This window comes from Bos taurus, chromosome 3, assembly GCF_002263795.3.
Source record: "Bos taurus isolate L1 Dominette 01449 registration number 42190680 breed Hereford chromosome 3, ARS-UCD2.0, whole genome shotgun sequence".
Lineage (NCBI taxonomy): Eukaryota > Metazoa > Chordata > Mammalia > Artiodactyla > Bovidae > Bos > Bos taurus.
The window spans coordinates 53,207,432-53,279,520 of NC_037330.1; the positions used below are offsets into that span (position 1 = coordinate 53,207,432).

At 37.2% G+C, this 72,089-nt stretch overlaps 1 protein-coding gene across 6 annotated transcripts; it reads right to left on the reverse strand.

Annotated features, from left to right (window-relative positions):
- Positions 1–16,959: 16,959 nt before the first annotated feature.
- Positions 16,960–52,301, reverse strand: ZNF326 (zinc finger protein 326). 6 transcript variants are annotated; one of them, NM_001206028.1, is made up of 12 exons: positions 51,892–52,301; positions 49,379–49,423; positions 41,493–41,528; positions 41,285–41,396; positions 38,780–39,185; positions 36,220–36,418; positions 30,140–30,251; positions 28,197–28,344; positions 26,947–27,046; positions 23,159–23,289; positions 22,021–22,116; positions 16,960–18,150 (listed from the first exon to the last, which is right to left on the reverse strand). In NM_001206028.1, the coding sequence occupies exons 1-12, from the start codon at positions 51,905–51,907 to the stop codon at positions 17,812–17,814; spliced, it is 1,740 nt and encodes a 579-aa protein (NP_001192957.1). In that variant the 5' UTR covers positions 51,908–52,301; the 3' UTR covers positions 16,960–17,811. The 6 variants fall into 6 exon arrangements, with proteins under 6 accessions (NP_001192957.1, XP_059740673.1, XP_005204355.1 ...); XM_059884690.1 differs by lacking the exon at positions 49,379–49,423 and having other exon boundaries at positions 16,975–18,150; positions 51,892–52,044; XM_005204298.5 differs by lacking the exon at positions 41,493–41,528 and having other exon boundaries at positions 16,975–18,150; positions 51,892–52,044.
- Between the last annotated feature and the right edge of the window lie 19,788 nt (positions 52,302–72,089).

The following is a 72,089-nucleotide window of genomic DNA, read 5'->3' on the forward strand; positions in this document are numbered from 1 at the left end:
AAAGCTAAAAGAAATCATTTAGGACCTCTGAAGCAGAAGGGAAACCCTGAAAGTCTTGAGGCCAAGTTTATCACGTGCCATATATCCAGAGGTGGTTTCTAGGCACACACAATTTTCATTTTTTTATGGAAACCAATGCTGTCAGATAGACCTAAGTGAGCAGATCTCTCCTGAATTGTAATTGCCCCACTTCAGGCTCAGTAAGACTTCTGAGGACAAGGATTATGTCCATTTATTTTTAACTGTATCCTCAGCTCCCAGTACTAGTGTCTGATATCGAATAAGCACTCAGTGTATGTGAGGTGAACAAATGATGCTTCTTGGACTTCCCTAGTGGTGCAATGGAGAGGAATCTGCCTGCTGGTACAGGGGACATGGGTTTGATCCCTGGTCCAGAAGATTCCACATGCCGAGAAGCAAATAAGCCTGTGTGCCACAACTACTGAGCCCACGATTTAAAGCCCCCAAGCTGCAGCTACCAAGTCTGTGTGCTGCAACTAAAGCCACATGCCTAGAGCCTGCGCTCCACAACAAGAGAAGCCACAGCAATGAGAAGGTCATGCACCACAATGAAGAGTAGCCCCTGCTCCCCACAACTGGAGAAAGCCCATGCAAAGCAAACAGGATTCAGTGCAGCCAAAAATTCATAAAATTATTTTTTTAATGCTTCATGAAAATAGTCTCCAACTTATAAAAGTTAGATAACACAAAACACAATAAAATAGCTGGACACATCTATTCTCCAAAAGGTCTGTATATTTACAGATATATACTTCCAAGAGAAAAATAACTGTAACATTCAGTCATACGACCAGTTCATTTTTTTGAGCACCTACCGTGTACAATGCATTGTACTAGAAGCTCATTTTTTTCCGAGACAGGGAAAAAAAAAGAGTAAGTCATAGATGCTTCTGGGAGGCAGAGGCCTACAACACAGAGTGGAGAAAGAAATACCTACAGTATGGTTTATTAGTGAGTAGAGAGGGAAAGGTCAAAAAAAAGCCCACACATGCTCCTTAGAACTGAATCTAAGGCTGCCTTTTTTTTTTAATCTTAATATATTTAAGCAAAATATTTACAGTTCAAATTCCATACCCAGCTGTTTTTAATATATCTAGATCAGTGGTTCTTAACTAGGGAAGATTTTGCCTCCAAAATGACATTTGCCAATGTCTAGAAACATCTTCAATTGTCATGACTGGCAGTATCCTACTGGAATATATGAAACAGAGGCCAAGCATGTCGCTAAATATTTTAGAATGCATAGGACATTATGTTGTGGACAGCCTTCCACAACAAAGAATTATTCTGTCCAAAATGTCAACAGAGCCAAGATTAAGAATCCATGATCTCGAATGAGAGAAAAATTAGGAAGTACCACAGAGATGATGGAATTCCAGCTGAGCTATTTCAAATCCTAAAAGATGATGCTGTGAAAGTGCTGCACTCAATATGACAGCAAATTTGGATAACTCAGCAGTGGCCACAGAACTGGAAAAGGTGTTTTCATTCCAATCCCCCAAAAAAAGGCAATGCCAAAGAATGCTCAAACTACCACAGTTGCACACATTTCACACACTAGCAAAGTAATGCTCAAAATTCTCCAAGCTAGGCTTCAACAGTACATGAACTGAGAACTCTCAGATGTTCAAGACGGATTTAGAAAAGGCAGAGAAACCAGAGATCAAATTGCCAACATCTGTTGGATCATAGAAAAAGCAAGAGAATTCCAGAAAAAACATCTACTTCTGCTTCATTGACTACGCCAAAGCCTTTGACTGTGTGGATCACAACAAACTGTGGTAAATTCTGAAAGAGATCGGAATACCAGATCACCTTACCTGCCTCCTGATAAACCTGTATGCAGGTCAAGAAGCAACAGTTAGAACTTAACATGGGACAATGGACTGGTTCCAAATTGGGAAAGGAGACGTCACGGCTGTTATTGTCACCCTTCTTATTTAACTTACATGCAGAGTACATCATGCGAAATGCCAGGCTGGATAATGCACAAGCTGGAATCAAGATTGCCAGGAGAACTATCAATAACCTCAGATATGTAGATAATACCACCCTTATCACAGAAAGCGAAGAGAACTAAAAAGTCTCTTGATGAAAGAGCAGAATGAAAAAACTGGCATAAAACTCAACATTCAGAAAACTAAGATCATGGCATCTGGTCCTATCACTCCATGGTAAATAGATAGGGAAACAATGGAGACAGTGACAGACTTTATTTTCTTGGGCTCTAAAATCACTGCAGATGGTGAGTGCAGTCATGAAATTAAAAGATGCTTGCTCCTTGGAAGAAAAGCTATGACAAACCTATACAGCATATTAAAAAGCAAAGACATTACTTTGCCAACCTAGGCCCATGTACTCAAAGCTATGGTTTTTCCAGTAGTCATGTAGGGATGTGAGAGTTGGACCATAAAGCAGGCTGAGAGCTGAAGAACTGATGCTTTTGAACTGTGGTGTTGGAGAAGACTCTTGAGTCCCTTGGACTGCAAGGACACTTGCAAATCAGTCAATCCTAAAGGAAATCAGTCCAGAATATTCATTGGAAGGACTGATGCTGAAGCTAAAGCTCGAATACTTTGGCCACTTGATGCAAAGAACTGACTCACTGGAAAAGACCCTGATGCTGGGGAAGATTGAAGGCAGGAGAAGACGACAGAGGATTAGATGGTTGGATGGCATCACCAACTCAATGGACATGAGTTTGAGCAAGGTCTGGGAGATGGTGAAGGACAGCGAAGTTTGGCATGCTGCAGTCCACAGGTGGCAAAGAGTCGGACATGACTGAGGGGCTGAACAACAACGACAAAAACAATGGAAATAAAAATACAAGTAAATCATTTAATCAAAGTTTCTCTAATATAATTAATGTGATAATAGGATCATTTAATAGCCAACTCAAATGTAAGTCAATAAAACACAAGTAATGAAACAATCTATTTTTTTGTGATAACTATGAATAAAGTCTCAAGATATGTACAGATTAAACATTTAATCAGCCATGTTCCTCGCACTGCATATCAAACACAAGGTCTTAGGAAAACACTGCTTGATTAGAATTCCAAAGTGAAGAATGTCACACAAACAGAAATTGTGGGTTCTTTTATAGCTTTCAGCTTATAGGATGTAAAAGGCTTAGCACATTCCTTTTGAGTTTAAAATTACATTACATAGTCGTATGTTCAGCATCCTTTAGCTGGATACGTTTGTTCCCTGTAGGAAGTTTATAACTTGTAAAAGGAGTTTTATGCAGAATACAAATTGGGAGTATTACATGACTACCTCTTGAGGACACTGAGTTGTGCAAACAACATCGTTTTATCTGACGTAGTGGCTCTGGATTGGTCTGTCTGTTCACCCCAGGGCTGTCTGGAATTATAGATCAGGGACATCACTGTCATACCCCAGCTGCTGCAGAAAGCTACTGAAAGAAAAGGAGATTTATGAGTATTTTGGTTATACTGAACCAAGGATACAGGAGCTATACAACAGGGAGCCTGGTGGCTTTAAATTGTAGGCATTATGCAAAAAGAAAATGCAGAGTTGGGTGTCAAGGGAGCCCTCCAGGAGCAATAGGACATCTTTGTAAAATCTCTAAAGAATAAATTTAACAGTTATTAAAGAATACCACCCTGTTGTTCCAGGCACTGAACTTTATATCCCATGAAGAGATACAAGGGATTTGCAGGCAAACATCTGTCATTTAACAGTGAGATTGACCTCGGCTCTGACAAGCAATTCAAACCCCAGTTGAGGAGAGTTGTTTAACTCTTAGTGGTGGCTGAGTTTGGAGCTCCAATATTAGCAGGTTAATAATATCCTTAACAGCAGAGGACCTCTGATACTGAAGGAAAAAAATTATTAGGAACAACTATGATTGGTTCTGTTATACGAGCCATTTATCATTTCTCTTTATATCAAACTATCAGGTCATAATTAATTTTGCCCAAAGGCCTATGCAAACATTATGGAGAAACGAGTCGATGTGATATAATCTCCAAAACACATGATGAAAGATCAGGACTTGGTTAAAATAAATGTGAAAAAAAAACCCAAATTTTTGTATTAATTTTACATAAAGATTTACCAAGCCAATACTTCCTTTTCTCTCTTTTTTTAAATGAGCAATTTTTTTATTATTTATTTTTTTAATCTTTTGGTCATATCACAGGGCATGTGGGAACTTAGTTCCCTAACCAGGGATCAAACCCAGGTCCCCTGCATTAGTAGCGCGAAGTCTTAACCACTGGACTGCCAGGGAAGTCCCTTCTTTTTCTCTTTTATCTCTAAGTAAAAATAAATAAATAAACTCTGACATTTAGGTAACAGTAAGAAAAGTAAAATGTAAATGCTGAAAGCCAGCTAAGCACCCCAGACAGTACTAGGTGTTAACTTATGCTCATTTAATCTTTGCTTCAGTCATACAAGGAAAATAGTGTCTTTATTTTATATATGAGAAAACTGAAGCTTTTCTTAATTTAAATGTTTTTCTCAAAATAGGCAAAACTAGAACATGGTACTGCTGCCACAGGGGTGGGGAACAGAGGAGAAGAAAGATCTGTTTCATTCCAAGGCTGAGAAGCAGTGTTACACTGTGCTGCCACAAGAAATTATATTTTTTATTTTTGTCAGACACATGAATATTAAACTCATCACTTGAAAGAGAAAACACTATAAGTTGATTATAAGCTCCCCATAGCTCCATGCCCATGTATCCAACTGCTTACTTGATATCACCATTTCAATATCCCACAGGGAATACCAACCTATCATGCCCCCAAATTCATTTATCATCCACCTCACCTAAACTTGTTCTTTTTGTATCTCCTACCTCAAGGAACAGTATTAACATGGTTATATCCTTGTTTAGAAAACAAACAAACAAACAAGCAAATAGAGTTAAAAACAAAAACTTACTGCTTTCCCAATGGAACTTCCCACTTTACATTTAACACTATTCTTTCAGACTTTTTTCTGTGTAAACACATTTATGCATTTCTATACAAATATAGTGGCCACCAGCCACTTTCCTGGTGGCTCAGTGGTAAAGAATCCACTAGCCAATGCAGGAGACGTGGGTTCGATTGTTGGACAGAGAAGATCCCCTGGAGAAGGAAATGGCAAACCACTCCAGTATTCTTGCCTGGAAAATCCCATGGACAGAGGAGCCTGGCGGGTTACAGTTCATGGGGTTGCAGAGAGTCAGACATGACTTAATAACTAAACACCAACAACATACAAATATATAGTTTGGAATTTACACACACACACACACACACACACACACACATATATATATATATATATATATGCACACACACACATGCAGTTTTTCCAAATAAAATTCTAATATATCATTATTAATTATCTAATATATCATTAACTGTAACTTGTCTTTGGATATTATTCCATGTCAAAATGTACAGGTCTCTCCCATTCTTTCTAAGGGCTATCTAGTATTCAACTGTCATGATTGTACTATAATTACTCCCCTTATTATTAAATATTTAGGTTGTTTCCCATTTCTCATTATTACAAATAATATTGCAAAGACCATTTCTTTAGATATATTCTGCTTCAGTAGTTTCTAGACACATTTCCCCCCTCCCCCATAGTTTATCATCTCTGGAGCTAGAATGCATTTTACAATTGATGACTTTTCTTATGATTGCTGTTAACCAGGTGGCATTTTTTTGACACCTTCTCGTAACAGTAAAAAAGCATCAACCTCAATACATTTTAGATTAGATGTAACAAGTTATCTTTGCATTCATGTGCATTTCAGATTTCAGGAAAGTGAATAGCTACTTATGAAGAGGGCTGGGTCAAATAATCTATGCTTTTTAAATTTTCCAAATTGCCCTCCTAGATAAGGTGAAACAATTTATTCAGCCATCCACCATCTGAAAGAGGGCCCACTTTCCTCATCCAAAGTGGCTATGATATTTGAATATTTATCAACATAATGGCTGATAAATTGGAGCTCTTTGACTTAACCTTTGATCGCTTATACATATTACAAATATTTCCTCCACTTCTGTCACTCCTTTCAACGTCATTCAGGGTGTCTTTCACTCTGCAAGTTTCTTTCATGTCCCAAATTTGACAACATTTTTCTTAATGTATTCTGGGGTTTATATCTTGCTTAGAAAGACCACCATCCCAAAATTATAATGATTTTCCTACATTTTAACTTAGTACTTGTGCAGTTTTTTTAACTACGTCTGTTTCATCCATTTGAAATTTATTTTATGTATAGAGTGACATAGGTATTTACCTTCCTCCAGTGTGACTGTTCTATACTGTCAGTCTCCAAATCAGTGTACTTTATCTTTTACCCTTGGTTCAAATTGGTATCTTCACTGTACACTATGATTCTATATATTATATGTCTGTTTCTTTAATCCGTTTCATTGATCTACTGATCTATTTATCTTTAATGTATTACTGTAGTTTTGTTGTTCCTCTCTATTAAGAAACATAAGCCAAATTCTTCTCGTTGTTGTATTTTCAAGTTTGTTTTTCTTGGTTATTTACTTTGTGTATGAATTTTTTAATCAGTGTAAATGGCACATGCTGCTAATAGTACTCCAACATCCATTTTCACCTTCCCTATAAAATCTGAATAAAAAGTCCTTGCTTTTTACCAGAAACAATATAAAATATATACAATTCCCCACCTTCTTAACAGGTGTGTTCATGTGGGTGTTTTAAGCAATGGGATTAATGGAAGTAATATTCACATCCTGAGGTGTGGGGAAGTCACTCTACCTGATACATAATTTAACTTGAACTTTAGGCTAATCAAAACAGCCAGTTTGTGGTCTATTAAACATGCATTGTACACCTGCTTCAACCATTTAAGAAAAGAATGCATTTAAAAATCAAAATGGAGTGACTATGGTTCAAACATTCAAAATGGAGCTGGGTGGCCATTGTGGAAAACCCCTTGGGGTGGTAAATTCATTAATTCATTTGAAGATAACTGACATCTGGACAATACTGAGCTTTTACCAACGAAAACATTAAATGTTTATTTTTTAGCTGTTTTACATCCTTCATTAAAGTGTACAGTTTTCCTCACGTGGATCTTATACTTTCCAATTGTTTATTTGTAAATAGTATATACAATACAGATTTTTATTGCAAGTAGGATTTTTTAAATTACATTTCAAATTGGCTCTTACCAACCCATAGAAAGCTACAGGTTTTTGTATGTTCAACTATTAAACAAAGCTACATTTCATAATTTCTAATAGCTTTTCACTTGAATCTCTTGGAGGTACTACCTCCACAATCACATTACCTGAAATGACATTATTGTCTCTCGCTGATATTTCTATCTTTTGTGGTTAAATGATTGTTGTGTAACCAACAGGCTTGATCCTGACTTGAATGTGGACATTTGCTGAAGGTTTTTGGTAGATGTCCTTAGCCAATTAAAAAATTTTTTTTCTCTATTCCTAGCCTGACAAGGCTTAAATCTGCAGGGAGTGTTCAACTTCAGAAAATATTTTTCCAGCATCTGTTGAGATTATCATATGATTTTTTTCCCATTTAATATGCCTTTTATAAAAGTCATAGTGTTGAATTACATTAAGAGTATTTGGTATTCTTTGAATAAATCCTACTTTCCCATGACCGTAGTCTTTCAGACTTAAGTTGCTAATGTTTTTTTCAATGATTACATTTGTTCCTGAGATTGCTTTATAGTTATCTTTGACAGACAACATTCTGGAGTAAGAGTAATGCCAGTCTCAGAGACCAAATTCAGAAGTGTTTCAAATTTCTGTATAATCTGGAATAGCTTAAATAAAATGGAAATTCTTTCTTGAAATTTCATTTTTATTTTAAAGCAAGCATCACAAGGAAAGTTTTCTGATTTGATTTTTATTATTTTTATTAAATAATAAAATAATTATTTTTATTATTATTTGATTGTTATCCACCTGTTAATTTCTACTTTATTATATTGTGATAATAGAATGGAACCTATATGACTTCTTTGTGGCCTGCTTTATGATTACTTTTCATAGTATTTGAAAATAAATATAACTATTAAAGTTTTAGAAATTTATGATACAAAACCTGTGTCCTCAACTTTGAACTCATCTAATAATTTTTGAGAGCCATGTTCAAATACTTAGCTATGATAACAAATTTATTTCACAGTTTTTCATCACATAATTAATTTGATTTCAGGTTATTGAGACATCACTTTGTCTACAAAGGTCCATATAGTCAAAGCTATGATTTTTCCAGTAGTCATGTATGGATGGAAGAGTTGGACCATAAAGGATGAGTGCTGAAGAATTGATGTTTTCTAATTGTGGTGCTGTGGAAAACTCTTGGGAGTTCCTTGGACTTCAAGGAGATCAAACCAATCAATCCTAAAGGGAATCAACCCTGAATATTCACTGGAAAGACTGATGCTGAAGCCGAAGCTCCAATACTTTGGCCACCTGAATTGAAGAGCTGACTCACTGGAAAAGACCCTGAAGCTGGGAAAGATAGAAGACAGGAGGAGAAGGGGACAAAAGAGAACGAGATGGTTGGATGGCATCATTGATTCAATGCACATGAGTTTGAGCAAACTCTGGGAGATAGTGAAGGACAGGGAAGCCTGGCATGCTGGAGTCCATGGGGTTGCGAAGAGTTGGATACGACTGTGCGACTGAACAAACATGTTATTGAGTACTTAGTATGACAGTTAATTCCCAAATCCTTTCATGTTCTAGAATTTCTAAAATGCATTCATTGTGTACTCTCTCAAAATAAGTTTAACTTGATAGAATTCTAAATTCCAAAAAATTTGTCTTCATACCTTTAAAAGTAACAGTTTATCTTTTAGTATCTCAACGTACAGATAACAAGTCTGCTGCTGCTGCTGCTATGTCGCTTTAGTCGGTGTCCGACTCTGTGCGACCCCAGAGACGACAGCCCACCAGGCTCCACCGTCCCTGGGATTCTCCAGGCAAGAACACTGGAGTGGGTTGCCCTTTCCTTCTCCAATGCATGAAAGTGAAAAGTGAAAGTGAAGTTGCTCAGTCATCTCCGACACTAGCGACCCCATGGACAAGTCTGAGACCAGTGTTATTCTTTTCCCCTTATAAGTTTTCTTTAGATACTTCGAGATTGTCATTTTATCCTGGAATTACATAAACTTTGTCAGGATTTATTTTTCACATCTCCTTTTCCATTATTTTTTCTCAGTACTTTTTAATAGGCTTTTTAATACGAGATCAATCTCTCATCAGAATTTTTTTTTTAACTGAAGGAAAATTGTTTTACAATGTTGTGTTGGTTTTGGTTATACACCAATACAAATCAATCATAATTATGCATATATATCCCTTTCATCTTAAGCAATTAAATTTTTTTTCCAAATTTTTTTTTTCTGTTCTCACCTTCTGGAACTCATACCCATATACATGCATGAATCATTCATTTAAAAATATTTATCACTTACCAAACACCTGGCACTGTGATGTATGCATAGTGAATTCTCTCTATATATGGCTCCTAAGCTTCCCAGGCAGCCCAATGATTAATAATTCAACTGTCAATGCAGGAGACTCAGAAGTGGGTTCAATCCCTGGGTCAGGAAGATCCCCTGGAGGAGCAAACGGCAACCCACTCCAGAATTCTTGCCTGGGAAATCCCATGGACAGAGGAGCCTGGCAGGGTACTGTCCATGGGGTCTCAAAGAGTCAGACAAGACTGAGCAACTGAGCACACATGGCCTCTAAATTCATCAGGTTTTATTTTAAATGGATGGTATTTACCAGGATCTTCTATGTCTCTTTACTTTTCTATTTTTAACCTATTTGATTTTACAAGATTCTGTAATTATTTCTTAGGTCAAAATTCTAGGTCAGTAGTTTGATTTCCAGTCATGTTTATTCAACTACTTGGCCTAAAAGAGAAATTTTTATTTTAGCAACTATTTTTTATTTTCAAGATACTCCTTTTCATAGCAGTTTGCATTTTAAAAATTAGATCTCTCAAATCTCTTTGAAGATTAAAATACATAACACTGTCCAAGGATTACATATAAAGTTCATTATTATAATTACTAATCATTATTTCACATAATACTAATTATACTTACTCTGAAGTTCTTTTTCCCTCCTGTTTTATTTTCCTAGGAATTACTTTTGCTTGTTAAGATTACTGCCTTTCACATTGCTCTTTCCCTTCAATTTTTGTTGCTTCTAGGTTGTTGTCTAATATGAAAACCTAGGGACCAGCAATATTTTTGTAAAGGGCCAGTTAGCAAAGTATTTTAGGCTTTGAGGGATAGATAACTGTCATGTAGTTCGTTTTTGCTTCCTGCTGCTGCTGTTAAGTCACTTCAGTCGTGTCCGACTCTGTGTGACCCCATAGTCGGCAGCCCACCAGGCTCCCCCGTTCCTGGGATTCTCCAGGCAAGAACACTGGAGTGGGTTTTGCTTCCTAAAGCCCTTTAAAAATGTAAAATTCATATGAAAACAGGCAGTGGGAGTCTTACAGATGGTAGTCTGCCAACTACTAGATTCTTCACTATTGTTACCTGGTTTATTTTTATTTCGAGGAAGCTAGCATTCTATAAAATTTGTTGAGGAAGGTGGGAAGAAGCCAGAAAGAAAAATGGGAAATGGACAGCCCCCAGGTTTTCGTTTGCCTGTTTTCTAAGTATGAGGAATCAAAGCTTCTTGTGGTATCCACAGAACACATAAGGTGTTGCCACACTTCGATGGCCCTTAGACACAACCTCTGGGAGGCTCCTACATCATAAGTTTCACTTCATTTAGCAAAAGCAAGCTGTGGCAATGGCTTTCACTTGAAGGCTTCTATGAACCAAAGAGCTCTGAGCTTCCCTGTTCTTCACCATCTCCCAGAGCTTGCTCAAACTCATGTCCTTTGAGTCAGTGATGCCATCCAACTATCTCATCCTCTGTCAACCCCTTCTCCTCCTGTCTTCAATCTTTCCCAGCATCAGAGTCTTTTCTAATGAGCCAGCTCTTCTCATCTGGTGGCCAATGTATTGGAGTTTCAGCTTCAGCATCAGTCCTTCCAATGAATATTCAGGACTGATTTCCTTTAGGATTGACTGGTTTCATCTCCTTGCAGTCCAAGGGACTCTCGAGTCTTCTCCAACACCAAAGTTCAAAAGCATCAATTCTTCAGCACTCAGCTTTCTTTATGGTCCAACTCACACATCCATATACGACTACTGGAAAAATCATAGCCTTCACTAAATGGACCTTTATCAGCAAAGTAATGGCTCTGCTTTTTAATATGCAGTCCAGGTTGGTCATAGCTTTTCTTCCAAGGAGCAAGTGTCCTTTAATTTTATGGCTGCACTAACCATCTGCAGTGATTTTGAAGTCCAAGAAAATAAACTCTCTCACTGTTTCCATAGTTTCTCAATCTATTTGCCATGAAGTGATGGGACCAGATGCCATGATCTTCATTTTGTGAATGTTGAGTTTTAAGTCAGCTTTTTCACTATCCTCTTTCACTTTCATCAAGAGGCTCTTTAGTTCCTCTTCACTTTCTACCGTAAGGGTGGTGTCATCTGCGTATCTGAGGTTATTGATATTTCTCCCAGCTGTCTTTGTTCCAGCTTGTGCTTCGTCCAGCCTGGCATTTCCCATGATATACTCTGCATATAAGTTAAATAAGCAGGGTGACAACATAAGAGACTTGACGTCTCCTTTCCCAATTTGCAATCAGTCCGTTGTTCCACGTCCAGTTCTAACTGTTGCTTCTTGACCTGTATACAGATTTCTTAGGAGGCAAGTAAGGTGGTCTGGTATTCCCATCTCTTGAAGAATTTTCCAGTTTGTTGTGATCCATGAAGTCAAAGTCTTTGCCATAGTCAATGAAGCAGATGTTTTTCAGGAATTCTCTTGTTCTATGATCCAACAAATGTTGGCAATTTGATCTCTGGTTCCTCTGCCTTTTCTAAATCCAGTTTGAGTATCTGGGAGTTCTCAGTTCACATACTGTTGAAGCCTAGCGTGGAGAATTTTTAGCATTACATTGCTAGTGTGCGAAATAAGTGCAATTATGTGGTAGTATGAACATTCTTTGGCACTGCCTTTCTTTGGGATTGGAATGAAAATGGACCTTTTTCAGTCTTATGGCCACTGCTGAGCTTTCCGAATTTGCTGCCATATTGAGTACAGCACTTTCACAGCATCATCTTTTGGGATTTGAAATAGCTCAGCTGGAATTCCATTACCCCCACTAGCTTCGTTTGTAGTGATGCTTCCGAAGGCCCACTTGACTTTGCACTCCAGTTTGTCGGGCTCTAGGTGAGTGTGAGTGATAACACCATCATGATTATCTGGGACATGAAGATCTTTTTTGTGTATTTCTTTTGTTCTTGCCACCTCTTCTTAATATCTTCTGCTTCTGTTAGGTCCATTCGATTTCTGTCCTTTATTGTGCCCATCTTTGCATGAAATGTTCCTGTGGTATCTCTGATTTTCTTGATGAGATCTTTAGACTTTCTCATTCTATTGTCTTCCTCTATCTCTTTGCACTGATCACTGAGGAAGGCTTTCTTATCTCTCCTTGCTATTCTTTGGAACTCTGTATTCAGATGCTTCTATCTTTCCTTTTCTCATTTTTACCTCAACCTCATTCCTAAGAGAGGACTATGTTACATGATTATATACTACTATAAAATATAAGATACAAATAAGTATGTTCTACAATAGTGTGATATTGTAAAATATAAATAGAATATCCAGATGTTATAATATAGTCAGGTTATAGTCAAATCTTGGCTACTCTAAAAACCACTCCTGTCTCAAGTAGGATCATAAATTCAAAAATTTATGGGGAGAGGCAGTTAATATAAATATGTTAAGACTGATATTTAAGGCTGAAGAAGCAGAAGAGGAACAAAACACAGAGTCACAGATGCCACCCTAAAAAGATTTGGATGTTTATTACACTGACTGGTATTGAAAGCCAATGAAGGATTTTAAGTAGGGGAATAACACAAGAGGAACCTCGTTATATGGAGAAACCAGTCCTCCTATTATTATGACTTTATAAAATGCTTCTAAGAAATAATTCAGTAAGAGGAGAAAGAACAAAAACAAGACCCTTTTCTGACTCCGGAGGTCTGTAACAGGTCATTCCAATGCTTTCATAAAATATTATGGAGACTCTCTTAAACTTATAACAGCTTATTAAAGGACAAATGCTCCTCTTTGATATGAGAGTTTCAGTAGATTCACTAAAATTTCTGTAAAAGCACTACAAATATTCTCAAATGCAATCAGTGAGACTACCCACAGAATCACCTGGGATACCTCTTAAAAACACAGCACTGCCCAAATATGACCTAGGATATCTGGGGCACAGGTGCCCCTAAATTCGCACTTTAACAAAAATTAAGAACTACTATCCTTATCTTTCCTCAGAGCAGCCTCTTCTAACATTTAAGGTACCCTAAGGATGAAGTGTCTACTAATGAAAGCTGACAGGTACAGGTTCCAGAAAATGCAAAGTTCTGAAGACAGGCAAGTTTCATTAAAAAACTAAAAAAGGCCATCAGAGCTGGTGGCAAGAATGATATAAAGTCAGAGATCTAAACAAGGCCTGACTGCCATGATAAGGAGTTTGGATGTACAGGTACCAAAAAAGCCCCCAGAAAACTAACATTATCCGAATTACATTTTTAAAAGATTATACTTTTGTGTGGAAAACTGAATCCTAACAAGGTAAGAGTGGAAGCAAGATTAGTTAGTAAGCTATTTCAATAGTTCAGGAAGGAGATGATGGTGACTTGAACTGGAGTTGGTAGCAGCTGAGGTGAAGAGTGAGCAGATAAATTCAGGAAGTAGGAAACGCAGACCTCCTGATAGACTGGAGGTGGTGGTTATTGTTTAGTCACTAAGTCATGCTTGACTCTTTTGCAACCCCGTGGACTGTAGCCCACCAGGTTCCTCTGTCCATAGGATTTCCCAGACAAGGATACTGGACTGGGTTGTCATTTCCTTCAACAGGGGATCTTCCTGATCCAGGGACCAAACCTGCATCTCCTGCTTTGGCAGGCAGATTCTTTACCACTGAGCCACCAGGGAAGCCCAAATGCAGAGTGCATCACACAAAATGCTGGGCTAAGTCACTCACAAGTTGAAATCAAGATTGCCAGGAAAAGTATCAACTTCAGATATGCATATGATACCACTCTAATGGCAGAAAGTGAAGAGGAACTAAAGAGCCTCTTAATGAGGGTGAAAGAGGAAAGTGAAAAAGCTGGTTTGAAACTCAGCATTCAAAAAACTAAGATCATGGCATCCAGTCCCATCACTTCATGGCAAATAGAAGAGGGAAAACTGGAAGTAGTAACAGCCTTTATTTTCTTGGGCTCCAAAATCACTGCAGATGGTGACTGCAGCCATGAAGTTAAAAGATGCTCCTTGGAAGGAAAGCTATGACAAACCTAGACAGCATATTAAAAAACAGAGATAGCACTTTGCCAGCAAAGGTCCATATAGTGAAAGCTATGGTTTTTCCAGTAGTCACGTACTGATGCGAGAGTTGGACCATGAAGAATACTAGGAGATGAAGAATTGATGCTTTCAAATTGCGGTGCTGGAGAAGACACTTGAGAGTCCCTTGGACTGCAAGGATTCAAACCATCAGTCCTAAAGGAAAACAACACTGAATATTCATTGGAAGGACACCGGAAGTAAATAGTGATAAAAAGAGAATACTATAGGTTAGTCCCTAGGCATCTCGTTTAAACAACTGTGCATGTTGTATATAAATTTCTTTGGTTACAGAACTATATGTTTAGCTTTTTGATAAAGAAAACAAATAATACTTGGATAACAGAAGTTAAAAGTGTATTAAAGTGTTACATTTATGTAATATCACAAAAATATTGAAAATATAAACACTAAGGATCACAAAAATTTGCCTGCAAACTAAACTGCCTATATACAAATTATCTGAAAAGATATACAAAATTTAAACCTCTGAATTAAGCACAACACAATATATTTTATTAATACTTTGCAAATAATCTGAATAAATGTTTTTACATGTTTCTGACAAAAATTACTACTTAGATGTTCTTTATCTCTCATTCTAAAATGTTTAGAAGTTGTTACAAAATTCTTGTTAAAAAGAAATCTTTCCAAAAGTTTCTTATATCAAACTACCTGGGACCCCTTTTTTAAAAAAAGTACTCTACTAGTGTGCCAAAAGAATGCAATACAGTCATCCCTCAGTGTCTGCAGTGGTTGGTTCTAGAACCCTCAGAGATACCAAAATCCAGATGCTCAAGTCCCTTATACAGAATGGACATTTTGTTGTTGTTTAGTTGCTAAGTCAAGTCCTACTCTTTTGAGACCCCAAGGACTGCAGCCCATCAGGTTCCTTTGTCTATGGGATTATCCAGGCAAGAATATTAGAGTGGGTGGCCATTTCCTTCTCCAGGGGATCTTCCTGACCCAAGGATGGAACCCACATCTCCTGCATTGGCAGGTGGGTCCTTTACCACTGAACCAATTGAGAAGCCATAACATGGACACAGTATTTGCATATAACTTATGTACATTTTTTCCTGTACTTTAAATCATCTTTAGGTTACCTATAATACCTAATACAATGTGTTATGTAAAATGTAAATGCCACATAATTGTTGCCAGTGCTTGGCAAATTCAAGTTTTGCTTTTTGGAAGTTTCTGAATTTCTTTTTCCCGAATATTTTTGATCTGCAGTGGGTTGAATCTGGAGATACAGAACCTGTGGATACAGAGGACTGGCTGCAATTCTAATCTAAAGAGATCTAGTCTCCTTTTATGTTAATCCTTCCCCAAAATTTTAAAATAAATGAGAAATAGGAAGATCTATCAAATCCTATAACTTCAGAGCACAAAGGCTCTCTGGTGTCTCTTTAAGTAAATACAGACTCCTAGATAGGATCTAAATTTCTCTAATCTTCAACTAACCTTCTCTTATTTGACACCCAATCCCAGCTTAAAGGAGATCAGTCCTGGGTGTTCATTGGAAGGACTGATGCTGAAGCTGAAACTCCAATACTTTGGCCACCTCATGCAAAGAGCTGACTCATTGGAAAAGACCCTGATGCTGGGAGGGATTGGGGGCAGGAGGAGAAGGGGACGACAGAGGATGAGATGGCTGGATGGCATCACCGACTCGATGGACATGAGTTTTGGTGAACTCCGGGAGTTGGTGATGGACAGGGAGGCCTGGCATGCTGCGATGCACGGGGTCGCAAAGAGTTGGACATGACTGAGCGACTGAACTGTACTGAATCTAGTCCACTACAATAAACCCAAATTGACCTAAAAAAAATCTATTTTTAGAAGTCTGTTGTACACAAAAAGAGAGATTATCTGTGAAATTCTACAAATGCCCATACATTCACCCACTTAATGCCTTAAAATTACATACCCATATGTTCATCTATCCAATGCCTCAAATTTTTCAGAAGCTAATTTCACTGGAAGAATCCCCCTCTCAAAAGATTCCTTACCAGAGTTAAGATTCAAATAAGAGCAATAGTTTTTTCAGTGACACAGTCAGTCATTTGAAGACAGACAATCTATCAATCTATCTTCCCCAATGGCTCAGTGGTAAAGAATACGCCTGCAATGCAGCAGACCCGGGTTTGATCCCCGGGTCTGGAAGATTCCCTGGAGGAGGGCATGGCAAACACTCCAGTAGTATTGCCTGGAGAATCCCATGGACTAAGGAGCTTGGTGGGCTACAGTCCATGGGGTCACAAAAAGTCAGACATGACTGAAGTGACTGAGTACACAATCTATCAATCTCATCTTCTAAGTATGAAGCATATGAGCTATAAAAAGGAGAGAAATAGTCAGGAGAAATAATTCTTTTTTTAAAAAGTGATCGTTTGCTTCTTGGTTCTTCAGCCAAAAGCAGGCATGACAAAAGAATTAACATCACTATGAAAAATTATTTGTATTCAAATGTATTTCCAAGAAGATTTCAAGATCTGACACAGGCACAGAGAAAATGAGTGAATTAAAACAAGTATAAACAGGTCAGTTACAGGCTGATCTCTAGTTAAATTATGTTTAAAAATATTTTAATCATACTTTAAAAAAAGTGAAATAAATTTTTTTCTTTAATTCAAGTCAATTTAATTATTTTAAAACACTCATATGCCAAGATGAACTCATATATTAAGGCAAATTCCAATTTTATATAGTCATTTGATTAATTGTGTTTCATTTTAAATTGCTAGTCCAGGGAGAGAAATTTTGTAAAAAACATTTTATTGCTACAAAGGGAAACATGGTCACAAAAAGCCTTTAAGCGTATCTTAACGCAAATTACTATATTCAATGTCCAATGCAGTAAAAAAATACACAGAGCACAAAATACTTGCCCAACTTATCTCTTCTAGGGTAAGTATTCAAAACATTAATGCACACTTGAATATATACTCCCAAGAGCAGCATTTAAGTTCAAATGATTAGAACAGACATACTAACAATACACATCTGTTATCCTCAACACCAATAAAGTAATAAAAATTAAGCTTAAAAATTATACAAACAATTTCTTGAAACTAAGTTAGGTAGCTATAAAAACTAAACTAAAATAGTCTTACCTTCATTTTATTAAACAAATGCCAAACATTTAGAAATTATATAAAACAAATTGTAATGTGTGGAATGCATGCAACATGGGTGTTAACTCTCATATTTTAAACTACTGAAATTCTTACCCTTTTCCACATTGGGACAAAATTTAAAGCTTCTTTTAAAACTGACTAATACCTTATATTTAATTTTCTTCTGCTTGGTCAACAGAAAAGCCGACAGGCTCTTCCTTTGCTTCTTCTTCCTCTACTTCCCCTACCCCCTCCCCTTCTCCCTCCCCTTCCCCCACTGCCCCCACTTCCCCCTCTCCTTCTACATCCCCTCCTTCCTCTGTGTCCCCCACTCCTTCCACTCCTCCACCTTCCCCTACTTCCTCTGCTTCCTCTACTTCCCCCACTTCCTCCTCTTCTTCCTCCTCTTCCTCCTCTTCTTCCACAGGTTCGTCAATCTTTTCCTCTTCCTCCTCATCTCCTTCTATTTGTTGATCTTGAGAATGATCTTGAATTTCAAAGGGATTCTCACCCTAAAAACATGAAAAAAAAAAAGCTTTTAAAAGAGCACATTTATTTTTTAATCAGTGAAATTTTTATTTGCTATATCATTAAAAATAAATACTATTTGAAACTTAATTTCAACTTATATTAAATCTATTTAATATTTTTTGAGTATCTATTTCATACCAATGTGGGTATATATATTCCTGAAGTCAGTACTTTATACTCCATAAAACAAAGAAGATGAAGATTCATGTTCTAATTAATTGTATCAGTATTCAATGCACTACTGTTACAAGTTCTCTTTAAAAAATTCAAATGAAAATCAGTACGTTTGAAAATTCAAATGAAAATCAGAAACAAACTATCATACGTTACTTTTACTTTAAAAAAGATAAATTGGTAATTCACTAAACATTCACAACTTTAGTATTTTAATTTACTTAATTATGTATCTGGATTATGTCTCATAAATTAGAGCATATCAGAAGGCTATATTAATAATATAAGAAATGAAGAGACAATGAAGGTTATTAAAACAGGGAAGTATAAGACTGGTGCTACACTTTAAGACACACTAGGTAGGAAGATGCAGGCTGAGTGGCTGTAGCAAGAGAAAAAATATTAGCACTGGGCTACTCTAATAGCCCAGGAAACGAAAGGGTAAAAGTGACACCATTGACAGAATGGGTAAATTAAGATGGGGAAAAGCAGCAGGTATGTACTATATATAATTTGAATTTAAGAGGTCTAAATGTTTAAAGGGCAACTATAAATTTGCAACTCAGAAGAGGAAAGACTTCCAAGTCAGATATTTAGATTTGTGAATTGCTTGCACAGTGAATAGTGAAGCCAGGTCTTAAAAAGGATAGCCCAGGGCAGAGCTGAGGAAATGAGAAAAAAAAAAAAATGGCTGAGAATAAAGCCTACTGAAAAAGCTTGTACACAGGGACAGAAGTTAGAAAATGAATACTTAATGCAGAAACTTAGGATTATAAAATATCATCTAGCAAAACAAAGTTTCAAGAATGAATTAATAGATCAACACTGTTATATGACGCAAATAGGTAACAGTAGAAAACAACCGAAAAAGTTCACCAAAGCTGGTAATAATTAGAGCTGAGGAAAGGTACCTGAGGGATTTATTGTACAATCCCCTTAACTTCTGTATGTTTAAAATAACAAACAATAAAATGTTACAAATTTTTATTTGAAAATTAAATTAAGTCACTGGTAATCTTAGAACAGTTTCAAAAGTATAATGTAAATGGAAGTTGGATAGCAATGATTACCCATGAATGAACTTCACAATTCCCTCTTAAGCTCTCAAAGCACTGGCCCAGAGTCCATAACTCTGTATTAATTTAATCAAGTCCTGAAGCTCTTGCTAAAAGCACAAAATGAAATAATTTCAGACCTAAACCTCTTGAATCAAGTGTCCAGGAAAGAAGTTTGGTAATCTGCATATTTAAGATGCATTTAGAGATATCTTTATCAGAAAAGTTTGAGAAGCCCTAATTCAAAAGGTCTTATAAGGGGCCTGGGTAGCTTTTAATTGATTTTAACTTCACAGGGGATTCTAATCATACACCTCCTATTGGGAAATACTAAAGAGTGAATAATATATAGGAAGTAAAGAGCACAATGCAGGGTAAACCACCTTTTCAAGTATGATGGTAAGAGAAGAGATAAGAAGGGCTAAAGTCTAGGAAAAGTTCAGTCATTTTTAGTTTAAGAAACTCATAAACATGTCTCTTTGGGAAAAAGTAGTAAGATAATAAATGGAGGAAAAAAATCCGATAAAAATAAGGCAATAACTGATGAAACAAGAACACAGATAAAGCACAAAGAAGAATATTTTCCTTCGCATATAACAATGAGAAAGAAAATACATAATTCTAAAGGAGAAAGGAGAAAAGTTAGAGTTCACATCCAGTGGTCTTCAATCTCCCTAGAGCTAGAGAAGAGATAAGAATATGGTAAGTGAAAGGAGTAAGAATAAAATCTGGATATGTGAAGAGTGAAAAGTTTGAAACAGTCACTACAGGAAGCACATTACATTGATTGATAGCAGGTAAAATTATTGTGAACTGCAGTGAAATCTGGCAAACATAATACTGGCACAATTCCATGATATTTTTAGCAGGAAAGACAGTAAAGCTAACCATAAATGGCAGAGCTGAGAACTACTAAGCAGTAGAAAAATTAAGAAAAGAGTTTCAGAATGGCAGCACTGCACTGTTAGAAGGGCTGACCATGAGTGTCCAGGCCAGAGTGAAGGCAGAACATATGTAAGTGGAGAACTGGGAGAAATCGATGAACTGATTATTTCACAGGACAAAGATTTAAAACGGTATTTTGTCATTCTAAGCACTTAAAGATCGAAGTGTTTTAAAGCCATGACCAGAGCTGATTATGAGCAGAAGTTTTCTGTGGACTCTAGAACAACAAGAAATGGAGCTGGACAAAAAATGCCAGACAAAGAGCATCTCCGAGTAATGAGACACCAGTGCTTCTTGAATTTTAACATGCGTATAAATCAACTACGATCTTTTTTTAAAATGAAGATTCTTATTCAATAGGCCTGGATATGAATTGATACTCTGCATGTCTAAAGAGTCTCCAGGGTGATGTCAATGCTGCTGATCCTTGGATTGCGTGGAGTAACAAGGTTCTAGAAGATTCTCAGTTAAGTTACTTTCTCCACAGTATATACTTGAGGCAAGATATCCCAACATCTCCCATTCCATGAAGCTACACTCTAAAGTGTAGCTTGAACACCTTACACAGAAATTCTACTTTGTATTCTTTCCTCATTATAAATTACCTTCATACATCATTGGAAACAATTAACCTCTCAAGTTTGTGATATAGCAAGAATAATAAAAATCTAATCTTTCCTAATTTAGCTATGATGCTTTAATCTTTTTGACACCATATCTCCAACAAAATATGATTTCAAATTAGGGCTGTATTCACCTTTTAAAAACAGTGTGCAGTAAACAGTGCCAAATAAAATAATCAGAAAATAGGGCCTTCTGGAACAAGCAGAAAGAACTGAAATATATTCAGCTTGGAAGTCATCTGGTTGAGGAATAATATGTAAAGAAGGATCACTGGAATAATATATGGCAAAAATCCTGAGAAGCAGTAGGCCAAGTATACCTACCTAATTGTTCACCTCTGAGTTTCCTAACTGAAGCAAACCTCCTTCCTTCTGGTCTTGTGATGCTATGAGCAGGAGCTTTGTTTCTGAAGCAAAGTTTCTGAACTTCCTGCTTCCCATCCAAGTGTTATCCAGGAATGACTTATCTAACTGGTATGCTTAGAAGAAGAAATTCCAATTGGATAGGTCATTCCTCTTAGGAATTTCCCTTCACTAGGAACACCAAAAGAGGGGACAGAAGGGATTCACTTGGGCATCAAGACCCTCTTTCATGTCTTCTAAGCAACGGAAAGGGTGCATTCTAGTCTGCTCTGTCATGTGGTCGACTAAGCGAACCCTACTGCTGTCCAGCTGAAGCAGTCACAGAAGTTGGGGGGAGGTAGGTCTATCTAGGAGTGAAATATTAGAAAGTCCACAATAACTATCTAAGACATATCATCCAAGTCACCTTTAAAAAAAAAAATCAAGGATAAAGCTGACATTTGGGTCTTCTATCAAGATTCTTGTGTATCTCTCAAATAACCCAGAGCTAGAAAGGGAATGAGAAAGGAATGGCGTCTTGCTCCTGCCCCCAACAAATCCCAACAATTACGAAAAAAGACATTTTACCTGTATGTATGATATAAGTAAAATTCTCCTAATTTTGTGCTATATTAAATATCACAGAGTTACCATGCTATATTTAACTGTTACAACATTACAATATAACCCAGTTTCTGCTCTCAAGTCTTACCTTAATAAAACGTTCGTATCGTGCCTTCACTATTGGATTATTTAAAATGCTTGTAGCAGTCAAGACACTCTCTCTTTTTATTTGTTCCTTATAAGCCTATGAAAAACAGAACACACTGAGACACTTGAAAACGATGCCATGAAAAATATTTCCTTAATTAAAATGACTGCATGATCAAATTCTTAGAATTAAATGACTTAATTTCTGGCAAATAAAGCTATAGAACAACAAAAGCTATTGTGACTACAATCCAAATGATCTATGAATTAAAACAATGAAGATTCAAAAAGCCAGTGAACTTCAACAAAAAACACCTAGTCACTAAATGCTCTTTAAGTCCAGGTCTACTAAACACTTGCTTTCTCTCCTATCTATTCTGGAGCTATCTTTTCCAGCCCCAGCTACTCCAACTATTAATTTTCATGCTATCAAACTAAAGCCTTTAATACTTGAATTTTTAATTTGCTTTTCAAACAAATTTCTCACAAAATAAATATTTTTATTTGAAATAAATTTGACTAAATAAAACGAACCAACATAGGAGCAAAATAATACTAATCAAGAAGAAAATAGTAAAACTTTCCTAGAATTTCTGAGTAAATTCTACTAAAAATGTAACAATAGAAAGTAACTGGCTTTTTATTTTTCCCAATCATCAAAAAACAAGTCTTTCTTTTTTGTTCTAAATACACACACACTCATAAAACAATTTTGCACTACCTTAAAAAAATGTTAACAATAAAAAAAGCAGTTCAATAACAGCTATGATTTCGTGAATACATACTATGTGCCAGGTACTACTTTAGATGCCTTTTACATTGTAATTAAACTAATCCTTAATCACATAAGATTTATCCATCCTCATTTTATAGATAAGGAAACTTAGACAAAGAAAAGTTTATTACTTGCTTAACGTATGTATGTACTGAACCAGGATTCACAGAAGTCTTGCTCTGGAGCCCACAATACTACACTTAACCACTATACTACACTGCCTCTCTAAGTATCTTTACACTAAGTCACTCATGAGATTAATTGGATTGTACACAAGTAGGCAGGTGTGAAACAATAGCCTTTAAGGGCAATAAGGGATTAAATAAATAATTCATTGACTTCATTAAGGTAGATTAAAACTGACCTGCTTTCCTTTGATATGATCAGGAGATTTTAAGTGCTGCTGAACTGAGCTATGTAAAGCAGGGATATACACACTGCAAGCACTGCAGTGAACAGTCTCTACTTTCATCATGTGATCATCTGCAGTAACACCTACAAAAGAAATGCAACTATTAATAAGAAAAGCAATGATTCATATACTTCTGACAAATCAAGTTTTCACTATTTCATTTCCATTATGATTTATACTCCTTCTTCCAAAAAAAAGGACCAGAGTATAGAGTTTTTCTACCGTATCTCATAAATCTGCATAGATTAAAAATGAAAGGATAATTATTTGCTTTCATACTTTATTCAAGATTCCACATGTATTTAGTTGCACTGAGCAGCTTCAGAATGCATGTAACAAAACCTGATAAATTCTCTCTTCATTTTTGTTATAGTTTCCTTGTTATGGCTGCTTAGATACACACATCAATTAAAAGTGGACATTTAATTTCTAAATACATGAGGTTTTTAAAGTATCTTTGATATTCATCTCTCATTTTGATATTAATTTCTCATTTAAATGTTTTCTTCTCTACAATCATCACCTGTGTTTTTTCAGCTTGTGAACTTTATTGAGGCTTTCAATAGCTAAGTCAAAGATCTCTCTTGGTAAATGTCACATTGCACTTTAAAATATGTGGGTTATTTTCAAGTATCTTTTGATATTGATTTCTAACACAGTGACAGGAGAACAGACTAGGATTTCAATACATGACATTTTTACACCTTGTTTTATGTCCTTGGCTTTGTTTCCGTGTCTCCTGGTTTACAGTCTACGGGACGTTAAAAAACTATATGGATAAAAGATTAAAATTATAAAGTATAATTACATTATATTTCCTACTCATCTTATACAATGATTTTCTGAGGCCTGTAAGTTCAACCCCAAAAAATATAATATAAAAATGTTGACTCTGTAGTAAAATAAGAATTTTCATGCTTATGAATGTGGGTGAGTAGAGACGGAAAAAAGAAGTCAAACTTGGATTCATAAAAGACAAAAATATATGTTAGATCTTAAAAACAGTGATTGAGGGTTATTACAAGTGAAGGCTACTTTATATGTTTTTAAAACCTATTTTATTTGTTGATTTCTACACATCTCAACAGAAAGAAAATAACAGCTTTGGCTCCCAGGCTTATCACTGTATCTCTGGTTCCTTGGAACAGTGCCAGCCACATAATAGGACTTTAGTAAATATGTTAAATTAGTAAGTTATATGGCGAAGGCAATGGCAACCCACTCCAGTACCCTTGTCTGGAAAATCCCATTGACGGAGGAGCCTCGTAGGCTGCAGTCCACGGAGTCGCAAAGAGTCAGATATGACTGAGCGACTTCACTTTCACTTTTCACTTTCCTGCATTGGAGAAGGAAATGGCAACCCACTCCAGTGTTCTTGCCTGGAGAATTCCAGGGATGGAGGAGCCTGGTAGGCTGCTGTCTATGGGGTCACACAGAGTCGGATACGACTGAAGCAACTTAGCAGCAGCAGCAGTAAGTTATATGTACGTTCATAGGAATTTTCTTTAAATGCTGCATATGAAAAACTGTTAGGAACACACCAGTTTCCTTAGAATTATATCATTTTTAAAGAATCATGTATTTTTTTATGTTGAGAAAAACTGATTTGGCTCTTTCTTGGGCAACTGAATTTATCATGACATTTGATTAAGAAAACAACAGATAACATGCAGCTTCAACTAAATAAAAAGATCTTCATGATCTTTCACATGTCATTCTTGAAGTAATACTGTAAGGTACTATACGGTGACCATCTATATCTGCTGGTTCCAGCTCTGCAGATTCAACCAACCATGGACAGAAAATATTAAAAAAAAAAAAAAAAACCTTCTAAAAAGTTCCAAAAAATCAAAACTCCACACTGATAATTATTTATATTAAGTATCGTAAGTAATCTAGAGATGATATAAGAAATATGGCAGAAACAATACAATATTGTAATTATTCTCCAATCAAAAATAAATAAATTTAAAATAAGATTGAAGACAATGTCTAAAAAATAAAGTATATAAGAAGACATGCATGGTTTACGCCCAATTTACATAAGGGATTTGAGCATGACAGATTTTGGTATCTGCAGGAAGGTCCTAGAACCAACCTCCGTCAGACCCAGAGAAACAGCTGTCTATGCAAAAGAAAGATCTAAGAGAAAATGGCACTTTCTGGGAACTGCAAGTAATTCAGTATTGCTGGGGCACAGACTAAAGAAGGAACAAAAGGGAAAAAGAGCAGGGCCAAGATCATGAAGAGCTTTGTATGCCATGCCTAGGAATTTGAACTTCATTCTGTGGAGGATACGGAAGCCACTTTATTACTTAAATTCTTCAAGTAATAAAATCATGTAGTAGAATAAGAGATAAGACTGAAAGGAAGGAAACTAATTAGAAAAATAGAACACATAAGATTTAAACAAATTCAGTATTTAAAAAAGACGTAAAGAAAACAGACTTGGTACGTATTCAAAAGATAGAATCGAGAATCGACTGAACAAAAATACTACAGACATAGTAAAGCAAATCTAAGTACTAAGATTAACTGCACAGTTCTGGCATTGATGGGGCCACTTTCCAAGATAAATGAAGGAGATACCTGTTAAATTTTGTCTTGTTTTCTTCATGGGGTGGGGGATACTCAAGGGAAGGATACATTTTTTTAGTATGTTCAATTTGTGAGACTGCTAAAGAGAGATGTCAGTAGGCAGCTAGATGTAGGAGACTGGAGTTCAGAAGAGATATCTGTGCTGGAGATATAAATCTATACGTAATCAACATATAGATGTTGATTTAAATTCTGTATATAAATTAATTCATCAGGAAGAAATATATAGAGAAATGTTAACAGGACTGACAGAATACTGAAAAATATCAACTTCTAAAAGCTTAGTAGAAAAAGAAAAGCACAAAGAGTAAAAATGACAACGGAGTAAAGAGAGGCAGTGAGTACCACAGAAACCAAGGGAGGAAATAGATTCATAAACAATAGAGTTACCAGTGGAAAATGCTGCCGAATAAAACTGAAGTTGGTGTTGGTGTCCTCCATCATAGCAGTTTCAGTACACTAATGATAGCAGAAACTTGTCCACCGTGGGTAAAGCAGTGAGAATGAAGAAAGAGACAGTGAGGACTATGCTTAAAGAAGTGTGGTTGTTTAAAGAGAAAGGCAGGTTGTAGAGGAATTAGTGTCTATGTTTTTCTTTTTCTTTAGGTCTTTTTTAATTTGTTTAAGTAAGTGTATAGGCTTCAGAGACAAAATCAAAAGACAAGGAAAAACTGAAAAACAGAAGAGAAGAATTCACGATTTGAGCAGAAGTCTTTAAGGAGATGAGAAGGAATAAGAGAGATAGATGACATATACAAGTACAGGCAGCCCTCTGTATCCATGGCTTCTGCATCTACAAATACTGGAAAACCAACTCTGGGCCTTGAGTATCTGCATATTCTGATACCTCAAGCAGGTCCTGAAACCTCTCTCTCTCAGATACCTAGGGATGACTGTATCTTCCATTAGAGGCAAAGCGGATACTTTCTCTATGAAGGAAATGAAGTGAAAGACATAAGAGAAGGTAGTGATAAACTTGTAAGCATGAGAACAGGAATCAAAGGAGTTCATTTCTGATAACCCACTCAGACCTACCATATATGACTATGTACTGTATCACTCTAATGGGCACCATTTACAATGAAATAGGTTATGGTATATAAAATATATATGTAAATTTCTAAATCAATTTGTTAACTTACCTTCCATAACATCCTTTTCTATTATTTTGACTGCCTCTGTTTGATTATTTGTCTGTTGCTTACGAATAGATGTTTTCTTGAATTTATTTACCATACATTCCTAGAAAACAAAATAGAAAGAATCCAAAAAGTTTTTAGTGAATACGCAGTATAGGCCCAGCACCATGCTTGGCCTATGAAAAATAATAGTACCTGTTATATAAAACTGATGTTTTCAAGGCGCTTACAATCTAATTGAAAGGACTATAATGAAGTACCAGGAAACTACAAAAAGTATTTACTTTTCAAGATGTATTAATATTTTAGGCATATATATATAGAGGGAGATCAAAGACAGCTGGAATAGACAAGAAATCTCAGAGCAAGTGAATACTTATGTCCTAAATGACAGGAACCAGTTAAACAAAATTACAGAAGAAATTTAATTAAGGTACACAATTCTCCAAGGATACAGAGGATACAGGATCACTGTACTTCTAACCTTCTAACAATTCCATCTCTTTTGCCCAAATTAATTGCAAGTACAGTTAGCAGTCCAGCTCCAGCCCTGGCCCAAACTATCCTACCCTTCTCCAAGTCACTTCTACTTACACTATCACTCAGGCCTCTTCTACTTAATAGTGTCATCTGTGTGCGTGTGTGTGTGTGTGTGTGTTTGATTTCCAATCACTGTTAGTTCACTAAAGGCAATGTCTGTGTCTTCAGTGTCTTCAGGTGCTGTGCCTGCATAGCACCTGCTCTTAAGTATTAGAGAAAAACTGTTGAACTGATGACCACATCCTGATAAAGGACGCTAAACAATCAGGCTCTCTGGCTCTGAATTCAATTCAGACTTCCATTTATTGAAAGTCACTAAACTGCTATGAGCATAATCTTTTAGGATAAAGACGAATTGGTATACGGTTGAAGTGAAATATGAAGAAAAATACCCAGCACAACATCAGGTACATAGAAGCCTGTTAATAGACGATAGCTGATTTGGTATCAATAAACAGCTGTTAAAAGAATTTTCCTGACACATGTCAGAAACTTCTGTAAAAAATGTGAAATGTACTCTCAAATCACAAATCTATAATCTATGAAAGAGGAATTCACATCTACTTCTAAGCTAAGTTTAACACAACTTTTTTTAAGTGAACAGTAAATTGAATTCTTAGAAACATAGAACAGGGGAACTATGGGTAACAATGAAAATCTAAGAAATTCAAATGTCAGATCAAGTGCCTCTCACTTCAAAAATAACTACTTACATGCAAAAACTCCATAACCACTTTATCAAATTTGGTTTGTTTTTGAATATGATCTAATGTTTCCTGATGTGAAGCACTTTCCAGATGGAGTTCAATATCTTTTTCTTCAAATGTTCGAAATTTACAAAATGAACATGTGAATGCCATTCTGTAAAGGGAAAAAAAAAAGTTTTTCTTTAAATATTACCTTATTTACTTAGAAAGCATTCATAAGGCTATACCAATGAAATCAATTTTACCAGCATAAATGATTTCCTCTCCTCCAAGTAATGGCTGATTTAAATTTAGCTCAAGTCAGAAAAAAAATAGCATTTAAGTACCTGTCTGGACAACACTGTCATCATACTAATTGGCATTTCTGGACCACACTGGAGTTACTGGGTATGAAAAACAGAATCAGTGGACCTATTTCATCTAACCCTAACTATCCACTTCAAGTCTAGATCAGAAAGCCAAAGCAAACTTCAAGCAGTATCAAGTTCCAAAGTTCCACTAACGTTACACTCTTCTATCTTCAAGCTTCCAAATCACTGAAGTAGAAACAAAGGTAGGTAGGACACCAGAAAACCATAATTCACTCTATTAGAGCTCTCAGATGATCAAAAATCACTTCAGGGTGAATAACAGGCCTGGAAAAGCTCAAGAGTCACTCCAGAATGAATTGTCCCTTTTCTCCCATTTAATTATTCTTATCTCATATATCCCTGTTACTTCCTTTTTTTCAAATTATGACAATACTCTCTTAATGGGTTTCTTTATCTTGAGTCTCCATTTTCCACCTAATTCCTTAGAGTACTATTATATTTATTTCCCTGAGTAAGAGTATAGAATCTGAAATCTACTGCTGGGTTTATTTCTTAGCACCCTTATGTGACTTTAGGCAACTTAAATTCCCTGGGTCTTAGTTTTCTAATCTTAACGAGGTGAGAACCCTCAAAGAGCATCCTCACATTTTGGTCTTCCAAGGGGTTGGGGATGTGGAGGCTGCGTAGAAGAGGTGGTGATCCTAGAACCAATTCACTATGCATATCAAGGGATGACTGTAAATATCAAAAAATCAAAATCATTCCTATATATCTTTGATCAATCCTCTTCATTTGACTCTCAGGAATTTTTTCACATCCCAATTAATTTATCTGCCTTTTCTAAGAAACATGTTTAGGTGTTTTTTTTATTTGATGCTTAAACATAGTATTTTATTGATTCTAAGACATATTTTTTCTGATCGCATTTCTGAAATCAGTCTGTATCATAAAATTAATGAAACATCACAATCTCTTTTGGCCAGATAGATTATTGCTTGTGCACAAAGAAAAACCAGGAATTCTAGTTGTAAAATCTATATAGAGTGATGGTCAGCGGCTTGAAAGTCTCAAGGACAGTAATAAAGCATTCTTTTAGACCTTGAGGAGCAAATAGTTATGGAGGAGGTGGAAAGTAGCAAACTGAACATATCTGTCAATATCCTTGAGACAGATATCAAACATAGGCTAACTCTACATGACTGTAGAGTAACTGTAATACCAGGTTAAAACACCAACAATAATAATTTTTTTAAAAATACAATCTTTTTTAAAATTTGATTTTTAAAGTCTTTTAAAAAATATAACATTGTATAAGTTTAAGATGTACAACATAATTATTTGATATATGTACATATTATGAAATGATGAGCACTATGATTTTAGTTACTGTCCAGCACCTCACTAGTTGTAATTTTTTTCTTGTGATGAGAACCTTGAAGATCTACTCTCTTAGCAATTTCAAATATATAATACAGTACTGTCAACAACAGTCATCATCTGTACAATATATCCCCAGAACTTATTTACCATATAACGGAAGTATGTACCTTTTGGCCATCTTTACTCAATTTTCCCACCCTCAAATCCTGGAAACAGTTTTTTAATGAGTCCAATTTTCTGACTCTACTAAGCACAAACCTGTATCCATCTCCATATTTCTCACTGTTTTTTTCTCTTCTGCGTCTTTGTTTCTCTCGCCGAGCTTCAATTCGCCGCTTTTCTTCTTCTTCATTTTTAGGATCAGTTTTTGCTAGGGGATCAGACAAAAAAGTTAAAACTAAAAATCACTTCTCCATTCTCCTTTTTCAGTCCCCAATTCATAAACTACAGACAGATGATTTATTTGGTGGTCATTATCTAAACTGAACTCACCAGAAAAATCAGAGTTTGAGATTACTCAGTATTTCTGAAACTTCATTCACATGAATACCTTCCTCATAAATTTTGTCTATTTACTTCTCACCTATGTTTATTATTTGCTGCATTATTTTTCTCTAGACCCACTCATTTTTTCTTTTCTTCATTTTAAGTAATAATATCCACATTACCTAAAATAATTTTGAATTATCCCACCTTGGCAAACATTTGACAAATAACCTGACTTTGCATGAAAGTGGAAAAACAGTGAGCACTAGAGAGAGCGCCTTGGATGCAAAAACTCGGTATTATAGCAGCTTTCTTAAAATTTCTTAAAATGAATAAACTCTAAAAGCAGGTTCTTCCTCTTTTTCTCAAAACATGTCTTAATGTGAATATACAAAAATATGTACTATTTTAGCCATTTCAAAGTGTACAAGTTAGTGACATTAAGTTTATCACAAGGTCATGCAACCATCACTCCTATTTAGTTCCAGAACTTTTTAATCAGTCCAAAGAGAAGTCACTAAAGCACCTGGTAAAACTATTAATCTGCTTTCTGTCTCTACAGATTTTCCTATCCTAGATATTGCATATAAAAGGAAGGATACAATATGTGGCCTTTTTTGTCCAGTTTCTTTTATTTAGCATAATGTCTTCAAGGCTCTTCCATGTGTTGTATCATGTATCAGTACCTCCTTCCTTTTTAAAGCTCAATAATATTTCATTGTGCAAATACATCACATTGCCTTTTCATTCATTCATCCGCTGATGAACATCTGGATTCTTTCAACCTTTTGACAACTGTGAATAATGCTGCTATGAACATTTGTACAGTTTTTGTTTGAATACTTCTTTTCAGTTCTTTGAAGTACATATGTAGAAATGGAATTGTTGGTTCAAATGGTCAGTCTACGTATAATCATTAGAGGAACCACCAAACTGTTCCCCACAACAGCCACATCATTTTACATTTTCATAGTAATGTATAAGGGTTCTAATTTGCCCACATTGTCATCACTTGTTATTTTCTCTTTTTTGTTAAGACCATCAACTTCATATGTGATAGGAAGTAATATCTCATTGTAGTAAAGAAAAAAAAGGTTCTTTCTTATAATATAGTTAATTTTAGACTTAAAAACAACTCATCTGCCCTCAAACTTTTCCTTTTATTCACTGTTTATCCTTTTGGATTACCTTTGGAAAAATATCTAATACAAAATCATGAACACCTGGGGATTCATGAACTTAACAATAAACAAATATTAAGTACGTGCTATGCATACAGCAGGATGTCTCAAAACCATATAAAATCAATACCTTAAAATTCAGTATCTAGATTATTTTTCATCATTTTATAAGAGGTTAAACATATGTTCCTATTTTATTAACCATTTTCAATATCCTCTTTTGGTTTCCCTCAAACCCTCACTATATGGAAAAAATTGGTTGTTTATGACCTTAAACTAGAAGCAATTTCATTTTCCTTTCACATGCTAAAGCTGATATACACTGTACCTCTATCCAAATGACTGAATATGATTCCTTTCCTACTGCATTTCAACAAATCATACAGTCTATATATTATAGCGTAGCAAGACTTATTATTCCTGAATACTCAGCAGTTACCATTCAGCAGTTACCATTCAGAATGTCTACCTCATGCCTGACAGTGAAAGCCTGATTTGACTACAGAATTTTGGTTTCATTCTTAAGTTATATACTACACTACTCTCAAGTTTCATTAAAAAGAAAAAAAAAGTTAAGTCACATATATCTGCTTTAGTGACAAATAAGTATCTATATCAAATTTTGTAATATTTAACTATACCTGCAAAATACACCTTTGAAATCTATTCCAAGAAGATCAACTGAATTGCCTATTCTAGTAATAGTTAGAGTACACAATTCAGTAAATAACAATCCATCAAGTAACAGTATAAAACTTATTCCTACTAACACACACTCTAATCAGGTTTCCAGAATTCCAGAATATTGTTTTTTACTAAATAATATAGATGTCCAATGCAAAGCATGGCAGGAAAGTAGATTTAAAAATAATATTTAAAGTGTTACTGAGTTTTAGATTATAATTCATAATTTTGAGGAAAAATCCAATATTTGCCATTTCAAATACCATATTTTTGATGTGATACATTAAAATGTCTGTAATGTTGTAATTATAAAAAAAAGTTGTTTTAAATAAGGATAATATAATACAAAGTAATACAAAGTAATTTTCCATTATAATCACATGGAGCTTTACCTGAAGGGTCTCTCGAGTAAGACTTGCCCCGAATAAACCCTGGCTTTGCCAGTTGTTTGACCCAGGCAGCAAATTTATCTGTTCTGTTCCTGTGTTTTTCAGCTGTAGGGGGTTTGGTACACTGCCTACATCTGAGCAGGCTGATGTGAGAATTACACAAGCAATGCCTGTTATGCCCTTTAACACACTGCTGCCTAGTGTGCAGTAAGCATTCAGTTAAGTGCTAGTTTACTAACAATCGATACAATCCTTTTGTCAACTTGGATACATTTATTAATCCTTAAGCCATTTAAATAGAAATGAAATTCAAAGAACAAAACAAATATACTGTCAGTATCCAAAAACATACAAAAAACATATTTTAAAGAGGACTTATCCAGGCCTCCTTGCTTCTTCCCTTCCACCTTCTTTTTTAAACAATTATTTGAAGCCTATCATGACTTGTTTGGAGAAGGCAATGGCACCCTACTCCAGTACTGTTGCCTGGAAAATCCCATGGATGGAGGAGCCTGGTGGGCTGCAGTCCATGGGGTCGCTAAGAGTCGGACACGACTGAGCGACTTCACTTTCACTTTCCACTTTGACGCATTGGAGAAGGAAATGGCAACCCACTCTACCGTTCTTGCCTGGAGAATCCCAGGGACGGGGGAGCCTGGTGAGCTGCAGTCCATGGGGTCGTAGAGTAGGACACGACTGAAGCGACTTAGGAGCATGACTTGTTTAGCACCTCCAACATCAAAGGAAGTAATAAATTCATCTTAACAATTAATGTATCTTATTTTTTAAACTGGATGCAAAGATGTTTTAAAAACTAGATCACAAAAATTTGAAAAATTCATTCATTGCAATGATCTTCACCTTGCCCAGGCCCAATAATTATAGGTAATCCAATATTAATTCTAAAGAGGAGAGAAATTTTTAATCCCTTGTAATGTCAATTTGGAAAGATAAAATACCTTCCAATCATCAAGGCAAAAATAAAATAAATATAAAAAACAAAACATAATTCAGTGTACAGTCAAAAATAGGTAAAGTTGTTTTCACAAAGAATGCTGAAAAAGAAATTTCCTTACCTTTTATTTATGTATATTCTTGACAATCTATTTTGATCAAATACACTTGATTTCATTTAGAGATATATTACAAAGTTAAATAAAATACAGTAACAGAGAAAGTAACAATAATCCAGCTCAAATGTTTAAGATTAAGACATATTTCATACCATATGATTCACCCTTTTGAAGTATGTAACCAATGTTTTTCAGAACATTCACAGATATGCGCAAACATCACCTCAATCAACTCTAGAACACTTTCATCACCTCACAAAGAAATCTGGTATCCTGTTATTTATTTCTCCCTATATACCCCCACAGCCCAAAGCAACCACTAATCTACTTTCTAACCCTATAGATTTCTGTATTCTAGACTTTCAAATGAAAAGAATCATATATGTGGACTTTTGGGACTAGTTTCATTTTATTAACCTTTTCAAGGTTCATTTAAGTTCTAGCATATATAAGTAGTCCATCTTAAGGCTGGAAAATATTCTACTGTATGGATGAACCACATTTTGTTAAACCATTCATCCACTGATGAGCATTTGGGTTGTTTATACCTCTGGCTACTCTGAATAATGACGCTATGTGTATCCATACATAAATTTTTGTGTAGACATATGTTTTCATATTTCTTAATACATACTTAACAGTGGAACTACTAGATCTTATGGTAATTTGTTTAATCATTTGAGGAATTGTTTTCCAAAGTGCCTGGACCATTTTACATTCCCACCAATGGTATATGAAGATTTCTCCACATCCTTGCTAAGGCCTGTTATTATCTTTTTGATTCTAGCCATTCAGGTAAGTAAAAGTGGTCAATCTCACATGGTCTTGATTTTATTTCTCTGCTAACTAACTGTTGAGCACTTTTTTATGGGCTTATTGGCTATCTGTATATCTTCTGGGGGAAAAAATGTCTGTTCAGATGCTTTTTTCAAATGGGCTATTTGTCTTTTTATTGAATTTAAAAATTCTATATATTCTAGATACAAGTCTCTTAGAGGTATAATTTGCAAATGTTTTCTCCTTCTCTGTGAGCTGTCTTTTCACTTTCTTAATGTGTCCTCTGAAGCACAGAAGTTTTTAATTTTGATAAAATCCAGTTTCATTGTTGTTTGGTCAGTTTGTGTCCAACTCTTTTGCGACTCTGTGGACTGTTGCCCACCAGGCTCCTTTGTTCATGGAATTTCCCAGGCAAGAACACTGGAGTGGGTTGCCATTTTTCTTCTCCAGGGGATATTTCTGACCTAGGGATCAAACCTGCGTCTCCTGCACTGGCAGGTGGATTCTTTACTGCTGAGCCACCAGTGAAGCCCAAAGTCCAATTTACTTGTTTTTCATTTGGTTGCTCTTTCAGTGTCAGATGAATTTCTTGCCAAATCCAAAGTCATGAAGACTTACTCTTGTTTCCTTCTGAGAGTTTTATAGTTCTAGCCCTTGCATTTAGGTGCTGTATGTTAGTTTGTGCATGTGGCTATCCAGTTGTTCCAGCAGCGTTTGTGAAAAAGACTATTCTCTCCTCACTAAATAATTCTGACATCTTGGCTAAAAAAAAAACCAAACATTTTACCATAGATTTATGAGTTTATCTCTGGACTCTCAATTCTATTCCATTGATCTATATGTCTGTCCTTGTGCCAGTACCACTCTGTCTTGATTACTGTGGCTTTGTAGTTAAGTTTTGAAATCATGAAGCAGTAGTCTCTCTGTTTTCTTCTTTTTTTAGGATTGTTCGGCTATTGTAGGTTCCTTGAAATTCCCTATGAATTTTTTAATCAACTTGCCAATTTTTGCAAAGAAGTCAGGTGACATTCTGACAGGGATTGGGCTGAATCAGTAGATCAGTCTGGGGAGTATTACCATCTTAACATTAAGTATTCTGTTCTGTGAACATTTATTTAGTATCCCATTTATTTAGATCTTCTTTCTTTTAACAAGGTTTTATAGTTTTCAAAGTGTAAGTTTTGTACTTCTTTTGTTAAATTTATTCCTGAGTATTTAATTCTTGATGTTACCATGAATTGTTTTCTTAATTTCACTTTCAGACTGGCTCTAAAATTTTAACAATGTAAAAATGGAAGTATGATTATCTCTAAGAATAATGTCCAGAAGACAAAAGGCAAATTAATTTTCTAGAATACATATCTTTTCCTGGCCCCAAGGGCAATAAAAAATTTCTTGCCTTTGACCTCATGAAGGCAATTCTATGTAATGTAGCATACCACTTCCTCAATAATTACCCAACAATAAATATAACACCCATGAATCAAAATCATGTGTAAGATCTTTTTAAAAATATAGATGTTCTGGTCCCACCCTAAGTCAAGATTTAGGGAAAAGGGGTGAATCAGGGCCTGTGAATTTATAAGTATCTTGGTAATTTTGATATCCATGACTACAGATCTAATTTCTACAACTGTAATTATTGTACAATTTGTCTACAGAAACATGAAAAAATTACTTAAATGCACTGAGTTAAAAAAAATAATGAAAACTGCCTTAAAGCACAGCAATTATGTTTTCCAACTTACTGGGTGATTTGCTGAGGCTCATCTTCTCCACAGGTTTTGCTAGCTTGGGTTTCTTGATAAAGGTTCCACCAGGCTTATTAAATGGTTGAATCATTTTTCTCTTTATTCCTCTTGCAGCAGCAACTGTCACATTGGTGGGTTTATTTTGATAGTCAACAACAATTCCAGGTCTATGAATGCTTCCAAAATCACTCATATGCTGCAAATTTGTGAAATCAATAAATATTAGCACAATATCCAAAGAAAAAGTATGAATTCATATATAGATTACATTTTATCTATCTAGAATTTTTCAAATGAAAATTCCTCAGAATGTAACTAAATTTTACAAGTCCACTCTAAATGCACTGAAAAACTCTGTAAATTATTACAGGAACTCAAATCCAGTGAATCAGTATTTTTATTTCCAGAAGAACAAATATGGATATTTCCTATTGTTTGATTATGATTCAAAATTACTTGAGATCATAAACAACGTTATGTGCCTGTCAGAATATTACCACTTGTACAACTCTCTGACAACTCCTCTTCAGAGTTCCTAATCGATGTTTTCCCATGAAAAGACCTTAAAAGAAATCTTTACTTTACTAAAACCTGGCTTAAAACTAAAATACACAAAGAAGACCATATCTGAAGTTTGAAGTTAAAAAAGATCCAGAAATGATTTAGGATTTCTCCCTGTTGAAAAAGGGATGAGAAGGCGAGATGGAACATTAGTATGAAATAGGAGAGTTAAAGCATAACCATGCATCAACTTCCAAGACACACTTCAGATCAAGAATTGCATCTGACGTTCCATTCACATTCTTACCTAGAGAAACATATTCTCACCCAGAAGCCCAAGAAGCAAAAGTTTACAGACGAAGAGTCATGCAACCAAACGACTCTTTGTGTCCTTTCTTCTCGTCGTTAACAAAACCCACTACACCAAGAAGCCACATGTTCATACAAATTTATTCTACTAACCGTACTTTAGAAGATAAAGATTCAGGAGTAATCTGAAGAGAAGGATCCAATGGGAATTGTACAAGTGAAGATTAAAAAGGAAAGACCTATTGGTTCATCTATTTCATTAACAGGAAGAAAGAAAGAAAAGTCCACTTCGACTAGAATGGTGGAAACAATACCTGTTTTTCTATCATGAAAACAAAATTGGTATTTGAAGTCTCTTTGAGGAAAAAATCATTTGCCTAAAGTAATACACAGCATGGAAAACATTAAGAGTTTTCCAAATTTTCAAACTGGAGTAGATTTTTAATTTCAAAATCCAAAGCCTATTATCCCAACTATTTTCAATTAATCTACAACCATAAAGCATGGTAGAACAGCAACATATTAGTTGCTTACATTTGTATATTATGCTTAGGAATACCTATCTAACCTTGAATAAATTAAGTGTTTCCAGGTGATTCAAATAGTCATATCAGAAAAATCTTTATTAATTATCCATTAAAGGTGCAATGCATTTTACATAAGTAAAGAGTAACTGTTATAAATGCAAAATTTCTACACAAGTATGACAAACTATGCTAATGTACCAAAGATTAGTGAGCAGTCAAAAATATGTGCCCTACTACATTTTTCTAATAGAAGCACTTTCCTCTGCAAAGAGAATATTAAGAGCAACTGACTTCAAAAAAAAACCAAACCAACAATTCTTACATGATGGCAAAAATACAATATTCTTTATAAAATCAAACTACATAATAACTCCACAATCTATGTACACTTCCTAGGTAAAATTTCTTGTCGGTCAAGTTACCTAAGAATGTAAAGGCATAACCTTTATACTACATATCCTGAAATCAAATATTTGAAGACTAGCATATTTATTCATTTAAGCAGTAATTTACAAAATATTACTTCCTGGGAAGAAGCCATAGACATGTTTCTATAGGGAAGAAATTATTTCTCAATAGTAAAACTAGTGACAGAGGTAAGACAGAACACCCAGCAACAGAACATACTGTAAGAGAGTGAGTTAGCAAAATTATACTGACCACAAATCATCTACAATCTACTATACATATCAACTTCTTCACCATGTAAACCTGGCTAAAGTACCCTCAGCTATCACCAACTGTTAGTCTCTCTTGTGTTTAATGTGAAATATGAAGCTTTGAAGAAATTCTATGTGCTGGAGTTTAGCAGCGAAGTATATACGTTTTATCATACATTGCACCTTTAACCTACTCAGAAACTCCAAAAGGGTTCATTACCTTTAAAATAATCCATGAACTGTCCCACTAGCAAAACTGCTAGTGTTTACAAGGAAAAATGCAACTCCTTTTAACCCCTTTTAGACCAAACCTAATATCCTCACCTTTTTAATAAAGGGAGATTTAGCAAAACTATATGAACAGTCATCTCACACTGCCACGTATTTTCTGAGGTACTGGGAAAACTTTTACAGGCAACCTAAAAATTATGCTTATGACTCAGCTTTTGCTTCAAAATACACTGGGATGAACAGTGTTTATTCTAATTGAAAACCATGGTCTTGAAAGGGTTTAAAAGAGTGACTAGTGAAAAGAATCTGAAAAGATTCTGTTGTACTTACTCCTCGGCCTCGGCCTCTGCCTGTTGATGGTCCTCCAAAAGCATCATAGTTTCTGCTTCCAAACGTACTTTCAGGATAAGCAGGCGTTCCTCTCCCCCGAGAGCCTACAGGTGCAGGCTTCATATGGGGTGAAGAAAAACTGCTGTAGGAAGAGTAATTCTCTCTTCCTCTGTCCTCCATAAACCCAGGCCTCAATTTTGAACGGGAGTAAGGTGCTTCCCAGCTAGACCCGCCCTGGTTTCTACCTCCGAAAGAGTCAAGGCTATTCCGGTAGGAGCTCTCAAATCGACCACCATAACTACCTCCGAAGCGGCTTTGTTCGGGTTCATTAAAACCATAGCCAGATCTGTACAGATCTCGCCCACCCAGAGAAGACCTGGAGTCGTAAGACTCATAAGGTCCAAACCTGGAAGAGTTGCACAGTGAGGGAAAAAACAAAAGTAAGCTTACTAATGTTAGACAATTCAAAAGACAAATTATCAGATGACATTTATCAACTAAAATTCATTTATACCATACTGGTTTGCAGTTCTACTTTTATTCACACTTGATTAGGGCTGGGCAGTTCAACATGAGACCAGATAGAAAGCTATCTGAGTCAGTGTTTAAATATGAATTGAGTTAAGTAACCTTAGCTTAAACATCTGCTTTTTGGCAGCTTTCTATTTTATTAGAAAAGATTTGTCTGTCATTATTTAAGCCCAGCCCTAGTCTTGGAAAAAGTCATTTGTTAAAGTTCACAGACTACTCAAACTTTCTTTTGAACCCATCTCTAATACTGTAAAATACAAAATATTTACAACATTTTGGCTTTCAATAGGGACACAAATTGAAGACTACAAGGATGTAGGCTACTTGTGACACAGAAGAGATCCTTTTGCACCCCCAATAATCTATATGACAAAACTGCTTCATTATGTCTACAGCAGTCAAAATTGGGAGAATTATCTGGTTATAAAATTTAACAACCTGCTAAACTTTGGTTAACGTTAATAATCAATTCTTAGTCACTTTTCACTTGTATACTAATAAATCTACAAATCTAGAAAAATAAGCACATAAAACAGAACATAAAAGACCACCAATATATACCCTTTGCATATGAATTTTCAAGGCAGATTAGAAAGAATACATTTTATAATGTCTTCAATTATTTGAAAAATTATTCCCTATTATCACATGAAATTATCACATAAAGCTATTCTAAAAAAGGGAGCACACAGTCTCCACAAGGTTTTAATAGAGTCAACAGAAGAAACAAATCATACTTCTCACCAAAGCATGGATTACAAAAGTTGCTTATCTTACAACATAGTTTTATAAAGGCCCACAATTACATGAGATAAATTATAACATCTACATAGTTCACACACATTACATTTACAATGTAACAGGGCAGCAACTGATAAAGTAAAATATTTAAATGTTACATTACTTCAATTATTTATCACTAAATAGAAGGCACTTTACTTCTGAATCCTAGTAACCATATAAAAATCATTCCTCCTTTCAACTACATTTTTCAAAACATCTATCACATAAGCAAAATTATTGATCTATTTTCCTGATTTTTCTCTACTATAAACCATAATGGCACACTTAAGCAGAAAAAAGGAAAGTAAGCATCATTCAATCCATCCTTAAGGAAACCAGATCCTTCCATTTATGAAGAAGGACAATACTTTCAAAAAGTTTCCTAGCTAGTTTTACTTATATCAATATTTCGTAGGAATCTCTGCACCTCAAAAATCTCTGTGCCTCCTTGGCCTAAAATGTGGTCAACCCTAAAGCCTACAGCAGTTCAGCTAGGTTTAAGCTTTACACAGCATCAACAATGAAACATAAGTACAATCAAAACTATACTGCATTAAAATAAACAAAGATACTGTACTCATTCATGGCTTTAATATAAAGCTCCTAGTCTAGACCACAAGTGTTTCTGGCATAAGTAGAACCTGCCAATAAATAACCTAAACATGATTTAAAGAATATTTTTATTATTACAATATGCTCCTGTAACTCACATTAAAACTAAAATTAAAAGAATAACTATCTTAAATGTTTCTTACAAATTGAGTGTTGCTAGACAGATTTGGTTAACTTCATTCTAGTCAAAGACTGCTTTGCTACTCTATAAAGCACTCTACATTAGTGAATACATTTTTGAAAAATCATAAGAAAAAGTTTCACAAATAATATTTCCAATAATATTTTTATATCATTTGTTTAGGGCATTTTGACTGACAAGGAGTTAAAAAAAGTCACTGCTAAAGACAGAAAATCTTACTCTAGTATAATGAAATAATGGTTTTCCTGAGGTTTTCCTAAAGTAATGTCTGCCAATGATGTCAAGACAGTTTTTATAACCACTAACACCTTTAAACATTTAAGGTGATTATTCAGTTCTAAATATAGTTTAAATATCACAACATGCCTAAAGAAAACTTAAATTATCTAGAATCTTATAGTCATCTACTTATTTGGCCAAGTGATGAAGCAATTTACCTGCTACCCCCACCACCACCACTGTGATTGTCCATGCCATATGACTGGTTTAGGTAGGAGTCCATGGATCTTTGACCCCCATAGGATCCATGGCCATAGTCACGATCCATCCCTATAAAGAGTTTAAAAAGAAAAAAAATTAAATGATGCTCACCTTTAGTGGCACTCAAAAGAAGAATTTTTAGATAAATATCCTTGAATGCCAGACCTCCGTAAGATCCAGGGCCATAATCACGATCCATTCCTAAAAGACAGTCAATAACAAAAGGTCAATAAAATACCATTCTCTTCAGGAATCTTTGTATAAAACACAAGATATTCATATCAGTCACCTGAAATGATAATTCATTGTTAACATTAGCTAAATTCACACTAGACACTGAGGGAAAAACCATACAGATTATAATCTACTGAAAAACCAGATCTGCTAATGAAACCTAATTTTTTTTAAAAAAGGTATCAACTAAAAAGTTCTACATTAAAATTATCTTCAATTTAGCCAATATTTACACAACAAGGGTACTACCATAGGGTCCTATGTCATATAATCTACTGAAAAATCAGATTTGCCAATAAGACCTGATTAAAAAAAAAACATCAACTAAAAAGTTCTATATTAAAATTATCTTCAATTTAGCCAATATTTACATGACTAGGATACTACCATAGGGTCCTATGTCAGGTGCTACAATGGTAAATAGTTAATAATTCCTATTCTTAAGAAAATAAGGTATTTAAAATATTAAAAGGAAAGAAAATTTTATAGTATCATTTTCTGCATCTGCTGCTGCTGCTGCTAAATTGCTTAAGTCGTGTCCGACTCTGTGCGACCCCGTAGACGGCAGCCCACCAGGCTCCCCGTCCCTGGGATTCTCCAGGCAAGAACACTGGAGTGGGTTGCCATTTCCTTCTCCAATGCATGAAAGTGAAAAGTGAAAAAGAAGTTGCTCAGTCGTGTCTGACTCTTCACGACCAACATGGACTGCCGCCTACCAGGCTCCATGGAATTTTCCAGGCAAGAGTACTGGAGTGAGTTGCCATCGCCTTCTCCTTTCTGCATCTAACTCCTCTCAAAACATCTAAAAATCCGAGGCAGCCTCATTTTAAATCTGCCCAATTGACATCAGTTCATACACTAATTGAAATAGATATTTTTAAAAAGTAAAATCAGAATGGGGCCATTATGTGGTACTCTGCATATAAATAATGACTCAAATATTTAAATCCTCAAATACTTTGAATAAAGAGAAGGAATGTGAATTCCAGCAATGTAAACACTAAAAAAATTAAAATATAATCAAAGCACTAAGTGTATTTTATTACAATTCCTGTAATTCCATCTACATCCCCACCTCTCACATGAAAGAAAAATACAACAAAAAAGGTAATAAAATGAATTTACTATGATTATAAAACTGAAAAAATTTAAAAACCGTTTACAGTGTGTTTCCTATACAGTCCTTTAAAAGTCTTCATTTATCACCCTCTCCAAGTTTTATGTACTAAGAGTATACACAAAGCAAGTACATTTATTTTTATTTTTTAAAAAACACTAAATTTAAATTATAATTACATAAATATTCTGGTCCTAACAACAAAATCTTGCAACTTTAAACCTGAAAGCAACCTAAATGATCAAATTTAACCTTTTCATTTGATAGATTGTGGAACCAAAAAGATGAAATGATTTTCCCAAAGTCTTATAAATATCCACCACTTTAGCTTCGCACTGTTGCTTCTACATGAAATGCTCTCTCTACTGCCCAAATAGTAGCTTATTGAAATTCTTTAATTTTTTAAAGTCCATTTCAAATACGAACCCTTACTGATGTTGTCTCAAGTGATTATCTCTTTCTTTTGAATATCTGCAAAAGTCTGTAGTTTTTACATGGTGTTTATGATACTCTGCCTTATACAGTATTCTGCTATCTGTGGCCTCATTTATTTAATCTTGTTTTTTTTTTTTTGACTGCACCACGCGGCATGCGGGGTCTTAGTTCCACAACCAGGGATCAAATCCATGCACCCTGCAGTAGATGTGTGTAGTCTTAAACCACCGGACCTCCAGGAAAGTCCTGTGACCTCACTTTAAATGTACACTAGTCTGTGGTCAGGGTCTCTTTTTTACTAGTTTTTTATGTACCCCAGGCCTGCAGGTTTCAATAGCCTGTTGACCACTAGTTGCCAGGACCCTTTCAGGGGATCCACAAGGTCAAACTATTTTTATAAACACTATTGATACTAAAACATTATTTGCCTTTTTCACAGTGATGAAAATTTTTTTGCATTGATGATACAAAACCACTGGTTGGTAAAACAGTTTTTGCTATAGTACACATCAAGGCAGTGACACCAGATCACACTAGTATTGATAGTTGTATTACACACTTGCAGTAAAAAAATAAAATACAAAATAAAAATAATAAAATAATCTTCACTTAAAGAATGTCCTTGATGAAGAAGTAAAAATTGGCAATTTTATTAAATCATGACCTTTGTGTATACTTTATGATATTCTGGATAGTAAAATGGAAAGTATACATAAAGCAATTTTGCTGCATATCACTGCATAAAGTTTCATTAAGTGCCATAGTTCTCTTTAGGAAAAGCCACTGAATTAGCCATTTTTTACAAGGAATACTGTTTTTACTAAAAGGAAAGACTGACATTCAAAAACTATGGCTTTCAGACTTGAGCTTCTGGCAGACACTTTCTCAAAAATGAAGTGGAACTGTCACTTCAAAGAAAACAAGTGATAGTACTTGTTGCCAAAGATAAAATTCAAGCACTCATGTGAAAATTAAAATTTAAAACTTGAGCTTGACAGTTTCCCAATACTTAAAAGGCTTTTCTGATGAAACTGACACTGGTATTACTGAATATAACTTTTTAATTTCTACAATAAAATCTGCCAATATTTGAAAAATCTGAATAACTCTATAAACCAGTATTTTTCAAATAACTAATACCTGATATTACAGGATTACACATCATAAAAAGATCCATTCAAAGTACAAGGCATACCAATGGATTTTAATGACAAAAAGTTTACCAATATACAAAAAGTACTAATGAGATATTCTAAATGTTTTTTGTCTATACTAAGACTTCAAATCAAGTTCATATTAAGACAGCACACCTCAATTCAGACTATCCACACTGAAAGTACTCAATAGTCATACATGGCTAGTGTCTACTAGTGTCTACCACATCAGATAACAGTTTCAGACTAATAAAAGTCATTTGTCTTTAGAGTTGATAAGTATACAATATAAGTTGCTCATAACTCTCAGAGAACAATTTCGACATTAAGATGAAGACTTCAAAATAAAAAGCTTTCCTCTAAAAAGTATTAAAAAGTAATTTTAGAGTTAGGTTCAGTTAGGTACACAAAACAAAAAAACTTAAATTGCTATTTCTGCTAATTTCTATTTTCAGTCAGCAGAGGCTGCCTTTGGATACTAAATCCTTCAGTTTTTTGATTCTGTATATTTTTACTTCACTACAAAGTCATAAATTACTAACATTTATGGAACACTCACCTTTTCCCAGGCACTAGAGAGTACACAAAGATTAATAGAGCTATCTTTACACAGAATGTCTTTTGGTTTATTGTTCATAGTACTGTCACTAATCAGTTAGTTAAAAAGGAAAAGAATAAAAGTCTTTGTAAGTACTGCATATAATCAGTGTTGATTATAGGGATAGAGTCTATAAGAGGACCATGACCATTTACATATAAACTATATTCTTCCAGGTTACTGAATGAATTTAAAAATCACTTTAAAAATAAAGTTATTAAGACTATAACATATCTTTACTGTTAATAGTAAATGAGAACAAGGATATACTGTACAACACAAGGAATACTGCAGTATAACCTTCAAAAATTGTGAAACACTGTTATACATCTGACATATTTAGCATTCCATCAATTATCCCTGAATAAAATATATATTAAATAAGAAAGCTATTCACTCAAAATTAATCTGACATATTTTAAATCAAATCTACTCTACTGATTTGATTACACCCTTCTGGCTGAGCTGGTAAAGAATCACAATGCGATAGACCTGGAATCAATCCCTGGGTTGGGAAGATTCCCTGGAGAAGGGAAAGGCTACCCACTCCAGTATTCTGGCCTGGAGAATTCCACGCACTACAGTCCACGGGATTGCAAAGAGTCAGACATGACTAAGCAACTTTCACTTTCACTTTTCATAAATGATAAGCTCAACAAATGTTAAGTTCACTTATAATTAAATCACACGAGGTGTGGAGTAGTATGAAAAAAACAACTGACATGATCAAAATAACTAACAAGTTGGGTAACACTAAGTAGCAAATGAGACCACTTTTTATCACCTCCACACTACTATCATCACGGTACAGGCCACCAGCATATCTCACCTACATTACTGCAACAGCCCCTCAGCTGATTTTCCTGTTTTCATTTCTGCAACCTTTCTGTTCATTCTCAAGAAAATGGCTAGAAGAATTTTGTTAAAGTGCAAGTTAAATTATGTTCAATGCCTAGTACCTTCCAATGGCTTCCGAACTTACTCCAAGTAAACAAGCCTTTAGATAATCTATAAGACCCTATATCAGTGGTTCTTAACCATGGGCAATTTTGACCCCCAGAGGGGGTCAAACAATGAAAACATTGTTGGTTGTCACCAAAATGAGTAATGGGTGCTGCCTGTATCAAATGACAAGAGACCAAGAATGCTCCTAAAACATTCTACAGTGCATAGGACATTCCCCCACAACAAAGAATTATCTAGTCCAAAATGTCAACAGAGACAAAGTTGATAAATCTTTCCCATCACCTCTTAACTTGATCTATTTCCACTTAATTTCATCATCTGTGATCTCCCCTTATTCACTTCACTCTAGCTGTACTAGGTCCCTTGCTGTTCCTAGAGTACAACAGGTATACACCCATTTTTGTCCCTACTATTCCCTCTGCCTGGAATGTTCTTCCTCTGTATCTGTGTTGCTCACACCCTCAATTCTTTAAGGTCTTCACTTTCTATTACTTCTTGTGTGTTAAGCAAATTGTCTTTGCTTTCACTGACTTCCGGCTACATACACCTCCCTATTCTAACCCTGTTTTAAGATCACTCAGCAAAAATCATCTGCTGTAGTCAAGCCCATTTTCTTAAGTCACTCTGAAGCACAATGCACTCAGCCCTACCTGTGTTCCTGCTTTCCCTCTATCAGAAATGCTTTCCTTTTTTTTGTCTATTTATATAAGAAGAAGGAAATGGAGACAATGGCATGGCTTGCACCTTCATCTCCCTCAACTCTATGCTCAAGTTACCCTGTTAGCGATTCTTTCCCTTGCTAATCTCTTTAAAATTGTAACACACACACACACAAAGCTGTCCTGTGTTATTATTCTCCTAAGCAATTGCTGCAATACAATAAATATTACTTCTTGTTTACTATTTCACCCAACTAGACTGTACACTTCAAAGGCAGGAATATTTGTCCATTTCATTCACTACTGTATTGCCAGCTCCAATAACACTATCTAATACAAAACACTCAGTAAATATCTGTTGAATGAAGTCAAATTACATCCCTGAAATAATTTTTTATAAATTATTCATTTATAAAATGTAGATAACTCAACCCTCAGTGTTGTCAAGCAGTGTTCTTTAACCAGAGGTGCATTCTAAAATGATTCAAAGTATCAATAGTTCTTAAAGCTGACACAATTGGGACCATTTACCCTAAAAATTAAGATTCAAGAGGACTAGAGTATGACCTAAATAGATACATTTTGAAAAAGCTCCACAGGGGAGTCTAACAATCACCCTTAAATGAAAACCACTATTGGAACTAAAATTAAGAGAAAAAAAAAGTCTAACATTTAACTGTTAGAAAAAAATCTAACTTGAAAAGATACATGCACCCCAATTTTCACAACAGCATTATTTACAATAGCCAAGATATGGAATAATCTAAGTGTCCATCAATAGATGAATGGATAAAGATGATGCAGTGTGATATATATGTATGTATATACATGGATATATGTATGTATATACATGGATTACTACTTTGCCATGAAAAAGAATGGAATCGTGCCATGTGCAACAACATGGATGGGCCTTGAGGGCATATGCTAAGTGAAATAGTGAAGTAAGAATGATAAAAACTGTATGATTTCATTTATATGTAGAATTAAAAAAAAATCAAAACAAAACAAAGCAAAACAATCCAAGCTTGTAGACATAATGAACAGACTGGTGATCGCCCGAGAAGGGGTTAGTGGTTGAAACAGGTGAAGGGAGTCGAAAGGAAACAACTTCCAGTTATAAATAAGTCATGGGGATGTAATATACAGCATAGTGACTATAGTTAATAATAGTGTATTGCATATTTGAAAGTTGCTAAGAAAAATAAATCTTAAAAGTTCTCATTGCAGGAAAACTATATGTGGTGATCAAGGGTTACCAGACTTACTGTTGTGATCATTTCACAGCATATACAAACATGGGATCGTTATGCTGAAACTAGCGTGTTAGATGTCCACTACACCTCAATGCACGTGTTTTCAAAAGAAGGTCATAACGTCAGTGACAGAAATATTTTAAGCTTTTTTTTTTTTTTTCCGCAATCCTGTATGTTAAGAAAATAAACTTCTGACCCTCTATGATTCTGTATTTCAAAGCCCTATATTTAGGCATAAACTCAACTCTCTGGTACATACTAATGGAAATCATGGCCTTCTATCATTCCAAATCTTTTTGGTAAAAGTACTAGTCCTGCTCACTCCAGTTTCCAATCCTGGATTCATTTTTATGCATCCCTCTCAATTTTCTACTCACTACTAGGCAGCCTGAAAGTTCTGCCAACTTTCTCAAGAAACGGCTTAATATTTTTAAAATTACTGTCATCACCTCCCAAGGCGTAAAATTCTTACACCTGAATTTATGAAACTTGGTAATTTTCCAGTTTTCAATATAACCTACATGTGGATGAAAATTAAACTTCTTTTGGTAACTTTATTATATCACTCTCCTGCTCAAAAATATGTTTTCCAGCACTCAATATATATTGACTATACCTATATGTTTAACCTTTTTAGCTGACATCAAATTTGAAGTTTCTCTAAATTCCTACAGATGATAAGTAACAATTAACTGCATGGTAATTATTCTCATGAAATGACACAGTCTTCTTTGTTTAGTAGTACATTTGCTTCAGTTTTATTTTGTGAATATATTACATTCTGTACAACAGTTGAAAGTTGCATTTTTCTGGCAATCACGGAATTTAATTCCACTCTCTGGGGTCCTTCATATAATGCTTTTATAACCTCTTGAAACTGTTCCATGCTCTTCTTTATGTTCTTATCCTGTCTGGCAAATCCTTAACTCTAATCTAACTTATCAAAACTCCACCCCAATTGTATTCTGTATATGTCATGATTTTATCTAGCTCTTTAGTTACTATGATGTTATATTGATAAGGCTTCTTTACATACTCTGCTGCTGCCAAGTCGCTTCAGTCATGTCCGACTCTGTGCGACCCCATGGACTGCAGCCTACCAGGCTCCTCCATCCATGGGATTTTCCGGGCAACAGTACTGGAGTGAGGTGCCATTGCCTTCTCCCTTATATGCTCTAGACAGTTCTTAATATACTAACACATTTGGACACATTAAAGCAAATGACCTCAAAAACAAGGTCAAAATGAATTATGAAAGCAGCAATATAAAACCAAGCCAATAATCCACTTAATCTACATTACTCAATACCAAAGCCTCTAATTCAACAAAAATAACTCAGCTAGTTTCTTATAACTCATCACTCAATACAGTCAGGGTCTTTTGGAATAAAGAACTCAGAATTCAAATAAAGAGTCAAACAAATCTGAATAGCCCTAAGGTTTTCTGATTCCAAATTTCCTAACTTAAATACTATACATAGTATGACAACATTAACACTAACACATCCAAAGACTAAACAATGACTGAAACAAGGCAGAATTTCCTTTTTACATTGGTACTTAAGATGGGTGACAAAAAACTGAGATGCATTCCCTTAATGTATTTTAGATCAAATGAAAGAGGATACTCACCATTAAAGCTCTGATAAGTATTTCTGCAAGCAGAGTGTGTATAATCTATGAAGACACATTTAACAGAAAGGAATTAGTGCAATATTAGCAAAAATCTTGAATTATATACCCCTTTACTAAAAACAAACACAATTTTTAAACTGCCATTAACTCAGCTATCTGCAAAAACAGGGCGTTAATAATTATATATAATTCATAGAGGAAAATATATATCCCTTTCATTTCACTATCTCCCCAAATGGCAGGTTTATCATCCAAATCATAGTAATGTAAAAATTAGTTAATAAAACCTGATATATAATTACAGCCAAAAAAGGAGATCCAGTACTGATTTACACAGCATAACAAAAGGGAAGGCAGATAAATTATATATCAAACAATGCAAAAAACAGGGACATGTGAGAATTTATTCTATATATTTTTTTCCCAACTTACTATTTCTCTTAGCACTTAATTTGCTCTCTGAAGAGTTCAAGATCTTATTTGAGAAATGCACATGCATATATGTGTACACCTGTGTGTGCTATTTCTATCCAGGATGTGGCATCATCACCAAAGATCATAATTTCTTTGTCAAAACTAATTTGGCAATTGTTAAATCCTTTAGTTAATTCTACTAACAAATAGGAATTTAACAGAGCAGTCCTTTGGATACAATAGACTCCAACTACACTATATAGGATTAGAGTTCAACATATTGTCAGGCAAATTCCATCCCCCAGATAAAGCAGTAGGGGTAAGGAGGGAGCATGAGAGAGGGAACATTTTATCACTGACATTGTTTACAATTTTATGCTTCACACTGTTTAGAACTGTGAGCAGATGGTGCTAATAAAAAGTAAACATACTAAGACAATGGGTTCCTTCATGGGGGGAGGGGACCATTCCCGTCACTCCCTCCTCCCACACTGGTAGTTTCTGCTGCACCTTGGGTGTTGGTACTGTCACCAAAGTTTAGTGTGAAAACACAGCAACATATTTTTAAAATTCATTCCCAACTCTGGCATTTCAAATATTCAGTTTAAAGGTAACGATATCAAAATGAGTCAAAGTTCAACTAAAACAAACACTAGAGTGTGCTACTGTTAATATCTGAACTTCCTATTTCAAAGTAATTTAAAAGTATCCACAAAAGGTTATTCCAGTCCCCTTTCAAACACTTAGCTTCCCTGGTAGCTCAGACGGTAAAGCGTCTACCTACAATGCGGGAGACCCAGGTTCGATCCCTGGGTCGGTAAGATTCCCTGGAGAAGGAAATGGCAACCCACTCCAGTAGTCTTGCCTGGAAAATTCCATGGACTTTCCTGGTAGGCTACAGTCCATGGCGTCGCAAAGAGTCGGACAAGACTGAGCGACTTCACTTTCATAGACTTAGCAGCTTTAATTCTTTGAGGCATGAAATCAAATCAAAGGTCAAAAGATCATTTAATCAGGCTCAGCATATTCAAAGTTAATGTTCTTGGTTGGGTTAGAGGCTTACGACTAATTAGTGAAGCCATTTTATTCAGAAACGCCCGGTAACTCAGGACTAAATTCAGTTTATTCACATCCCTTTTCATGTCTCCCTAATGCTGTCATTACGTACTCATCTTACCCTGACACCAATCACTATAAAAGTTGGGCAAGATTTGAAGACAATACGAAAACCAAATTAATTTTATTTCGTGAGCGTATGAAACGGTATAAAGAACTGGAGTAAGAGACGACCGAAAGGTACTGCTCATTTAATTAAACAGCAGTCCATCCCAGGCGGCTGTGTGTAGGTCTGAATTTGAAGGGCACGTGATGCTGTGCCAGAATTTTGACTAACTTAACACACTGTCCAGAGAAAACGCTTTGGTTCACAGAAGCATTTTAAATTTAGGGATTAACGCCCGGGCACTGTTTGTTGGCGGATAAACATCCCACTTTACTAACCAGAAATACCTTAATGTTCCATTCTGGATAGAGATCTACTATACTTAATCACTTACAGACGCCCTTTAAACTCATCTTAAAAACTAAGACACCAAGGAACACGATCATGAACAAGCCTCAGAAAATCCTATCGGGCGAGTAGTAACCTGGAGTTGGGGATTTACTAAAAGGATGATCTGGGTCGCTCGCTGCCCATCTGGCGAGCGCAAGCCGCGGCGGGGGAGGCCCGCTCGCCCTCTCGCCCAGAACGGGAAGTTGGAGGCTTCCTGGCAATTTGCTCGCAGCGGGGCGGGGGCCGATCTGGGGACTCCGGAGGCCGCGGCGCTCTGGGAGCTTCCTTCCCCGCGCCGAGGCCGGAGCGGAATTCAGGGTCGCGGGCCGCAGCGGGCGCCGGGCGGGGCGATCCGGGCGACCCGCCGCGCGGGTCCCCACCGAGGCCGACTCCAGGCACCGGGCCCGAGGCGGGCAGGCGGGCGGACGGCCTCTAGGCCCGCAGAACAAAGCCCACACGGCCATCTTGAGACGGTAAACAGACCCCGGGGGCAGGCCACCCCGCCTGCCGCCCGCCGCGGTGACCAGCCAGAGGCCGCGCTTACCGTCCTCGAAGTCCATGGCAGAGGCTCGGGGCCAACGGCCTCGGCGGCGCTTGGCTAATCTGTGGCCGGAGAAGAGCACCCGTGACCCGCGGTTCCACACTACGAGTCAGCGCGACCAAGAGCGGCGCTACCGGCCCGGGAGCCGCAGGCCACAGCGAGGCTCGGGGGCGGGTCCGGCCGGCGCTGCCAGCCGCCGCAGCGCCGCCCGCGACTGGCTGGCGCGGGCTGGTGGGCGGGCCCTCGAATGGGGGCGGGAAGCAGGTCCGCTGTCACGCTCCCAGGTGCTGACCCTCTCGGAGCCGCCGAGGGGTAAGGAAGGTTAAAAAGGAGCCCCAAAGACTGGCCGGGCTCAAGGGAAAGAAAGCCGGGTTTTCTGGAAGGTCGGGCTGAAGCCCGCCATGTTTGATTCTGGCAAGAGCGAAAGGATCTGCTTGGAATACCTTCCCCCTGCCCAAACTAATATACCACGTGCCGACCTTTCCCTTTTTATTGGCTGATAATGACTGATCGGAAAATGTAAAAAAAAAAACAAAAACCTTATGGAGTTTCTGCCGTGGAGATTCAGAAGGCCAGGATATTTTTAGACCGCTGTGAGCAGAGAACAAATTGCTAAATAGGAAAGTTACGAGTGTGATCCAAGACAGAACACAGTCGAGTTCTGAATTTCAAGGTGCAAAATGAAAGTGTTGTAAAAGTTAACAAAGGGGAGATTTTTGGAAGGAGTCATCCAGAACTTGAAGAACAACCACAGGCAAACACATATCAACACATATTGATACATATTAACACTGTATTTGGAGAAGGAAATGGCAACCCACTCCAGTATTCTTGCCTGGAGAATTACGTGGACAGAGGAGCCTGGCAGGCTACAGTCCATGGGGTCACAAAGACTTGGACACAACTGAGCAAGTATCACTCAGCATTGTATTATTGTCACTTTGGAAATAGTGTTGAGGACAGTGGGAAAAGTCACTCGCCCATAAGACAATGTGGGAAAAGATAACTGGTCATTCTAATCGTGGAGCAGCTTGAACTCCAGGTTAGATAATATTTTTTCATAGAGCAAATCGTGTCAATGATGAGTTGATCACAGGATAGGAAATCATGAATCAAGCCGTTGGCCCTTCTTTGAGGTCCAGTGAGTTTCCAGAACCAAGTTCCAAGAAAACAGTCTCTGGAAACATGACTAAGGAAAAACTCACAGGTATACTAAGGTGTATGACTGTAGCCCCCATGGTGCAGAGGTAAATAATCCACTTGCCAATGCAGGAATCACAAGCAATGCGGGTTTGATCCCTGGGTTGGGAAGATTCCCTGGAGTAAGAAATGGCAACACACTCCAGTATTCTTGTCTGGAAAGTTCCATGGATGGAGGAGCCTGGCGGGCTACAGTTCATGGGGCTATAGTTCATGGACACGACTGAGCACAGCCCCAGATCTGGGTAGGCCACTGTTCCTTCCTCATCTCTTTCCTTCTCCACCCTCATTGATTCACCCAGTTCTCCACCCTTACAGTGTTTTCTTCTTTTTTTTTCCCTCCTATGCATGTTTTCTATTCACCAGAGCAGAACATGTTGAAAACTGAACTCATAATTTCCTCAAACCTGTTTATCTTCTTTTATTCTTTCATCTGTGAATAATGCTGTTTGAGTGGCATCATGAGCAATCACCCACTACTAATTCAGTCAAGACTCAGCCCTCTCCCATTCTCTCATCCTCAATCCATACTGAAGTCTTTCATCTGCTTATTACCTCCTAAAATGTCTTATTAATAAGTTTTCCCGTGATCTCCAATTCACTGCACTACCTGAGTTAGACTCTCATTATCTTTCTCCTAAAGTGTTGAGATGGCTTCCTGAGTAATTTCTCTGCCTTTCCACCTTGACCTTCTCAGGCTCCTCAGGGCCTCAGTGATATGAAGGCAAATCTGAACGCATCATGCATCTCTATCACAGATTAGGTGAAGGCAAAGCTTCTAACATAAAGCACAACCAGCAGGGTCTGGCCTCTGCCTACCCTGCCACCTTCCTGCATTTCTCCATCCTCCTCTCTCCCCTATTCTTTCCCTATTGATTGGCAATTTTAAGCTACGTACAGTTCCCAAAACACCCCAATAGTTTTTCATGACTCTGAACTTTTGTTTACGGTTTTCTCTCTGCTGCTCAGTCGTGTCTGACTCTTTGTGATCCCATGGACTATAGCCTGCCACCTCCTCTGGCCATTGGCTTTCCCAGGCAAGAATACTGGAGTGGGTTGCTGGCCATCTCCTCCAGGGCATCTTCCTGACCAGGGATCAAACCCGAATCTCCTGCTTTGACTGGCAGATTCTTTACCACTGAGCCACCTGGGAAGCCCCCTGGTTAACCCTGCTGCTGCTGCTGTTGCTGCTGCTAAGTCGCTTCAGTCGTGTCCGACTCTGTGCGACCCCATAGATGGCAGCCCACCAGGCTCCCCCATCCCTGGGATTCTCCAGGCAAGAACACCGGAGTGGGTTGCCATTTCCTTCTGCAATGCATGAAAGTGAAAAGTGAAAGTGAAGTTGCTCAGTCATGTCTGACTCTTCACGACTCCGTGGACTGCAGCCTACCAGGCTCTTCCGTCCATGGGATTTTCCAGGCAAGAGTACTGGAGTAGGGTGCCGTTGCCTTCTCCGTGGTTAACCCTACTCATGCTCAAAACAGTTCAAAACTTATTTCCTCTAAGAACACTTTCACATCCCACCCCTGCTCCTAGACCGCTGCCACCGCTAAGTTGCTTCAGTCGTGTCCGACTCTGTGCGATTCTATAGATGGCAGCCCACCAGATTTCGCTGTCTCTGGGATTCTCCAGGCAAGAAGGCTGGAGTGGGTTGCCACTTCCTTCTCCAATGCATGAAAGTGATGAAAGTGAAAAGTGAAAGTGAAGTCGCACAGTCGTGTCTGACTCTTCGGGACCCCACGGACTGCAGCCTACCAGGCTCTTCCGTCCATGGGATTTTCCAGGCAAGAGTACTGGAGTGGGGTGCCATTGCCTTCTCCTGCCCCTAGACCAGTGCTTCTCAAATATTAATGTGCATATGATTCACATTCAGTCAGTCTGGGTTGAAGCTGGAGGGTCTGCATTTCTCACAATTTTCCAGGAGATGCTGCTGCTGGCAGTCAAACTATACTTGAAATAAGAAGCAAGGCCCTGGGCTCTATTAAAAGCCACTCCTCTAAGTTTCCTGGGACAGCCTCTGCTCTAGCACTATCTCCTTTGCATCAAATACTATGTCTCTCCACGTTAAAAGCCTTTTGAGATTAGATCCAAGTCTTGTTGGTACCCTAAGTGCCAAGCACATAAGTTTTACAATTAAAACTGAGCTCTCTCTGAGACTTTTACCTTTTTTTCTTGTTATCAGAGTAAAGAAGTGATTTTATAATCCAAGGTCTTCAGGTCTTGGCATGAGTGGAAGAAAATAAATATTGGGTCACTTCGTGAATCATGTGCATGTATGTGCGCATGTGCGCGCGCGCACACACACACACACACACACACACATCCCTTATTTCCCTGAAAGAGAAAACTGCCAGATCAGAAACTCATAACTCCAGGAAATACCAGAATACATGGATCTTTTCCCTCCTTCCTTCTTCCTTCCCTAATACAAAGTGTTCTTGCAGAGGCAGGTGGCAATACCTGAGGTACTCCATAATACTCAGGAGACTATCAAGTCATTCCCTAATTCATTTATTTGGGGTTCCCTAGCAATTAGGTGGTAAAGAATCGTCTGCCAATGCAGGAGATGCAAGTTCGATCCCTGGATTGGGAGGAGCCCTAGAGAAGGAAATAGCAACCCACTCCAATACTCATGCCTGGGAAATCCCATGGACAGAGGGGTCTGGCATGTTACAGTCCATGGTAGCGAAAAGAGCTGGACACAACTTAGCACTAAATGACAACAACACCAATTATTTATTGTACAAATCTTGGTTAAGCACCAGCTATGTGCCAAACATAGTTTTCTCTATTTGTTATCTCTTTCCTGCTCCCCAGAGTCTAGCTAGGCTATCTGGTCTTTTCTGGCTTTGCTAGGCTCAGATTTTTACCCTGAGGGGCCAATGTTTTAGGCAAAGTCTTAACATTGTTTCATCTTCCATCTATTTCGCAAGAGATACAAGGTTAGTAAAGATCAGACCAGCAGAGTCCTTTGGGGGAAAAAAAGAGAATAGGGGTTTTTAAATGCAGAGGTTAAAGGATGTGTGGGCTGAGACTAAGGAAAGACTTCAGGGAGAAGGAGGAAATGAGGGGCCACATCTAAGACTGGATCCTGAGGGAGCTGTCAGAGAAGCCCCACCATCCCACACTCTCCAGAACCTGAGAAGAGCCAGGTGAGTGGACTTTCTGAGAACCCAGGGACCTTTGTTCTTCATCTCCTAACCCTCCACCTACATACCTTCTGCTCCAACAACATAGGATCATCTGCTGTCCCTCATGAGAGTCATGTATTTTCACATTTCTATGCCTTTGCTTATCTTGTTCTCTCTGCGTCTATTATGTTTCCTCTCCTCCGCCATCCTAAAGGTTCAGTATCCATGTTATCTCTTTTTAAATCCCTCCTTCTTAGTAAGAATCCCCTTCCCTCTATGTTACCTTAATAGCAGTTAGTAACATTGAATTTTAGTTGGAATTCATTAGTTACTTCTTTGTCTAGCTACTTTTTCATACTCTTAGGTATCAGTTCAGTTCAGTCACTCAGCCATGTCTGACTCTGTGACCCCATGGACTGCAGCATGCCAGGCTTCCCTGTCCATCACCAACTCCCAGAGTTTGCTCAATCTCATGTCCATAGAGTCGGTGATGCAATCAAACCATCTCATCCTCTGTCATCCCCTTCTCCTCCCACCTTCAATATTTCCCAGAATCAGGGTCTTTTCCAGTGAGTCAGTTCTTCCCATCAGGTGGCCAAAGTATTGGAGTTTCAGCTTCAGCATCAGTCCTTCCAATGAATATTCAGGACTGATTTCCTTTAGGATTGACTGGTTTGATCTCTTTGCAGTCCAAGGGACTCTCAAGAGTCTTCTCCAACACCACAGTTCAAAAGCATTGATTCTTTGGCACTCGGCTTTCTTTTTAGTCCAGCTCTCACATCCATACATGACTACTGGAAAAACCATAGCTTTGACTAGACAGACCTTCATTGGCAAAGTAACATCTCTGCTTTTTAATATACTATCTAGGTTGGTTATAACTTTTCTTCCAAGGAGCAAGCGTCTTTTAATTTCATGGCTGCAATCACCATCTGCAGTGATTTTGGAGCCCCCCAAAATAAAGTCTTTCACTGTTTCCATTGTTTCTCCATCTGTTTGACATGAAGTGATGTGACCGGATGCCATGATCTTAGTTTTTTGAATGTTGAGTTTTAAGCTTACTCTTTCACTCTCCTCTTTCATTTTCATCAAAAGGCTATTTAGTTCCTCTTTACTTTCTGCCGTAAGGGTGGTGTCATCTGCATATCTGAGGTTATTGATATTTCTCCCAGCAATCTTGATTCCAGCTTGTGCTTCGTCCAGTGTGGCATCTCACATGATGTACCCTGCATATAAGTTAAATAAGCAAGGTGACAATATACAGCCTTGATGAACTCCTTTCCTGGTTTGGAACCAATCTGTTGTTCCACGTCCAGTTCTAACTGTTGTTTCTTGACCTGCATACAGATTTCCCAGGAGGCAGCTAAGGTGGTCTGGTAATCCCATCTCTCAAAGAATTTTCCACAGTTTGTTGTGATCCACAGAGTCAAAGTCTTTGATGTACTCAATTAAGCAGAAGTAGATGTTTTTCTGGAACCCTCTTGCTTTTTTGATGATCCAACAGATATTGGCAATTTGATCTCTGGTTCCTCTGCCTTGTCTAAATCCAGCTTGAATATCTGGAAGTTCATGGTTCACTTCCTGTTGAAGCCTGGCTTGGAGAATTTTAAGCATTAATTACCTTGCTAGCCTGTGAGATGAGTGCAGTTGTGCGGTAGTTTGAGCATTTTTTGGCACTGCCTTTCTTTGGGATTAGAATGAAAACTGACCTTTTCCAGTGCTGTTGCCACTGTTGAGTTTTCCAAATTTGCTGGCATATTGAGTGCAGCACTTTAACAGCATCATCTTTTAGGATTTGAAACAGCTGAACTGCAATTCCATTACCTCCACTAGCTTTGTTCGTGGTGATGCTTCCTAAGGCCTACTTGACTATGCACTCCAGGATGTCTGGCTCTTTATATTATATATACATATATGTATACATATATATTACATAATATATGTATATATATTATATAAACTTGTTTAATATTCATCATAAATATTTTATAGTTGTGCTTGTGTCCATTGGTGTATGGAGTCAACTTTGTAGGCCCAATGTCATCATCCAGGTTCTCAGGTTAAAAAGAGAGGAGAGGAGTTTGCTAATGTATCATCTGCATCATTGTACATAGTGTGGTCAAAGAAACTACAAATCAAAAGAGGTGATCATGAGTGTTTTAGAAATTCCTCACTTTGTTCTATGCTTTTGGCTTTTCTCAGATTAGAAAAAGTCCATTCTTTTCATAGGCATTTCCTTCCCCCCAAATGGAGGTAAAATTTTAAATGCAAAAGTGCTTTCAAAATGTAATAATTACCTCCCTTCCTTGGGTACATATTACATGAAGTTTACATTTCTAGAAAATGAGGTCTATTCCCTTACAGGGGCTCAATTAAGCCTCTGAATTATTACTACTCACTTTATCTATTAATGTGTGATGGGCCATCATAAATTTTAATTCCCTAAGTAAATCAAGAACAAGCTGTCTGTGACATCTGTTTATCTGGCAATCAGTTGCCAGAATCGACTTGGTAGATCTGCCTTGCTGGAAAGGTTTCCTCTTTCTTCCTGGATGTGCCACACCTGTCTCTCTCAAAACTGTGCATGCCATTTAAAAGGCTGATTTTCCTAGACAGAGCAGGGACAAGGGTCCTTAAGGAGTCAGCTTCTTCTGCTGGAATAGCCAAAGCATGTTCGATGGTGATCCTGCCTAGGATAGATAATGAGCCACTTGAAGGTGAAGATTTCAGCTCGTCTCCAGACCGCTAGTACAATACCCCTGGTAGACTCGAAAATGTTTGTGGAATAAATAAAAATGAAACAGACCCACAATCAAATTCAGAATTTAGGTAGCTTCAATTCTACACTAAGGCAACACATATTAATAAAAATACAGACATGCAAAAATCAAACGTGCACACGTACAATTGAACACCCTTCTGTAGAGTCGTTGAAAAAGTAGTGAAAGTGGTAGTTGCTCAGTGGTGTCTGACTCTGTGGCCCCATGGACTACAGCCTGCCAGGATCCCCTGTCCATGGAATTCTCTAGGCAAGAATACTGGAGTGGGTAGCCAGTCCCTCCTCCAGAGGATCTTTCAAACCCAAGGATCATACCCGGGCCTCCTGCATTGCAGGCAGATTCTTTACCATCTGAGGCACCTAGGACCCAAACACAAAGTTTAAGAATAGAAAAAAAAAAGATACAACCCTGGGAGAGCCAGTAGAGGGCGCCACACACCAAATATAGTCAAAATTCAGCTGCAGAAGCACATGTTCTACAGTGCTGGTCTGAGTGTTCTAAATAGACATAGAGACAGTTCCTCTGGGCCTGTGCTCTACAGGTACCTGAATTTCTATTTTGGTTTAATTGTGGATATAAATTTCCCTGTTTACCTCATTTCACTAGATTTCATTTTTAGAGATGATATTTGAAGGCTGAATCAAGAAAAAGCTTATATTGGTATATTTCAAAACCAAGATACAAAATTGTATGTGGAATTACAAGAGAAACGTCAATATTTTTTAAAAAGACAAAACATGAAAATAAAATTGAAAGAAAAATCCCAAAACATTAACAGTGATTCTTTTTGTGATGATTTTTCATATGCACATAGAAATAGATATTTACTCTTCTATCCAAATTTCTTTAGCACTTCTATCATGTAAAATATAAATTTTATTCAAGATCAAATATGTATTAATAATTAGTGTTTTAAATAAATTTTCTCCCTAGCCGAATACTGTATTTCATTCTCATTGTAGATTTAGTTACTGTTGGGGGTAGGAAAAGAAGCAGCTATTTTTCACTGAAGTCAGTAGTCCTCAAGCCTGGCTTTACTCTAGAATAATCTGGGCACTTTTAATAAATTCCATAATCCAGGCCTCACTTTGAAGATTCTGATTTAATGATGAATCTAAAACCGTTATCAATGTTGATTTTCAAGACACTTGTAAAAGATGATATCAGAATCAGTTTTCTGTTTCAGTAACTTGTATTTCTCAAGGAGATGCTGAGTCTAGAAAAAAACTTTATAGATTGAATAGCCACACATTTACTGATCGATCCCTGTGTGTGAAACTGTATAACAACTACACCCTGAATCAGGGCTGGCACAGACACATACACATCTTTCAGCTCTAAAATCTGGCTTGGTTCCAGTATTCCCTCTAACTACCCTGCAGCCCTTGGGAGGTAATTAGCTAATGACTGTACAGAGCTTTTAAACTGAAACATGTTGTATTATGCTAAACACAGGAAGCACACAAAGGATTCCACCGTCTGCCAATACTTTTCAACCAGAAACAGTTGATGTATCTTTCAGAAAGTTTCTCTTGCAACTAAAATCTTCCTAATCTGTTTCTAAACAAAAGGAGTTCTTTTTTCAAAAGTGCCCTTCCTACAAATCAAAGACCTAAGAAAATTACCCCTTTGCTCTCTCAAAAGTAAGGTTCCTGCCTCAACAAAACATGATACAGTAGTATGGTTTGTGTGAATGATGTTTAGGCAGTTGCTAGGTTTGCTTGGATCATTGAAGGCAAAGGGAATCATACCGAGTGATCTAGTATTAGTCCTGACACCACCCTACACACTGTCTTTGGCTTTAAAGCACATAATTTGTGCACATGGTAATCAAGTAGTATAAAAAAAATTCCAGTGAAAAACTATAACATTGTCTTCTCTTGCTTAGTTAGCTTCAATTCTCTCTACAGAGGAAAAAGGTTTACCTGGAGTTAGATCACTCAGTCTTTACTTTTGCTGCATTCTTTCTCTCTCTTCTTGGATTACCAACTTTGTGTGTGGGTGTGCTTAGTCACTTCAGTCGTGTCCAACTCTTTGCAACCCTGTGGACTGTAGCCTGCCAGGCTCCTCTGTCCTTGGGATTCTTCAGGCCAGAATACTGGAGTGGGTTGCCATGCCCTTCTTCTGGAGATCTTCCTAACCCAGGGTTCGAATCCATGTCTCCTGTGTATCCTGCATTGGCGGGCGGATTCTTTACTTCTGAACCAATGGGGAAGGCCACCAACTTTAGTCAATATCAATCAATTTCACAGTATGAAAATCAGCATGTATCTCATACTACTCTTCTCTTCACAATGTTTAACAACAGTGATAGTGTTTTATATCCTCTACTGGAACTAAATGTTTACATTTTTAAATGAAGACTCAAATTTCGATTTTTTATAATGTATGGATTTCCTCTGGTACCATCACTTTATGGCAATGGGGAAACAATGGAGACAGTGACAGACTTTATTTTCTTGGGCTCCAAAATCACTGCAGATGGTGAGTGTGGCCGTGAAATTAAAAGATGCTTGCTCCTTGGAAGAAAAGCTATGACAAACCTAGACAGCATATTAAAATATAGTATCAGTTCAGTTCAGTTCAGTCGCTCAGTCGTGTCCGACTCTTTGCGACCCCATGAATCGCAGCAGGCCAGGCCTCCCTGTCCATCACCAACTCCAGGAGTTCACTCAGACTCTTCACAGTCCAACTCTCACATCCATACATGACCACTGGAAAAACCATAGCCTTGACTAGACAGACCTTTGCTGGCAAAGTAATGTCTCTGCTTTTGAATATGCTATCTAGGTTGGTCAAAACTTTCCTTCCAAGGAGTAAGCGTCTTTTAATTTCATGGCTGCAATCACCATCTGCAGTGATTTTGGAGCCCCAAAAATAAAGTCTGACACTGTTTCCACTGTTTCCCCATCTATTTCCCATGAAGTGATGGGACCAGGTGCCATGATCTTCGTTTTCTGAATGTTGAGCTTTAAGCCAACTTTTTCACTCTCCTCTTTCACTTTCATCAAGAGGCTTTTTAGTTCCTCTTCACTTTCTGCCATAAGGGTGGTGTCATCTGCATATCTGAGGTTATTGATATTTCTCCAGGCAATCTTGATTCCAGCTTATGCTTCTTCCAGCCCAGCGTTTCTCATGATGTACTCTGCATATAAGTTAAATAAGCAGGGTGACAATATACAGCCTTGACATACTCCTTTTCCTATTTGGAACCAGTCTGTTGTTCCATGTCCAGTTCTAACTGTTGCTTCCTGACCTGCATACAAATTTCTCAAGACTAACGCATATATATGGAATTTAGAAAGATGGTAATGATAACCCTGTATGCAAGACAGCAAAAGAGACATAGATGTATAGAACAGTCTTTTGGACTCTGTGGGAGAGGGAGAGGGTGGGATGATTTGGGAGAATGGCATTGAAACTTGTATAATATCATATATGAAACGAATCGCCAGTCCAGGTTCGATGCATGATACTGGATGCTTGGGGCTGGTGCACTGGGACAACCCAGAGGGATGGTATGGGGAGGGAGGAGAGAGGGGGGTTCGGGATGGGGAACACGTGTGCACCCGTGGCGGATTCACCTTGATATGTGGCATAACCAATACAATATTGTAAAGTAATTAACCTCCAATTAAAATAAATAAATGTATATTTTAAAAAAAAAAGCAGAACCATCACTTTGCTGACAAAGTTTCGTACGGTCAAAGCTATAGCTTTTCCAGTAGTCATGTATAGATGTGAGAATTGGACCATAAGGAAGCCTGAGCACCAAAGAACTGATGCTTTTAAACTGTGGTGTGATTCTTGAGAGTCTCTTGGACTGCAAGAAAATCAAACCAGTCAATCCTAAAGGAAATCAACCCTGAATATTCATTGGAAGTACTGATCCTGAAGCTGAAGCTCCAATACTCTGGATACCTGATTGAAGAGCCAAATTATTGGAAAAGACTGAATCTGGGAAAGATTGAGGGCAAGAGGAGAAGCAGGCAACAGAGGATGAGATGGTTGGATGACATCACTGACTCAATGGACATGAGTTTGAGCAAACTCTGGGAGACAGTGAAGGACAGAGAAGCCTGGCATGCTGCAGTCCTTGAGGTTACAAACAGTTGAACATGACTGAGCAACTGAACAACAATAACAAAATGGATTTCCTCTATAAAAACGCAGGTACTAGACTTCTCTGGTGGTCCAGTGGTTAAGAATCCACTTGCCCATGCAGGGGACATGGGTTCGGTCCCTGATCCAGGAGGATTCTACGTGCCATGGGGCAACTAAGCCCATGCAATGCACTACTGAAGCCTGTGCTCCGCAGCAAGAGAAGCCACCACAATGAGAAGCTTGTGCAGCACAAGGAAGAATAGCCCGTGCTTGCTGCATCTAGAGAAAGCCTGTGCACAGCAACAAAGACCCAGTGCAGCCGTAAGCAAATCGTTTCTTAATGCAGGTATTGATCCTCCATCCCATTCCTCCATTTTTCTTCTCCCTTTTATTTTTGTCAGCAACACTTTACCACTAACAAAACTGTTAATATTTGTAGTCTTTACTTCAACCACAAAAAATTCTTTCCTACTTTATCTCTAGGTTGACTTTAGAAGTTAATAGTCTATATTCTTCCTTTCCAAGGGGACGGCATGAAACAGTGGGGGCAAGGGGAAATTTTACACTGGAGAAACCTGGCTAACATGACCTCAAACAGGTTATCAAGTCAGTAATAGTGATGCCATGTTGACAAGGTATACCATTGATTTGATGTGACAAAAATGGCACTTGACCTTTGTGATCTTCACTACAAGGCCCATAACCCCAGTCTAATCATGAGAAAAACACCACACAAATCCCAAATGAGGGACATTGTACAAAATACCTGTCCAGTATTTTTCCAACTTGTCAAGGTCATCAAGAATAAGGAAAGTCTGAGAAACCATTACAGCCACAAGGAGCCTAAGGAGACTTGATGACTAAATGTAACGTGGTATCCTGGATTGGATCTTGGAACAGAAGAAGACCTTAGATCAAAACTAAAGAAATCTGCACAAGATATGGATTTTAGTTAATGGTAATGTATCAATATTCATTTATTAATTGTTAACAAATTGATGGTATATAAGATGTTGATAACAGGGGAACTCTGAAGTGTCTTTACAATTCTTCTGTAAATCTAAAACTGTTCTAAAAAGTAAATTTTATTGAAATATAATAAACAATGGAAGCAAGCCAATTTACTGTATGTATTTTATTGTAATCAACATAAACATTGTTCAATGTTAATATGCTAGGATGATATTTTCCATGGACCCAAAGTTATAACCCTTGGGTCTCTCAAATGAAACTTATTTCCAGCATTAAGGGCAAACAGATTGCTTTTTCTTACAGTCTATTAACTGCTTAGATTCATGCCTAGTTGCAGTTTACTTCATATGTGGTCTTGACTTTGTTGTTCTGAATTTCCTTCTCTCTCAAGTTTCTAATTGTCATTTTATCTTATATATTCTAGACTGTAGGATTTTCAGCCAATCCAACCATTAATCTTCCCCTCTTTCTCTTTTTATCTTTTAGAAATTTGTTGAAATCTCCAGTCCATGAGTTTCTACTGATTCCAAACACCTACTTTGGGGTAGTACTTGTTTACTTTTATTTCAGCAGAGTAATGGTGGGAAGTAGGTACATATAGGCTTTCTCTCCTGTCTTTTAAAAAGAAATTTACATTTCATACAGTTTCATCAATCCTTACTAAGAGCATACTAGCTAAGCTCTGGCTCAAAGAAATGAAAAGCATATGGAATGGTACTCTGGCCAATATGCAGTCCTTTAGGAGAAATAAGTAACCTTCCCTTCACAAGATATTTCTAGAAGAATATTGCTATGATCAATCCAGTCCTCTTATATTTGTTTTTAAAGAAACACGTGACTGTAGGAAAATGAGTTCTTTTAAAAGAAGGGTGCCAAGGTCTTTTTTTTAGCAGACCCCTAGAAAAAGCACATGCTGCTTTGCATTGTCTTAAATGGGGCAAGCGTTACTAAAAGAATTACAGAAGGGACTCACAGTGGTCAAATCTTGAAAGGCATAGGAGATCATCTAGCTCCAATCCAAACCCCTGATTTTTCAGATGAGGACAAGGAGGCCTAATGAAGTTCAGGTACTTATCCAAGGTCACTCAGCTAATAAATAGAAGCAACAAGACTAGAAAATTAGTAAGTCTAATCCAAGGAGCTTTCTGACACATCCCTTACCCTGAGTCTTGAATAGCTGTTTTCCGATTGTTTCTCTACAATCTCCCCCCTCCAACCACATCCTTTCAGGAACTCTAAAAAGAGGTACAGAGAGAAGGGCAGGATGGAGTGGGAGGAGAAGAGGATTACAGCTGGGAAGGGGATCTGTTCCTACTTTTTTCCCAGAAATCTACTTGCCCTGGTTGGGATCAGTGAACAAAACTCTGGGTATATTTTCTTCCCCCTCCACTCCTTTCCTTACCCCAGAACTGCCTGGGAGAGAGAAAGTACAGATGGCATGATCTGGCTCTAACCGTTTTAACAAAATATGTGCTCTAGGCCTGAGAATGAATGATCACTCTCACAGAGGTAATGGATGTTCTATTTACATAGTACACCATTCTCCCCAAAGTTTTCTTATTGTCTATGTTCCTGCCCACATGAATGACTAAAGGAAGAAAGGTCATAATGTTATGACATTTAGTTTGGTAATTAATATGAGGTAAAAGGAATTTTTTCATACCCTTTCATTCCTTTGATGTTTTTTGATTCAGGAAACTGGAGAGGAGGAAAAAAATGTTCGTAGTACATTTGACTGTTTACTTAGTTTTTAAAGCACTAAGTGCTGAAAAAGAGGTCCTACAGCTGTCTGCTGTAACTCTACTCAGACATTTCCCCCCAGGGCAACTCTTAGAGAGGCTCAGGAGGATGCAACTGGAGAGCCTAATAGCAAAGCCATATTGGGCCATAAAAACCATGACACTGAGGTATTATCACCATCCCTCTGAATTCCACAGTGAAAATGCATTGCTCCTCAGTCGGAGCCAGCTCTACGAGGCACTGAGACCTCACCTCCACATGCCTCCACTGATTCTCATTAACTTATCTGAAAATGAAGAACAACAGCTGTGACTCAGCAATCTCTCTTATTTATGAGGTACGGCCCTTGTCTCCCATAGCAACTTCTCTTTCCTTCCAGATTCTTGTCTTTTGAGCTGTACCTTGCCAGAGACATAGAACGGTCAATACTAGAATCTTCTAATTTTTTACTGAAGAATATTGGCAAATGTGACTTCAAAAATTAAGTTTCTACATTGAAAAAGTTATTTTTGAGGTTGAAATGAAACATTTGAGAGTCTCAAAAGTTTACCCTCAAAACTAATGAATACCAAAATAAGGATGATGACACAGGTCATTGTCATATATAAAAGCTTTTATATGACATTATATAAAAGCTATTTAAAAATAAAGACTGTGTGTTTGAGATGCAATAGCTGGTTATTATAAACCCATAAATAGCATGGAACATTAATGTTCTATGTGTTAAATATTGGCATAAAAATATTGGATGACATATTTGGAAATCAGAGCATAGATTGGGTAGTGAATAATATTATGGTGCAACAATTTAGATACACGGTAAAATTAATGTTATTGATGGTGTACGATACATCTCTTAATGCGCAGAAGGGAACACAGAGAATGAGTGAAGTGTGGGCGGCAGTCAAGGTATACAGGCAAATGTCATCTGGGGTTTGGATCTGTAGTAAGTTGAACTTGAATTGTTTCTTCATCTATAAAGAGGGGATAAAAATTATGACCAATTCATAGGGTCGTGGTTGTGAGTATTAAAATTAAATAAGCCATTTAGCACAGTGACTGACATAGTAAGTACTCATTATATGTTTTCATTATTGCTCTTGACATACTTTTGTACATTACTCATTGAGGGAAAAAATAATTCTGATATAAATGTTCATCAGATATCTGATATATTCCTTTTTCCTTGCATTTCTCAATTAAGTCCCTTTTTAAAAAAAAGAATTTAAGATGGCATTTAAATTTCAGAGTCACTACATGAGGACACATAAATACAGCAAATTCTGTTACCCAAAGCAATAAGAAAAAGGGGTGTTTTGATTAACACAATACTCTAATTAACATAGTTAACTATTTCCAAGGAATTGAAATACTGTATGCACTTAATACCAAAAACAACACTAACCACCATTTAATTTCTCTCACTCTCTCTCTCTGATGTTAAAAAATAGTTTGTAATTTGTGAACCTTATGTAAAGTTAAAAACTTTTGCTCTTTGGAAAACACCATTAAGAAAATAAAAAAGGGCAAGCCACAGGCTGGGAGTAAAAAAATTCCTGAAGCACACATCTAACAAAGGACATGTATTTAGAATATATAAGTAACTCTTACAGTGAAGTAAGAAGATAACCTAATTATTTTAAATGGGCAACATATTTCAAGAGTTGTAACATAAAATAAGATCTATAAATGATTAATGCTTGTGAAAAGATCGAAGCGAGAAATGCAAATCAAGACCATAATGATATACTATGACACTTCCCATAGAATGGCTAAAATTAGAAAAAATAACAAGTCAAATATAGGCAAAAATATAGGTAGCTGAAACTCTACCACACTGCTGGTAAGAATGTAAAATGGTACAACCACTTTGAAAAACAGTTTGCAGGATTTTTTTTTTATTAAGGTTCGTACCCTAAAAAATGAAAACAAATGTCTACACTAGGACTTTTACATAGTTCATATAACTTTGTTTATAATATCCAAACATTGGAAGCCATTTGTGCATCAGCAAATGAATGGATAAGCAGATTGTGGTATATTCATATAATGAAATAATACTCAGCAATATAAAGAAAAGAACTCATGATGCAGGCAACTACACGAATGAAACTCAAAAATATTATGCTAAGTGAAAGAAGCCAGATTCAAGAAAAATACATAGTACATAAGCCCATCTATATAAAACTCTAGAAAATAGAAGCTAATCTATAGTAACAGAAGGCAGAGCAACAATTGCTCAGAGCCAGGGGGTACTGGTGACTGAAGCGACTTAGCAGCAGCAGCAGCAGCAGCAGCAGCAGGGGGTACAGGTGGAATGTGAGGAAGTTTTTTGAAGTGATAGAAGTGCTCTATAGTTTGATTGTAGTTTTTGTTACGTAGGTGGATTCTTGTGTAAAAATTCATGGAATTGTCCACTTTTAATGAGTTTATTGTATACAAATTGTATTTCAATAAAGTTAATTTTAGAAAGAAATGGTAATATAGTTTATCTCTAAAAAATAATCAGAGAACTGATAAGATGTTATTGCAGAATTTAAAATCACAAAGAAAAGGAAGAAACTAAACATTAATCAACAGATATTTAGTAAAATCAAATGAAACTATAGTATAGGAACTGTGCAAGCATTAAAATATTGAGATAGTGCTGTATTTTTGATATGGACATTTATGACTAAACGTGAAAAGGTAGGTTACTCAACAGTATGCAGAGTATGATCTAATTTACATAAATATATTCTATATACACACGTGTATTTGTATGTACGAAAATTTCCTAGGGAGTTACACTACTGAGTGTTTTACTAGGAGGTTAACTATGGGATGAGACATTTACAAAGGGATTTTCCACCTTCCCATTTTTCAATGTTGAATCTTTATAGTAAGCTAGTTTTACATGCGTAGTCAGCAGAAACAATAGTGATACTTCCATTGGGAAAAGCAAAAGCATTTGGGGATGGCCTGGAACTTTCAGGGCATCATTATGAACACCAATCATATTGTCTCCTCCAAGTAAGGAAATGCTGGCTAAAGGGGGATTTCTAGCTAACCGGATACCAGTAAGCATGGATTTTACTATATGTTAGGAAGCAAAATATTCTGCTCTTTTCTTCCACCAATAAGCCAAATAAAACATGTCATTGAATTTGTGGAAGGGAAATATGATGACCAAACTTGGTGAAGTAAAAGGTTTCCATCCTAATCACTTTCCTAATTCTCCAAAGGAATCAATCAACTGTGAGAGCATCTGCCTCTGCCACCCTTCATGATGACTCGCTCTGACAGCAAAACTGAAAAAGAGCTGAACACTGAGGTACAACTTTCTCTGCCGATCCTTGGACTCCTCTTGAGAAAACGAACATTTCAACAACTCTAAATGCTCAGACAAAACATCCAAGATTCCCCTTACATAACAGACAATGTCACGGCAATCCCGAAAAACACAGCTCAGTATAGCAGCGTTCTCAGAATAGGATTTCAAAACCCTACCGTCTTCATGTGTCTTCTCAGCTCTGCAATTAAATATATTCTTGCTGCTCCCCATAGTTCCCCAAGTCTAGACACTATAATTATCATGACAATTTCTCCAATGTCCTAATTAACGGAGAACGAAAAACCCTGGAAGAAGAAAGCCAGGACCCCAGGACTTCGATTCAGCAGTCATATCCCCAATGCCAGTGAGGGAATTAGTCAAGTAGAGAACAGAATGATTCGTCTATTTCTTCTCTTCCACATCTCCCCCTGATTATCCTTCCTGTATTCTTCTCGAAAGAGCATGTCAAAACTTTGCTTCTGCTTTTGCTGCCCCCGTGTATAATCTTCTTACTCCCCGTGGCTTTGCACATACTACAGAATTCCACTGGACCAAAACATTCCACTTTGAGGTATGTTTTGGAAAACTGTCTTTGTGACTATCTTATATGTTTTTTTCAGTATGCTTCAGGACATTTCTTTCTTGACAACCTAAATGTGAGCAACCTGAGCCTACTCAATAGGGCCCCCAGTGTCCAATCTAGGACAGAAGGCCCAAGAAAAGAGGCATCTGTGCAGCCACTCTTCCCCTCTCCTCCTGTGCTCCAGCAGGGCACCTGGTGAGCTCAGCAGCAGACTGCTGTCCTTGGCCCAGCGCCCCACCCTCATTCAGCTACCTCCGCAGTGAGTCAGGGAGTTCCAGGAGTGCCCTCATGAGGCTCTGCCAAGGTCAGGGCCATGTTTCACACAAAGAGCCTGATATTTGCCCACAGCCACAGGATGTTTAGTTAGGAGCCGAAATTCCCAGCAGTTCAGTTTTGTTGCCTGAACTGTCCAGCCCTTCTAGGCAACTCACACCCAATATCTCATTATTTCTGCTTACTCACTGCCACCTTTCTCTTTTCAACTCTTTTTTCATTTTATTTATTTTTACTTATCATTGTATTATGTTTTGGGCTTCCCCGGTGGTTCTGTGGTAAAGAATCCACTTGTAATGCAGGAGACACTGGTTCAATCCATGGGTCAGGAAGATCCCCTGAAGGAGGGCATGGCAACCCACTCCAGTATTCTTGACTGGAAAATCCCATGGACAGAGGAGCCTGGAGGGCTATAGTCCATGGGGTCACAAAGAGTCAGACAGGACGGAAGTGACTGAGCACTCACACATGCATGATTTGTCTTTTTTTAACTTTTTATATTGTATTGGGATATAGCCGATTAACAATGTTAGGATAGTTTCGGTGAACAGCAAAGAGACTCAGCCATAAGTAAACATGTATCCGTTCTTCCCCAAACTCCCCTCCCATCCAGGCTGATGCAGAACATTGAGCAGATCAACTTTTTTCCTAAAAAAAAGGTTCCTGTCTACTTTTCTGTTTGTATTTAAAGAAAGGTAAAGAGGTTAGTGGCAAAAAGGGGGCCGTTAGTAGAGGGGAGGAGAGATTCTGAACATGTAGAAGAAGAGGGTTCCTGTGCTCTCAGTTACTCATTTTACACACATGCACGCACGTGCGCGCACACACACACAAACACACCCATGAAGCACTCAGAGCCTCATGTTTACAAACCCCTTTCACCTACACATTATCCTGGTTAAGCCTCCCAACAACCCTGTGAAATAGGTTTCAGTATTATCCTTCTACTTACAAATAAGGAAACCTGAGTGCTGCTGGTCCGGCTAAGTATCATATGATGACACTGGACTCAGTCTAAATGCAAGTTCCAGAGTCTATGTTAGTTAACACATGATTCTGGTATAAACTGCCCTGTCCATAGCCCCCCTGGAACAGGCAGATTGTATTAGGCTGGTGTCTGTGCATCAGTAGCCACTGAATGGACTGAGGTGGGCACCTGGCCTAAGGCAGCCTGTCCATTAGCTGCTCAATGGCTTGTGACGATGCCTTTGGCAAAGAACTCTACCCAAAGGGGCGATGTCAATGAGCAAAGTCATTTGGACTGCTCTTTCTGGCATTTAGATTGAGGAGTTGGCCTGTTAATAAAGAGAGAAAAATAGAGCAGACATATCTTGGAAGAAAGGCAGAGAAATCACGAGAGATGGATGGGACAGATCATGAGAAAGACTAAAAGAACAGCCAGTTCCTGTAGCTGACTCAACCCTTGATCAGCGTTCTGGTTCCAGTTTCACATAAGTGATAAATCCTCTCTTTCCAAGTTGGCCTCCAGGTTTCTGTGCTCCTTGAAACCAAGGGAACCTTTCCACTTTGCACCCTGCACTGATCTTTGCTGTCTTGTCCCAAAGCAGTGGCCTCTGTCAGGTACCCAAAAGGAGGAGAAGAGGGGCAAACGGGTCCTTCAAATCCCCCTATAGAAGGTGGCTGTCCTTCTTTCCAGACTGTCTGCTGTTCACAAGTCCAGGATCTGGCCAAAAAAATAAACTCAGTTCACTGCAGTCTCTCCAGTCCAGCTGATGAGGCAGGCAACACACAGAACACACTACTGAATCCAGGCTAGTCTGGTTCTTTGAAGATCACCTTCACAGAGATCGACATTTCTGAATCAGAGAAAGTAATCTATGATAAGGCCGATATGTAGCTTTGATGTACAAACTCTGGGATTGTATTCCAGCAGGCAAATAAAAGGGCAGATTTTTTCCAGTAAGAAAATCCTTTTGAAATTATACTGCAGAGGAATGCGAGTGCCTTAGAAAATCTGCTTTGTAAATAGCTCCCTGTAATTAAAAGACATAATATTTGGACAAAGGGAGATATCTGGAGGAGTTTTCTATCTTAAAGAAAGACTTCCCTCAAAAGGATATGATTCCCACTTCTGGAGATCTTACAAA

Coding starts and splice junctions, on each gene's coding strand:
- ZNF326 (NM_001206028.1), bottom strand. Junction 28,345..30,139: donor AAATATGGAGATGGATACAG/GTTTGTGCTTAG, acceptor TTCCCTTTACAG/AATGGCATTCACATGTTCAT. Junction 22,117..23,158: donor ATCATATCAAAGGAAAGCAG/GTCAGTTTTAAT, acceptor TGTTTTTCATAG/GCTTATAAGGAACAAATAAA.